At 41.2% G+C, this 72,089-nt stretch overlaps 2 protein-coding genes and 1 pseudogene across 2 annotated transcripts; 2 read left to right on the forward strand and 1 right to left on the reverse strand.

Annotated features, from left to right (window-relative positions):
- Nucleotides 1-2,771: 2,771 nt before the first annotated feature.
- On the forward strand, nucleotides 2,772-8,879 carry RPTN (repetin). Its single transcript, XM_055132892.1, has 3 exons — nucleotides 2,772-2,793; nucleotides 3,911-4,068; nucleotides 4,895-8,879. The coding sequence occupies exons 2-3, from the start codon at nucleotides 3,931-3,933 to the stop codon at nucleotides 8,174-8,176; spliced, it is 3,420 nt and encodes a 1,139-aa protein (XP_054988867.1). The 5' UTR covers nucleotides 2,772-2,793; nucleotides 3,911-3,930; the 3' UTR covers nucleotides 8,177-8,879.
- On the reverse strand, nucleotides 8,667-32,637 carry LOC101549929 (protein YIPF4-like; annotated as a pseudogene).
- Nucleotides 32,638-52,142: 19,505 nt separating this feature from the next.
- Nucleotides 52,143-59,664, forward strand: TCHH (trichohyalin). The gene is made up of 3 exons (XM_055132383.1): nucleotides 52,143-52,178; nucleotides 54,221-54,388; nucleotides 55,122-59,664. Exons 2-3 carry the CDS (start codon nucleotides 54,251-54,253, stop codon nucleotides 59,424-59,426), a joined length of 4,443 nt encoding a protein of 1,480 aa, XP_054988358.1. The 5' UTR covers nucleotides 52,143-52,178; nucleotides 54,221-54,250; the 3' UTR covers nucleotides 59,427-59,664.
- Nucleotides 59,665-72,089: the final 12,425 nt, after the last annotated feature.

Consider the following 72,089-nt stretch of genomic DNA (forward strand, 5'->3'; position numbering starts at 1 on the left):
CCCATTGTTCATTGATTTGCTCGAGCGGGCACCAGTAACCAAGTCTCCACTGTGAGACTTGTTGTTATTGTTTTTGGCATATCCAATACGCCACGGGGAGCTTGCCAGGCCCTGCCCTGCTGGCGGGATACTGTTGGTAGCTTGCCGGGCTCTCCGAGAGTGTCAAAGGAATTGAACCCGGGTTGGCCACATGCAAAGCAAATGCCCTACCCACTGTGCTATCGCTCCAGTCTGTCTTAAAAAATATCAACAGAAAAAAGGTCAAAGTATGGCTGTTTTCCATGGCAATGGTTGCTATCTTTATTCCCGTATGCATCCACTTGCCTCTGGGGTCAGCACACTTTCTTTTGGTTCTTGGTCCTAAAATGTAAGAGGAGATGTAACTGAATAGCACTCATGAGTCAAGACACAAAAATACAAAGATAATTTTGAGCTTGATCCAATTCTAAGGATTTATAAAGAGACTAAAGTCCTGGTAAGCATTGAAGAGCAGCACAAGGAACAAGCTGGAAGGAGGACAAGATTTCAAAAGGTGGAAACTCAGCATTGTCAGTAAAAGTGCTGAGTCTTCACCCCCTCAGCAGCCACTCAGAAACCTCATTTCTTTAGCCACCATGTTATCTAGATATAAATACTTGGAATCTCCCTCTCTTCCCTCCCTCCATTACCCCTCCCCCGGGGCACACTCATCAATCACTCCTGACAGGAGGTACATGGGGTTCCAGGGATCCAGCCTGGTTCTGGTGCATGCAAGACAAGCACCTTACCCATTGTACTCTGGCTCCAACTTGGTGCCTCTCTTAAGTACCGTACTTTCCTTGCCCTTTGTGTAATTTATCCTCAAAGCTCATCATTTCTTTTCTCTGCTATCCAGATACCATCTTGTGGTTTTGAACAGCTACACGCAAGTCAAAGCCCTTTCTACTCCTCAGGCAGGACTTATTATGGATTCTCAAGTGGTTTCCCTGCTCATACTCCTTTTCACTTCATGCATACCACAGCCTAGGGTCCTAGGTTACACCAAAACTGTCCCAGTTTGAGCACTGAGTCTTATGCCCTGGGAAAATCCTTGCTCCCAGACTACTGGGGAAATTGTTACCTTACCATGGTCAGATTAAAATTTTCCCCAAAACAATATTTTGGTCATGTCATTTTCCTGACCAAAATGTTTCCTGATTCCCATTTCTCACTAAGAGAAACCCTCAAGAAGACCTCAAAACTGCCTTTAAGAATGTAAAAGAAAGTATCACAGGCAGGGATAAAATGAAAATGGTTCTAGGACTGGCTTTAGTCATAGTCTTAAGAATCTTTGGCAAATCAATCTAGTTTATCCCAAGTTTCCTTATTTGTAAATATGAAAAAACAACTCTTGAGGATGTCACAAACATCCTCTAATTCCATTCTTCTACTAAACTCTACGCTGTATCCACATTTGCCAACTCACTCAAACAAATTTACCAGCTCAACTCACTCAAATCCTATAAATTCTCTATACCTTTAGTCTTTCCTTTCTCCCTGCCAGAATCCCTCTGCTTTTTTTCATCCCACCTGAATCCTTGAAGGAACAACACTTCCTAAGAAAGCCTGAATTCTATCCTTAAAGACTGCATGTGCACCCAGGATCATAATACTCCTACTTCTCATGAACATCGCACCTGGATTTCAAAAACTTGTTTTATGTAATGCTTTATTTAAACTGAACTAAAAAGTTCTCTGTACTTTGGTGACACCCTTTAAGAATACTGAATATGGTCAATAACAGCAAATGTTTTTACTAATAACTAATGTATGGATACATAGGGGGAAATACAACAGAGGATTTTATCTTTCAATGTAAGACAAAAAGAAATATATATATAAATCTAGAGATATTTTGCTCCTCAAATAAGAATCTCAATGACTTCATAACTTAATTCACTTACTACAAATATTTACATAGAATTTTCTATACTTAAAATACTTCTGGCATAGCAAGGGTACAATGACAGGGAACAAATGGAGGCCCAGGTCTGACAGCATCTCTATTACAGATGTGAGAATACCTATTGTCCCTCAACTCCAACTTGTTTTGTTTCATTTTAGGGTATCCCAGCAGTAGCAGGAATGTAGGTCACTACAGCTACACATACTCAGGAAACCACCATCAACTTTCAGTAAGACTTTACTAAATGATAAAATGGCAGCATCACATGATCAAAATTGGGCAGTAATTGACTTCTACAACAGCCTGCAGAGTTAATTGAGAAAAAATCAAAATAGGTCAATAGATTGAAATACACATATCTATCTATATAAGCAGAACACAAGACTGAAACAAATACTTTCTGGGAATTTTATCTAGTCATATACCTAGAATTGTTGCTAGCTCCTACTTTGACAAATTTTTTAAGTGACTATATTGGTAATCATCTTAAGTATAATTCAACTTTTGTCTTCCATTAGTCTTGGTATGTGACATATTAAGGATGAATTCAGTTTCTATTTCATGGGACCCCTAAGCATGCTTACACTCCCCTAATTAAATGGGGCTGGGACACGAACAGTGTCACCTACCCCAAACAGGTTTGTGAGCAAGTGGGAGAAGTAACTAAACCAAACGGTTTGCAGAAGAAGAGAGGTCAAGCTGGGATGAGTTGGGCTGGGCTCTAAGTGATTCAGGCTCTGCCACAGAATGGGTGTGTCCTGGGATGGCCAAGTAGGACAATTAAAATCCCTATAAATAGGATGCATTTTCAGGTGTCCAGTATCCTCTCTGGCTTCTGAATCTTCTGCACATCATTCCTCCTTCAGCAGGTAAGACAGGCATGGGGGTAATGGCAGTATCTACAAGGTTCTTAAAGGCACCTGTGATGGAATGGGCTCCGGAAGTCTGAGACTATTCCCAGTGGGTGAGAGTTCTGGGAATCTTACTGATTCTTTTTTGCTCTAAGATTACTATGTACAGAGCAGTCTACTTGTAGTCTGTAAAATCTACATGTTTTGTTCAGTATTCTAGGTACTACAAAACTAAGAACTAGAACTATTGGTGGAAAGTTTCATCGCTTATAGAACATTTAACTTTCATGCAAATTAAGTAAGACCCAAAATATTTAATTCATCAGAGCCAAGGTTCTGGACCATGGGGCCACAGAAACATTCAAGTCTTGCTATTAGGAATTGACATATGCATCTCATCTTGCCTCGTGTAATTCATTAGTTACAACTTACTCTTGTAGACATCACTGTATACTTTGGGAAGTCCAGTGAATTTTGCAGTTAGGGATTTAGTTGTGGGGGCCTATAAACTCAGTAACTGTAATTGTCACAGTATAAGAAGAAAAGATGCTATTGAGATACAAATCCCCAAAGACCCAAGCCTCCCATACGCCAATGTGAACCTAGGCTATAGTATATGTCCCCAGTCATCTGTGTAGCTTATTGGCTTATTTTTGTTTGTAAATAGTTTTCTAGTCACTGATTCTACTTTATAATATTTCAAAATAACCATTCTGGTTTGAAACACCTGTTGAAATTTAGTATCACATATAGTTTTCTTGGCCCATATAATAGAATTCTAACCTCCGGCACTGTTTTTATGAATTTTCTGATCATTTTTCATTTTTTTCCTAATAATGAGTTTTTTAATCAAGCAAGTTCTCTCTAAAGTAGAAGATAGAGCATGAAAAATGTCTGCCACATTTGGATTTTAGGAAATTTCTCTTTTTTTCTAACAGGAGACTCCAAGTTCTCACCTATCTCTTACCACTGCACATTACATTCAGAGCCCCTGATATGGACCAAAGGGAGAATGGAGTATGGCTAAAAGGAGGCCCTGTTATTTGAATTTCTTCCCAAATAGAGCCGTTTTCCCTCTGAAAATGCTTCTTGATCTTCATCCTAAATGCAGACAAAATTTTGTTTCTTCTTTTAGGGTCACCAGTCTTTGTCAAAATGGCTCAACTCCTGAACAGCATCATCAATGTGATCAAAGTGTTCCAGCAACATGCTGAAGAAGATGGAGATTGTACCTCACTCTGCAAAAAGGAGTTGAAGCAGTTGCTTTTGACTGAGTTTGGAGACATCCTCCGGGTAAGCTACATAGACTCCAAGTCCCATGGAGTCAAGCATGAGTGACTCTGACAGCTGCATATAGGACTTGATGATTTGGTTTGGTGTGGTTTATAAGGAGAAGATTGATTATGTACCAAGCTGTAATTAAATGAATGTCAGGTATCTCTTTAGAAGTTTTATTTTACTAAACATATATGTGTGCATATAAACATATATGCACAGACATGTACTTTCTCATGCTCTCTCACACACACACTCACACACACACACACACACACACATTCCTCCTTGTATCTGTGCTTAAACAGGTCAGAATAGAACTTCAAACTGAAAACTATTTGTAGGAAAGAAAGTCTAAGAGCAATTATATCTTGATTTCTATAGTTTACTGTCATCTATATATCTCACTCACTCATTCATTCAATATAGAGTAATCGATCACTTGCTTCATCACTATCCAACACTATCCTAAGCACTGGAAATTCAAATAGGAATAAAACCAGTTTCCTGACATCTGGTGGGAAAGTAGTAGTAAACAAACAATTACAATACAATATGTGATGAAATATGATGGCTTCCTCAAATTACTAAAATAAATTATTAGTAAATTTATTTTAAATAAGTCTATATACTCCATATGCTGTTGTTCAGCATATCTATTCCCAAGCAAAGGATGAGGTTCTGGGGACCCATTTTTCAAAGATTAGAATCAAGCCTAATCCACTTCAGATTAATGGTTTCTGAAAATCTATAGGACTGAAAAAAATGGGGAATTTACATTGGCAAACATCTTACTAGTCATAAAAGAGAAATTTATTTTATTCCTTATTTTATCCTCTCTTAGAGGCCAAATGACCCAGAGACTGTGGAAACCATCCTGACCCTCTTGGATAAAGACAGAAACGATCGTGTTGATTTTCATGAATATCTCCTGTTGGTATTCCAGTTGGCCAAAGCCTGCTTTCATAAATTGGATGATAGTTCATATAGAAATAGAACCTCTCAGCAAGAAAGGGAACAGGAGGAAACACAACACCATAAGTTTCCAGGAAGTACAAGTAGACCACACACACAGAGGCATGAAGAAGGAAGTCAGGACTGTCGCCATGGTGAGTCTGGGAGGCAAGGTAGGGATTCTCACCATGGTCAGTCTGAGCGACAAGGCAGGGATTCTCACCACAGTCACTCTGAGAGACAAGGTAGGGATTCTCATCATGGTCAGTCTGAGAGACACGATAGGGACTCTCAATATGGTCAGTCTGAGAGACAAGGTAGGGATTCTCACCATGGTCAATCTGAGAGACAAGGTAGGGACTCCCACTGTGGTGAGTCTGAGAGACACGACAGGGATTCTCACCATGGTCAGTCTGAGAGACAAGGCAGAGACTCCCATTGTGGTGAGTCTGAGAGACATGGCAGGGATTCTCACCATGGTCAGTCTGAGAGACAAGGCAGAGACTCCCATTGTGGTGAGTCTGAGAGATATGGCAGAAATTCTCACCATGGTCAGTCTGAGAGACAAGACAGAGACTCCCACTGTGGTGAGTCTGAAAGAGAAGATAGTGACTCCAGTTCTGGTCAAAGGTTGAATCAGAACTCTAGCAGTGGCCAGCCTAAAAGACATGGATATATCCTTGCTTTGGATCAGTATGAAAGTCAAGTTCAGGGTCAATATGGGCAGTCTGAAAGACTCAGACAACAATCAAGCTGTGGTCAGTATGGAAAATTTGGAGAGCACTCTTGCTCTAGTCATATAAACCAACAGGAAACCAGCTCTTATTCTGGACAGACTGGGAGACTGGGTCAGGAATCAAGATATCATAGACAAGGTCAGAGTTCCCTCTGTGGTCAAACAGACAGACAAGGCTTAGGATCTCAGTGTAGTCAGTCAGGCAGACAAGAACAGAGTTACCACCATGGTCATACAGAAAGACAAGGCCTGGGATCTCAGTGCAGTCAAACAGACAAGCAAGGCCAGAATTTCCACTGTGGCCAGACAGACAGACAAAGCCTAGGATATCGATATGGACAGAGAGACAGTCAAGGTCAGAATTTTCACTATGGTCAGACAGACAGACAAGATCAGAGTTATTACTATGGTCAAACAGACAGACAAGGCATTAGTTCTCCATATGACCAGACAGATAGACAAGGCCAGAGCTCTCGTTATGGTCAGACAGATAGGCAAGGACTGACCTCTCCATATAATCGGACCAACAGACAGGCACAGAGTTATCGTTATGATCAGACTGACAAACAAGACCAAAGTTATTATGATCAAGCAGACAGGCAAGGTCAAAGTTATAATGGTCAGACAAATAGACAAGACCAGAATTATCACCAGGGTCAAACTGACAGACAAGGCCTGAGCTCTCAATATGGTCAATCAGTTACTGGAGGAACTGGACAAAATAGGTACTTCCAAGGGAATGAGGGAACAAGCAGATACTCGTATTTTGAGGAATCGGGAAGATCAAGGAGACCAAGTGGACAGACTCAAGGACAGAGATTCCAGTCTAGGGAAGGTCGGCAGAATAGTCAGCAGACTTGGGAGCTTGAGGAGCCTAGCCAACACAAATTCATGGCTGAAATTCTACAAGAAAGACCACTCTATCATAGTACAGAGCAGGGACAAAGACAGGCGCAGACCAGGCAGAACTATGGTGAAAGGCAAAATCACCAGGTAGAACAGCACAGCCATCAAAGGAGGGATAGACATAGTCATGAGAGACAAGGAAGTCCATGTGAGGTGCAGGACAGGCAAACCCATGGACAGAGACAGAGCTGCCAGACAAGGGGCAGGCAAACCCATGAGGAGGGACAGAGCTGCCAGACAAGGGGCAGACAAACCCATGAGGAGGGACAGAGCTGTCAGACAAGGGGCAGGCAAACCCATGAAGAAGGGCAGAGCTGCCAGACAAGGAGCAGGCAAACCCATGAGGAGGGACAGAGCTGCCAGACAAGGGGCAGGCAAACCCATGAGGAGGGACAGAGCTGCCAGACAAGGGGCAGGCAAACCCATGAGGAGGGACAGAGCTGCCAGACAAGGGGCAGGCAAACCCATGAGGAGGGACAGAGCTGCCAGACCAGGGGCAGGCAAACCCATGAGGAGGGACAGAGCTGCCAGACCAGGGGCAGGCAAACCCATGAGGAGGGACAGAGCTGTCAGACCAGGGGCAGGCAAACCCATGAGGAGGGACAGAGCTGTCAGACCAGGGGCAGGCAAACCCTTGAGGAGGGACAGAGCTGCCAGACAAGGGGCAGGCAAACCCATGAAGAGGGACAGATCTGTCAGATAAGGGGCAGGCAAACCCATGAAGAGGGACAGAGCTGTCAGACAAGGGGCAGGCAAACTCATGAAGAGGGACAGAGCTGCCAGACAAGGGGCAGGCAAACCCATGAGGAGGGACAGAGCTGCCAGACCAGGGGCAGACAAACCCATGAAGAAGGGCAGAGCTGTCAGACCAGGGGCAGGCAAACCCATGAAGAAGGACAGAGCTGTCAGACCAGGGGCAGGCAAACCCATGAAGAAGGGCAGAGCTGTCAGACCAGGGGCAGACAAACCCATGAAGAGGGACAGAGCTGCCAGACAAGAGGCAGACAAATCCATGAGGAGGGACAGAGCTGCCAGACAAGGGGCAGGCAAGCCCATGAAGAGGGACAGAGCTGTCAGACAAGAGGCAGACAAACCCATGAAGAGGGACAGAGCTGCCAGACAAGGGGCAGGCAAACCCATGAAGAGGGACAGAGCTGTCAGACAAGGGGCAGGCAAACTCATGAAGAGGAACAGAATCATCAGAGATGTGGCAGGCAAACCCATGAGATACATCAAAATTGTCAGCAACAACGGGGCAGGCAAAGCCAGGAGGAGAAAAACAGATATCAAAGAACCCAGCACCAACAATCCCATGGAACCCAGGGCAGCTGTTCTAACAGAGACAAATTCCACATGGATGAGGATGTCCATAGCCACGTTTCACAGGGAAGACACAGTGACATGACCTCCCATTCACGCCAGAGTGGTGGGAAGCCCCGAGGAAGAGAACAGGGTGGGAGCCACCTTGGTATTGGCCCCTGTCCACTCTATGACTACGTGCAAGAGCAAAAAGCACACGGATACTACTAGGCTGTGCACCAGAGCTGAAGCGGCACAATGTCATGGAAGAAATTTACAAGTCAAGTTATCCTTATTTCTGTTTAAGAAGCTAAAACGTGTCTTCCTCTTCTCTATTCTCTCTACCTACAAAGACGCTTTTAAGGATTAGTATTCACTCTTAGAGCATTTAGTAGAAATGGTTTGGTTTCTAGGATGATTTTCTTTGGTTTCTAGACTGGTTTCTAGGGTAAATTGGGTGAGTAATCAGATCCCAATTTTGATTAATTTGGGGATTTTATCATTTCCTGGCTTTCCCACCATTAGGTGGGATATGGTTAGATCATTGAAGGGTAGAAACTTCTCCAAAAAATTTAGGAACAGAAAAGTTACTCTGAAGATAAACACTGCAGACCGAAGTCAAGACACCGGGACTTTTGTGAACTTTGGCTTCTGTGGGAAAAAAAAATCAAGAAATACAAATCTCATGTTCTACACTAAAACAAATGACAGAAAGAAATTTTTAGAAGAAGCAGAGACTGCAGATGACTCTGACGTTCACAACAGTTCTGTGTTTAGTCTCCTCCTCGTCTTCAAAGAAACAGTATTCTGAGTTCCTATTACTAAACTGAGCAGCAAATTCAAGATCAATAACTTTAATAGTTTCTGACCATAAAATAACAGGAAAAAGAAAACTATCATCTATTTTGCATATTTTAAGAAACAAAATGCATTAATTTATAGCTCTTGATATCTGAACCCTTCACAAGATAATCCATGGAACTGTATTAAAATACCTAATAAATGATTGGTGAGCAATTTATCCATGACTTTTTTCCTTCTTTACTGTGGAGTCATGAACTCTTCACTTGTACCCAATTTCCCAAGAAGAAAACATCACTTCTTGACTTCTACCTCTTTGTTCTTTGATTTCCTGCCCCCCTCCTCAAAATAAGAATCAGTAAGAAATAGGAAAGTTCAAAAGAAGCTTGCCTAAATATTTTTAATTCCTGCTCTCATAGAATTACATTTGACCCCTGCTCCACATCCACCTCTATATTCAAATGGTCATTAGGTCTTGCCAAATCAATGGCACCATTTTCTCCTTAATCTCTTTTCATTTTTCCATTTCTATAGTTATAACCTTCCTTCTCCAGTAGTATTGAAGATATTTTAGAACAAAGTTCACATTCTTTAGCATGGCATATAGGCCCTTTGCCATCTGACCCATAAGACGTATCCATTTAGTTCTCATTAAAAGACCTTCCTAAGACCATCCAGTGCTTCAAATATACTGAGAACTTTGTCTTTCCTAAGTATATCATGATCTTTTGTATCTTTGAACATACCATTCATACACTGAAAAGCCTCCTCTCTATTTTATGTTGGACAAAAAAAGCATCTTACGTGTTCCAACTAAAATACTAACATTTTAGTATTAGTATGCCTGAGAAGTCTTCCTGAATACAGTTCTTCGCTAATTTCTCATTCTCATTATATTATACCATTTGTCACAAACCCTGTTGCAATTCCACCTAGAAGGACAGAAAAGACTTTCATAGAGGAAAGCATATAAGTTAGTGTCATGATCCTAGGGAAGATGATGAGGAGTTTCAGGGCCTGTTCTGGATCTTAAACACAATGAGAATGCCCATAAGTTGTCTGCTGTTAAAACAGAATAACTGCTTATGTGTAAGATAAATCTTCTTCACAAATGTTCTCTATAACTTAGACCTTCCTCAGAAAGCAAAATCAGAGAATATATAATATATAATAAATTCAACATCTGGGGAGATAATATGAAGGTTATGACAGTTGACCTGGATTCAATCCCTGGCACGACAGAGCCTCTCAAGCATCTCTAGGTGTTCCCTGGAACCACAAGGCCCAAGCAGCATCACATCCTCAGGTTCTAGCACTGAATCACTGCCCCAGTTGTGAAAGCATTGCCATGAGTGAACCCTGGATCCCCTGAAAACCCTTCAGAAGCCCCCCCAAAAAAATAAAATAAGTATCACTGTATCACTGTCATCCCATTGTTCATCAATTTACTCGAGCGGGCACCAGTAATGTCTCTTTTACACTCAGCCATGAGATTTTAGCAACCTCTCCTTACTCAAAGAAGGAGTAAGGAATACTTACTCCTTACTCAAAATAAGTAAAATATTTTGAGTGGTCTAGATATCTGGAAACTGTTCAGAATTTATGAACAGTCCCAGTTGGTCAGTAGGAAAAGACTTAGACATTTTAGGCAGAAAGAGTATCATAAGTAAAACATGGGGAAAAAAACTGAGACACGTTAAATAAAGCAAAAAATACATACATATATAAAGAGCAGATATAGAGAATTTCTTTTTTTTCTTTTTTTAATTCTTAAAATTTTATTGAATCACCATGAGATAGTTACAAGCTTTCATGTTTGGGTTACAATCTCACAATGATCAAACACCCATCCCTCCATCAGTGCACATTCCCCACCACCAATATCCCGGGTATACCCCCCCTTTCCCACTCTCCCCCTGCCTCTAAGACAGACAATATTCCCCATGCTCTCTCTCTACTTTGGGCATTATAGCTTGCAACACAGACACTGAGAGGTCATCATATTTGGTCCATTATCTACTTTTGGCATGCATCTCCCATCCCAACTGGTTCCTCTAGCCATCATTTTCTTAGTAATCCCTTCTCTATTCCATCTGCCTTCTCCCCTCCACTCATGAAGCAGTCTTCCAGCTATGGGGCAATCCCCCTGGCCCTTGTATCTACTGTCCTTGGGTGTCAGCCTCATGTGATGCTACCCTACACTCCACAAATGTGTGTAGTCCCTCTATGTCTGTCCCTCTCTTTCTGACTCATTTCATTTAGCATGATGCTCTCCATATTTATCCATTTGAGCAGACATAGAGAATTTAAGATGAAAAGAGAAACAGCCATAACAAGGGGGACCTCAAAATCTACCATAAAATCTGAAATATTTAATTTTGTTTGTTTTGTTTTGAGGCCACACCCAATGCTGCTTGGGGCTTACTCCTGGCTCTGCACTCAGGAATCATTCCCAGCAGTGCTCAGGGGACTATATGGAGTGTCAGGGATGGAACCTGGATTGGCTATATGCAAGCCAAGTGTCCTACCTGCTTTACTATCACACTGGCTCCAGTATTGTACATTTTTCACTACAAATAGGATCCACAAAAGTTTTCTGAGAATAAAATAAGAGAAAATATTGGCAAAAGTTGCTTAAGATAGAGAGGAAAAGCTAATATACGGATAGAGAGAAATACATATAAGATAGAAATATGTAAGAAAGAGAAAAAACTAATGTAAGGAACGAGTTAGGGAATCTGAGAGATACCACAGAGGTAAGGCCTTGCATATATATGGTCAGGTCTGGTTTGATCATTACACTGCATATGATTTCCTGAGCACCACTAGGACTGACACTTGAGCACAGAACCAGGACTAGTCCCTGAGCACTACTGCATGTGGCCACAAGACAAACAAACGAACAAAAAAGCCTGAGCTACATGAATTTGATTGCTGTTAAGTTTCTAATCATAGTTGCAACGTAAGTCACACATTTTTTTCAGGCATTGCAGATGGGAGGACTATTAAATTCTGACTATGAAGGCCAGTAAGACAAATACAGGGGTCTATCCTGAAGAGGGTAGAAAGTAGGTAAGAGGGGAAACACAACAAACATGCTAAAGGATCCCTAGAAGTGGGCTCTGCAACTTTAAAAAAAAAACTCTTTGGGTCTAAGCCATGAAGCAGTAATTTGAATTTTCTCAAGTGAAATGTTCAAACTGAAGTTTTACTGTTCCCTCTTTATCAAATGAAGCTTATAGTATGCACCCAAGTGTTAACTGAATGCTCGCAGAACACCTACACACACACACACATCATTATCTTGCTTCTTGCCTCATTCTACATTTTCAAATCTGTTCCCCACAATGCTCCAATCAGTATGACACTTACTTTTCATTTTAAGTATATAACCTCCCCAGTACCCATATCTGCTTATACAATTTCCTCCATCTGAATTCTCTTCTAACTTTTACCTGTAAAAATTGTATTCATTCTAATTACATATGAAGGACTACCACAAATACAGAACTAATCACATTACAATGAAGTCAGTTAAACCCATATGCTTCCAGTACCAACCTGTGAGCTCCTAAAAGACAGCATTAAGCATGGTGATTGGTTAATTATATGGAGGAACCTGGAATTTATAATTTCAAAGGTATATATTTTAAGACCTAGTTCCACCACCTTCTAATTTTTGTTTGTTTGTTTTGGTTCGGCTTTTGGGATACACCCAGCAATGCTCAGGGATTACTCCTGTCTCTACACTCAGGAATTACTCCTAGCATTGTTTGGGGGACCATACTGGATGCCAGGGATTGAATCCGGATTGGCCACATGCAAGGCAATTCTGTTACCCGCTGTATTATCTCTCCAGCCTAATTATCTTAGAAAAGCATCTTTTTAACTCTTAGCTTTCTCATCTGGAAAGTGGGCCTTAAAACTTTAGTAATTTGTTGAAAATAAATTGAGGTAACATATGCAAAGCAATTAATAATATTGCAACTTCTTGTTTATTTCATTGATATTTTATATCATTTTTGCATTATTTTAATATAAACTTAATAACTGATTATTTTATTATTGAAAAGTTTAGCTTAAGTGTCAGATCCTCCAAGAAAATTTATTGGACTCCCTTTTCTTTCCGAACAACATTAATAATCAATCTGCCCTCAAGGAATGTCTTTAGAAACCTTCCACAATCATTTTAGTCTACGTAATTATAGGTATCACTGAGTAGTTTTTGTTCCATGACTATCCTATAAATTCACTTAGAAGTTTCAGAGAATTGTCCCTACATTATTCTAAACATTTGACTGCATGTTGTGTAGTCAAAAGCCCAAACAGGGTCGCACCAAGCTAAAGCTAAGGTGTTATGTGGCATTTAGGTATTTGGGGTCAACACAAATGCTCAGGGATGATCACTCCTGGCAAGGAACCAGGAATATGTGGGGTCCCAGGATCCAGCCCATCTGCATGCAGGTCAGCAGCAGCCTGCCAGCCAGTGCCTGCCTACTGTACTGTCTGGCCCCTGGGGCTACTCTTGCTTTTGTTGCAGTGCTCAGTGGTCACTCCTGGCATCACTTCCTGGAGGGCTTTGGGGAGCCGACCTGATGCCACATGAGAGGCAAACATGCTGCCTTCCAGGTGTACTATTCTGCGTGCCCATAGGGGCTACTTTCTAAAGGCTGGGGGCTTTCTTCCACCTTGTTAGCCAAATTCAGTTCTTCTCAGTTGTAGAACTTAGGTCCCCTTTTCCTTGCTGGTGGTTCACCTAGAGGAAACTTAGTTTTCTTTGATTAGAGCCCTCTGCCCTGATCTTCAAACCCAGGAGCTGGTTGGCCAAGGCCCAGTGCTTGAAATCTCTCCCATTTCTCTTCCATATCTGCTTTTGGAGCGGGGGGGAGACACTCTCAGTCAGGCGCCCAGGAGTTGTGTTGGGGAATGCACTCAAAGCCTGCTTGCTCTCAGCCCTTTGAGCCCTCCGCTTTGAAGGGTCTTTGGGGTTCTATCTAGCCTACCAGGTAACTTGGAAGATCTGTCGATTTTCTTACCAGTTGGTTAGCGTTTTGCCTTTTGCAGCCTTCATTTCTTTGCGTTCTGTAGAGTTATGGTACTTGGAGTTGTGTCACCAGGAATTAGGGTGTAGGCCTCTTTGGCAGGATCACTGCATCCTTGTGGAACATCATCTGGAACTGTGTTCCCCAAAGGGGCAGTGCCTGCTCTGGTGGGAGCTGGGATAAGCCAAGGCTGTTGTTGTAGCCTGGGATGCTAGTGGGGTTTGAGCCATATTTTTTTTTCCAAAAAGGGGCTGTCTCCCTTTTTGGAGAACCCAGCCAGCTACCGAGAGTATCTGGCCCGCACGGCAGAACCTGGCAAGCTTCCCGGGGTGTATTCGATATGCCAAAAACAGTAACAACAAATCCCACAGTGGAAATGTTACTGGTGCCCACTTGAGCAAATTGATGAACAATGGGATTACAGTGACAGTAATACAGTGATATTCTAAACATCACAGTTATCACCTAGAATTCTTCAGAGTTGGAGAATGCTTGTGGAATTAATGCAGTCTAAGGAACTCTCCCTGTTATATCAAGACTCCCTTCATGTCTGGCACTACCACCATGGTTCTGTCATCCTATTCTGCCATTAGTACTGTTTTCATCCACCCACCTTCTCCCCACACTCAAAACCCAATCTTCCTCTCCTATATTTCCTGTGCCCTTCCACCCACCTCTAAGTCCCATTTAAATAGAAGTTCTCCAGTGCATGAAGTAGCAGCCTCAGCACTTTCAAAAATAAAAGCAAAAATGGTGGCCTTAAACCTAAGCAGGCTGAGAATGTAGAGCAAGCTGTTTATCACTACACCAAGTGCTCTTACCAAAATCCTCTTCATGAAATAGTTAAGAAGCACATTTACAGGGAAGATTTTCAGCATGTGACAGTACCTTACATAGCAACAGCAGGTGAAAAGTCACTCAAAGGTGCAGTTCCAGGAAGAGTGCCTGGGAAGAGGGTAGTATTCACTACAAGCAATGCCTTTTCATGCCAAAGTCGTATGAAACTGGTTCAACATGCCATTGAAGCCAAAAACAAATAGGCTATCAGGTCACTGCCATGATCACTGTATCACTATAATCCCATTGATCATCGATTTGTTCGAGCAGGCTCAGTAACATCTCCATTCATCCTAGCCCTAAGACTTTAGCAGCCTCTCTTTACTCATCCTTCCCAATGGTGTCACATTAGAGGCTCTTCAGGGTCAAGGGAATGAGACCCATCATTATTACTGTATTTGACATATGAATATGTCACGGGGAGCTTGCCAGGCTCTCCTCCATGCGAGCAGTAAACTCTCGGTAACTTGCCAGGTTCTCCAAGAGGGAGAATTAGGCTATCAGATGTCACACAGCCACTTCCAGGAGCTTAGTTTTAGTCTCTGGATGTTGGCTGTTGATGGGATTACAGTTTGTGCATGTAACTGCCTAGCTATTGGAAAATGGGGAATCTGGGTGGAAGAGGCCCAGTTTTGATCTGAGCAGCCTTGGAGATCTCGGCCCCGGGTCCTGCACACCTGGGTTTCTCTGCTGGTTCCTTCATGTGTGAGGCTCATCCGAACATGTGGAGAGTGGCTTTGAGCATGGCTATGGTCGGGTTCTGGAGGTCTTCAATTGCCAGTGCTCTGCTCGGGTGGGGAGGGAAACTCAACCCACCCCCTCCGAGGGACCCCGGTCAAAACAGCCAGGGGCGGAGGCAAGAGACTCTGTCACTCTCTTCCGGGAACTTGATTTTATAGTCTCTAGATGTAAACTGGAAGCCACTAAGAAGCCCTTCAGCAGGTGATGAGATAAACTGTGGTATGTCCACTCGGTGCATTAATGTTCCTAGATCAAAATCCTTTATAAGGGTAGATAGCACTTCAAAAGATCCAACCACCAGAAGTTTCGGGGCTATTACAATGAGAGGAAGTAATGAATATCCTGTAACTCCAAGAACCTGGCCGTGTGCAGCTTCTCCACCAATAACTCTGGCAACTAAGAAAATTGTTAGTGAATCAAATATCCAAATGGTTATAATCCATGAGACCACCCTAAACTGATATCATGGAAAAGGAAAGAATAACAGCCAGAGGACCCCAAAAGCCAGGGTTGTCTCTAACCACTTCTCTATTAAAACCAAGTGATAGCATTGGCATCAAAACACATCGAATTTTGTAGTAAATATCCTTTAGATCGATATCCAAAGAGTGGCTTGTTATCTTCAGGATCATCATCTTCAACTTCCAAAAGCCAGCCATATCCAGCCATATCCTCTTTGTCTTAGAAATGTACTGCTGTAGATTCTTTGATAAAATCTCCACCAAGGTTTAATTTGACATCTGGGGTGCTGTTGAACCACTGAGATCGTCCGCATCGGCCGACAAGACGAACGTGAAGTCCCAGTCGGGCAGCGAGTAGGCCAGAAGCGGCCCAGCGGCTGCATGGCGCGGCAGAGGCGGTGGCCAGGGCGCCTAGCCCGCTCCATCACCCTCCGCCCAGGTTTGGCTCGGCTCGCGGGATGTGGCGGGCCAGAGGAGGCGACGGCAGGAGGGAGAAGCGCCCCTGCCAATGGCGACTCCCGTGGCGTCAGGCCTGCCATGATGGAGTACACAAATGTGTACTCCCTGAGTCAAAAATCTGATGCTCACTGCTCCCAAACTTCAAAAGAAGAAGGGCATGGAACTCCAGGCAAAAACTGGTTCCCTTGGGGGTATGGTGCTGCCATACCCATACCTGCATGTCAATCTGTACCTGCAGGGTGAGTGCACCAGCAGCCTGATGGTGCCTTCAGGTTTCCTGATGTCCCAAAATTTCTGCTGTTAATCTTGGACCTGTGCAAGGCTGAACAAACCAGGGTAAATCGAAGAAGGGTGGGTTAGCCTGGTGCCTGCTCAGGCAGAGCCCCCAGCAGCCCCTTGTGTCCATAATCCAAAATCACTGCTATACTCCCACCCTGACTCCACTGCCTCAGGATGAACTTCACCGAGACATAATCTGCTGAAAATTCAGGTATGTAATATGATATCCAATGTTCAACTACAGCAGAATAACTATGGTGTCAAATCTGTAAGTCAGAACTGGCATTGGTCAGTCTATGAGATCAGGTCAGGGTGACAATACCCTGTTTCCATTCGTCAACAATCTCAGTCTGTGAAACATTTACTTTCAAGTGGAAATGAAAGGTCTTATGGGCTTGAGACAAAATGGGTTCCAGGCTGTACCAGATACTCCCTGCAGTTGGCTAATGCCTTTTGGCTCCTGTCAGGCCCATTAAAACCTTTTTTCGTCTTCCAGTCATGGGCCTCCAGAGTGTTAAGTCAGTCCAGTTCTAAATCAACTGTTGTTGCCATGGATACTCCTCCAGGCAATACTTCCTCAACTTAAAAGTGGGAAATATGTGCAATTTGTAAGAGCTTTTTCCTGAAAATGTCTATTGCATGCACTTCGAAAAACTAAATAAGGCTGAGAAGGTCCCAGCAGTAGCAAACTACATTGTGAAAATACACAATTTTACTAGCTAAATAAATAAATAAATAGGTAATTTCCTTTCAGCATCATCAATAATTGCCATACTTCTATTTTCTTACTTCCTTCCCCATTGCCCTCTTATTCTCATTTGCACTTCAAACTCAACAATTAATATCCCTCACCTCATTAAAAGGCCAGTTCCAACTTTACCTGCTCTAATCTTCCCTCTGTGCTCTGTTACTTCCATATACTCTGTTTGTTTATTTGTTTGTTTTTCTTTTTGGGTCACACCCGGCGATGCACAGGGGTTACTCCTGGCTCTGCACTCAGGAATCACCCCTCGCAGTGCTCAGGGGAACATAACTTCCATATACTCTGAAAGTATACTAATACATGTATAAGATTGCCCTTGTGCATTTCTCTTTCTGATAGTGATACATATACATAAATTATTTTTGTTGCTTCAAAAGTGTGATTTATCTTTCCCACTCTAACGACAATGTCATTAAGAAGCTGAATTCCTTTTTTTTTTCTTTTTGGTCACACCCAGCGATGCACAGTGGTTATTCCTGACTCTGAACTCAGGAATTACCCCTGGCAGTGCTCAGGGGACCAGATGGGATGCTGGGAATCGAACCCGGTTCAGTTGCATGCAAGGCAAACGCCCTACCTGCTGTGCTATCACTCCAGCCTCAGAAGTTGAATTCTTAATTATTCCTTTGAGCCCTTGCACAAAACAGATTTTTCAGCTAAATGTTGTTGGGTTTAAGCAGTTGGAGCCTAATTTAAACATTAACTGAGTATTCATGTTCAAAATGCAATCTCTGAGGGAACTCATTTTTAAGAGACAAAGATGCTAAGAATGCCTCAAAAACAGCAATAGCCTAAGAGAGCATTAAACGGAAAGTCAGGAAATTTGAGTTGGAATACCGCTACTAATGCATCCATGATTTTGTGTAATCTAGCCAAAGGAGAAAGAGGAATGGGGGAGAAGATCAATGATATTTGGGAAGAGCAAATTTTGTTTTCATTTCCTTGTCTGTGACTGGAGCGATAGCACAGCGGGTAGGGCATTTGCTTTGCTAACCCAGCTAACCCAGGTTCGATTCCTCTGTCCCTCTCGGAGAGCCTGGCAAGCTACCAGAATATCCCGCCCGCACAGCAGAGCCTGGCAAGCTACCCATGGCGTATTCGATATGCCTAAAACAGTAACAACAAGTCTCACAATGGAGACATTACTGGTTCCCGCTCGAGCAAAACGATGAACAACGGAACGACCGTGCTACAGTGCAGAACTACATTCTGTTCCAAATTCTGTAATAATATGGTTCTTTAACTGTCTAGATTAATCAGTCAGTGATTAAAGGGCAGTAAATATTTCAAAGGCTGAAAAAACAACTCGGGAGCCAATGGAAGAGAACTATTACATAGGACTCTAGTGCCACCTGCTGACCAGTGTATCCTTAACTGTAAAGACAAAAACCTTTTTAAAGATGGGAACATTACAGTAAGGCATTCTGCCTCCCTGCCCTACCCCCCGCCCCCAAAATAAAAACAACTGAGTTTCTATTATAGCAGCTATTATAGTGAAAAGGGACAGATTTTCCTTGCTACCTGACAGATGTCCCTTGAAACTCTGTGTGTGTGTGTGTGTGTGTGTGTGTGTGTGTGTGTGTGTGTGTGTGTGTGTGTGTATCCTAAACCCTATATCATAGGTCTGTGCTAGCCTTGCTTGCCACAGAATAAGACATATATATCCAGGTCATAAAAAATAAATTCAACCCAAGTTAATAGTTATTGATTGAGTATTCTTCTAGATTCCCTAACTATGCAGTGTATACTGTGGAGTTAAGTGAAGCAGTTTGAGACTTCAATAGAAGAGTTCAAATCTTAGCTCAACTATCTAACTTTGTGAATGACTTGAGCTTGGATTCCACATTTTAAAATTCTGATAATCAAATCTTCTTTATATGGTATCTATAAGGGTCATGGGGTTACCCTGACATGGGACTTTGGCACAAGTCCATGAAAATATGCTCAACATTAAGAAAATTCAAATCAAATCACTGTATCACTGTATCATTGTCATCCCATTGTTCGTCGATTTACTCAAGCAGGCACCAGTAATGTTTCTATTACACTCAACCCTGAGATTTTAGCAGCCTCTCCTTATTCATCTTTCCCAATGATTGGAGGCTCTTCCAGGGTCAGAGGAATGAGACCTATTGTTACTGTTTTTGGCATATCAAATATGCCATGGGTAGCTTGCCAGGCTCTGCCGTGCAGATGGGATACTCTCAGTAGCTTGCCAGGCTCTCCGAGAGGTTTGTATATATCTGTTACTGTATTTTGGATATGAATACGCCACGGGGAGCTTGCCAGGCTCTCCCAAATGGGCAATAGACTTTCAGTAGCTTGTCAGATTCTCTAGGCTGTTAGATGTCGAGTGGTCACATTGTGCAATCTGGGTCCCGATCCGAGCAGCTTTGGAGATCTTGGCCCCAGGTCCTGCACACCTGGGTTCCTCCACCGGCTCCCCCATGAGTAAACATAAACATAAAAATATACTTCAGAAAAACCTACCACTTCTGTGCAAAGATAACAAAGACACCTCAAGTATATAATCACAGTTTGATGCCTCTCTGGGTACATCCTGGGACAGCATGTGCAGTTTAATATAATACAGTCAATAAAATTTAAATATGGGAAACTGGTGGAAAGTGATTTACTTTAAAAATAGTTTATGCTGGGGTAGAGTGATAATGTAGCAGATAGAGTTATTGCCTTGCACGCAGCCAACCAGGGTTCATTCCCAAGGACCCCATATGATCCAGAGGTGATCCCTGAGCATGGGGAGATGTGGCCCCAAAACAAAACAAAAAATTTTATGCTGTAGGGTTTCAAGAGATAGTACAGCAGCTAAGGTCACAAGTAGCCCACCAGATTTCAATTCCCAGCACCCCTTGTGGTCCCTGGAGGCCTGCCAGGAGTGATTCCAAGAGCACAGCTAGGAGTAAGCCCTAAGCAATGATGGGTATGGCACCAAAACAAACAAAAGAAGTTGTTTGAGAGGGGGGAACCTGGAACACACATTTTGCATGAAAAAGACCTGGTTTTGATCCCTGGCCTTATAAGCAGTGGCCAGGATGGACCACTATCACCTCAATCTTATTAAGATATAAAGATATAAGAACCCTTATATTAGAGATATTAGAACTCTTACATACTATTCTTGGATATATAAAATACTGACCTCCTTATAGACAACATCATGGCAGTTCCTCAAAACCTTTTCCAAATAAAATTACAATATGAATCAAGAATTGACCTTCTGGGCTTATAACTCAAAGAAAAACAGAGCATTGAAGTATAACAATATTATTCATGTACAATAGTCAAACTATGAAAATAACCCAAGTGTGTACACTGGTCAAATAAATGGCTAGAAAAAAGTGTCATATAATCTTACCATGAAATATTATTCAGCCTTAGGAAAAAATGAAATTCTTCCTTTCCCCTTCTCTTCTCTATGCTGTTATTGTTTCTGTGATAACCGCTCTCACACATACTTGGTTACTTGGTTACAGTTCTCACAAACATAGTTTGTGATGCTTTTGCACCCCTTGATTGTAGTGCTAACACACTTAGTTGTTGTGGTTCTTGCTGGAGTCAACACTTCAGTCGTATTGCTCACACAAACTTGTCTGTTGTAGTCCAGAGATCACACACTTCATTGTAGTTCAGGGATCTCAAACAGCAGTGGAGATGGGATGGCATTCAAGCATAAGAGACAGTGCCAGGGATTGAAGTAAGGGACTGCAAGGCAGGTACCAGACTACTGAGATGTCCCTGAGCATCAGAAAGGAAATGCTGATACATGCTACAATGGAGAAGAACTGAGACAACATTAGAAAATGTTAGACAACATTAAAATCCAGTTACTGAAAGACAAATACTGTATGACTGCACTTACATGAGGTACCTAGAGAAGCCAAATTCACAGATACAGAAAGCAGAAGAGTGATTGTCAGGAGACATGGGAAGCGGAGAAAGTGAGAATAATGTTTAATAGGCACAGTTTCAGATTTTCAGTACAGGTTGATCACAATGTGAATGTACTTACCACTACTTAACTGTATTGTTTTTTTTTCTTTTTGGGTCACACCCGGCGATGCACAGAGGTCACTCCTGGCTCTGCAATCAGGAACCACCCCTGGCGGTGCTCAGGGGACCATATGGGATGCTGGGAATCGAACCCGGGTCAGCCGCGTGCAAGGCAAAAGCCCTACCCGATGTGCTATCACTCCAGCCCCATTTAACTGTATTCTTAACAAAGGATAAGAAAGAGGCCGTGGAGATAGTCACAGGGGTAAAATCTAAGATACACAAGGCCCCAAATTTAATCCCTAGTACTGCATGAATCCTAAGGCACTGCCAATTGTAACCCTGCTGCCTCCTGAGCACTGCTGGGAAGTGCTGAGGAGGTAAATTGGCTGAAATGGTAAATTGTATGCTATCTGCATTTTATAATTAATTTTTTTAATTTGGGGGAAGCTTAGTATAGAGGACATGATTTGCACGAATGAAGTACTAGTTCAATCCCTAGCAAAACACACACACACACACACACACACACACACACACAAAGAACTAATTCTCTGTTTCTCTCCCCCCACCCCCCAGCCCTTGATAACCAAAAAAAAGATTTGGGAGCCACACCCAGCAGGTGTTCAGAATCACTCCTGACAGGGCAAGGGGACCATATTAGGTTCCTGGGTGTGATATGTGCCCTATCCACTGTATTATTGTTCTGGCTCCGCAGGGGGGTGGGGGGAAAGGTGTTTTCATTCAAACTTTAATTAGCAAATAAAACTTCTCTTTTTCTTTCTTTCTTTTATTTATTTATTTTGGTTCTTGGGCCAACCCAGTGATGCTCAGAACTTACTCTTGGCCCCATGCTCAGGGATCACTCCTGGCAGTGCTCAGGAGACAATTTGTAATGTCAGGAATTGATACCCTGGTGGGCCACATGCAAGGCAAATGCCTTAACCTCTGTACTATTTCTTCAATGCCAACTTCTCTCTGAGAAGATTTAAAGTTAGAGGCATTTGCAGGTAAAGAAACTCTATGCCATATAAGGAGATTCTACATTGCTTGAAAAAAATAGGACTTGACCCAATAGGTACAAATTTAAAGGAAGGTGATTTCACCTGCTCCAAAGCAATTTTCCTTCTATTCATAACAGCCCCAAAGCAGAGTTCACTATTTTAAAAAGCAAGAGTCTTTTTATCATAAGCATATCTAAAATGAGTTTGCATGACCATCAGCCTAAATCACCAGAGAGAAACTTTAAAAAAATTGATACATGAATTACATGATTTTTTTGCACTATTAATGTGTTATTTGTCTTACCTCTGTCAAACCCTGAATCAATTATTTTTCTCAGAATACCTGGGGAACTTCAGGCAAAAATATATACTAGGAAGACTAGACATAGGCGGGGACTGGGACATTAATACAGTGGGTAGTATGGGAGAACTGGGTTTGATCTACACATCCCATATAGTCTTTGGAGCACTGCCAGGAGCAATTCCTGAGTGCAGATCCAGGAGTAAGCTCTGAGCATTGCCAGGTGTGACCCAAAACAAACAAACAAACAAACAAAGACACTGGAGAAATAACTACAGAAGGTGGAAGCTGGTCTTTCATATACTGAAGAGAATGAGAAAGGCCACCATCAGGCAAAATAGTCACATGGTCTCCAAGAAGGCAAAGCCCAGAATGGTACAGAAGAGACAAAGCTTCAGAGGAAGGTTCCTAGAATAACCAATGATGAGATTTCCCAGCACAGCCCCTATTCTCACGTCAAGAAGCTGGGGAGATAGCTCAAAGGCAGAAGCACATGCTCTGGATACAGGAGGTCCAGCACCATAAATTCTCCCACACGCCAGCAGGGGCAACCCCCAGGCCCTAAATCAGAAATAGTCCTTGAGCACTACAGGGCGTGGCCCCCAAAACTAAATAAGTAAAATAACAAAAGAAAAAATCATAAAAAATATAGAACAACCAGTCTCATCCCCAGAGCCAGCCACCCTACTATGGCATCCCCAGTCCCACGGAAATTAACTGCTATGTCAGTGTTCCTTGAAATGAACTGGTTTGGAACCTGTGGCTAGGAACAAGTGAGATTAGGGAACATGGAACTGCTAAAGTGCTGAGTCTCTCATCTGTTCATGTCTCTGGTAGGTTCCACATCGACACAGGCAGTGATCTGCTCAGAAGCTCACAGGTGCTTCTGACCAAGGCAGAGTTGGATTTGAACTTGGCCCAGGCATACATTTTGGGAGATGAGGGAGCCATGACCAGGGTAGAAAAGAGAAAGAGGGGAGTTGGGTGATTTCTAAGTATGACTGCATGATCCAATTCCATGATTTTATTATATAAGGGGTTATATGAGGAAACCTCTCCCATAATCTGAAAATTTTCATCTTGGCCAACATCCTTGTCAAATGCTTTCCCAGTCTCTGTCAGAACCTGATTTTTAACACAATAAAGTTTTAGGATATTTTCACTCCTGTGTAATTCTCCCATCTATAGTATAGTCAAATGAGTTTGTAATGAGTCATATGAGAAGTAAAAGAAGCTATACTTCACACTTAATCCTTCCGTGTGTGTAAGCAGAGAATTGAGGAGCTTGTGAATCACACCATGATTGTCCTTCTAAGCAGAACCAGTGGTCCATGCAGCCACTGCTTGCATTCTCACACTGACAAATGCAAAGGTAGAGAATGGTAACCACACACTAATGTACAGCCTGCACCTGCACGGGAGCTCATTGCTTTTTAGCTGAAAATTCAACCAACTTCTCTGAATTATATCTGTTCTTCCAGCCCTATTAACCTCATCAGAGTTAATCCCACATATTTACAAATCAAAATGTCTAATTCTCTACTTATACTTGATTCTTTGAACTTTTGGAGAAAATTCCCTCGAAAGAAAGATAAAAAGTTCCAGAATTCAGAAATTGAAAGAGGAATATGCTTGAAGCAAGACTCAGTGAATTACCACAGCCCCAGACCCTTTAAGATTTATTTCCTTTGCAATGTCATCTGGTTAAACTGCTATGGAAAAAAGTGTGAAGATTTTCAGAAAAGAGTTGCCATGTGACTTGACTTCTTGGAATTGCCTTCTTGGAATCTATTCCTAAGACATAAAAACATTAATTTATAACAACATATACACACAATTGTTCATTGCAGCATTTAATACAATAGCTAGGATATGGAATCAATCCTGGTGTCCAATGACAAATGAGTATAATACAAAAATGTGGTTTGCAAACACAACAGAGTACAATGCAGGAGAAACTGGTGGATATCATGTTAAGTGAAGTAAGTCAGAAGAAGGAAAATACCAGATGATCTCACTTATCTGCAGAATATGGAATAGCAGAACAAGGAATCAAAGGAAGGATACCTATATTATCCTTGATTATATTCTAGATTACAGAAATGAGGACAGGGAAGGAAAGAAATCGAGTGGGTAAGAAGAGGCAGATGAGAGGTAACGGGGTAAGGGGCATGAGCCTCAGGCATGTCAGTGATGTAGAGGTGTGATATATATATATATATATATATATATGTATGTATTTAAATCACAGAGCCAACAACACTATGAGAACCAAACTATAATCACCAAACTTTAAAATGTGCCTGAAAAGGAGACAAAAGGGGTGGGGGTGGAGAGGTGGTTGGAGGTTAAGAAACTGGAGGCATTGGTGGAGGAAAGTTGACACTGATGGCAAGATTGGTGCTGAAATATTCTATGCCTGAAATTCTACTACAAACAACTTTGTAAATTACAGTACCATATTTTTAAAGGTTGTAAATAAAATTTTTAATGTTTTGTTGAAAATTTATTCCCTCTGATAGTAAAAACAAAAATTCCAGGTAACTAGAGAGCCATCTCCCCTCTGGAATTAAACAGGATTTTTACCATAATTCAATAATATAGAACCCTATAAACAAAAGGAAACTAGAGTAAGGAAAAGTGCAGATTCCTCTCTTTTTAGAAAAATATGTTTGAGAGAAACAATTCAGAGAGGAAATCTGGAGGAGAGTCGACCTATTACAAGCAACCATGGAACAGACATCCAATAAGTTACGTGAGGAGATGAATGAAACACTGCAACGGTCTACAAAAAAATGCAGGAAGAAATGAAAGCAGAAATTTCAAACCTACGAATGGAAGTCACACAAATAAAAGAATCGGTAGATGAACTAAAAATCTCATTAGATGGCCTCAACAGTAGAATGACTACAGCCGAAGACAGAATCAGCGACCTAGAAGATGAGTTACAGAAAGCTTATAGACAACAACAAATCATGGCCAAAGACCTCAAAATGGCTATAGAACGAATCAGAGCCCTGGGGGATGACTTCAAGAGGAACAACATTAGAATCACTGGAGTACCAGAACCACAGGGAAGTAACCCCAATGAAAAAAAACACAGTCAAAGACATCATTGCTAAGAAATTCCCAGAGCTGGAGAAGGCAGGCATCCAGATACAAGGAGTCCGAAGAGTACCAGCAAAAAGAGACCCAAATAAAAAGACTCCAAGGCATATCATAGTCAGAATGATGGATGCTATGGATAGAGACACAATTCTGCAAGCAGCAAGGTCAAAGAAGGAAATCACATACAAAGGAGCACCCCTCAGATTTACAGCAGACCTGTCAGAGGAAACCCTCCCAGCCCAAAGACAATGGTGGGACATAGTGAAAAAAACTCAATGAAATGAATGCCTCACCTAGAATACTTTATCCGGCTAAACTCTCACTCAAACTTGAAGGAAATATACACTACTTCTCGGACAAACAACAGCTCAGGAACTTCATAGACCCAAAACGAAACGTGAAAGAAGGTCTAAAGGGGCTACTCTGAGACAAGTAGGAGCCCCATAAGAACAACAAATCCCACAGAAAGATGACACAAAACCCCATCACAATAATCTCTCTCAATGTCAACGGCCTAAATGCACCTATCAAGAGACACAGAGTGGCAAAATGGATCCGGAAATTAAACCCAACATTCTGTTGCCTGCAAGAAACTCACTTGAACAAACAGAGTAAACATAGACTCAAAGTCAAAGGATGGAAAACAATCCTGCAAGCAAACAACCCCCTTTAAAAAGCTGGAGTGGCCATCCTAATATCCGAAAACATAGATTTCAGGTTGAAAAAGATTAAAAGGGATAGCGAAGGTCATTATCTGTTTATCAAGGGATATGTACAACAGGAAGAAATCACACTCTTAACATATATGCACCTAATGAGCGACCAGCTAAATATTTAAAACAACTCCTAACAGACTTCAAAGAGGACATCACTAACAGCACAATAGTAGTCGGAGACTTCAATACGGCCTTATCGCCTCTAGATAGATCGACAAGAACAAAACTCAACAAGGAAACACTGACTCTGAAAGAAGAAATTGAAGAGAGAGGCCTAATAGACCTATACAGGGCCTTACACCCCAAAAAGAAAGAATACACATTCTTTTCCAGTGCACACGGAACATTTTCTAAAATAGACCATGTACTGGGCCCCAGAACATACCTCAATAGAATCGGAAAAATAGAAATTGTATCAACCATCTTCTCAGACCACAATGCGCTGAAGATAGAAGCTAACCACTCACCAACACGGAGAATCAAATCAAACACTTGGAAATTAAACAATTCAATGTTGAACAATGAGTGGGTCAGGAAGGAAATCAAAGAAGAAATCAAAAAATACTTAGAAACAAATGAGAATGAAGACACGAGCTGCCAAAACCTATGGGATGCAGCTAAAGCCGTGATAAGGGGAAAATTTATAGCTCTACAAGCATTCCTCAGGAAGGAAGAAAGGGCCCACATAGACAGCTTGACTTCACGACTCAAGACCTTAGAAAACGACCAGAAATAGAAAAATATGTTTGGTCACCATGGATTACAAAATTACTCATGGTCGGGCTTTAGGCATGCAATTTCCCAACACCAATTCCTTCACCAGGGTTGAGGGCAGAGGTTAGGGGACAAATTTCTTTTTTTTTTTAATAAGAATTTTATTTCATTGAATCACCATGTGGAAAATTACAATGCTTTCAGGCTTAAGTCTTAGTCATACAATGCTGAAACAACCATCCCTTCACCAGTGCCCATATCCCACCACCAAAAAGAAAACCACAGTACACCTCCCATCCCACCCACCCCCACACACCCCCACCCCGCCTTGTAACTGATAAATTTCACTTAACTTTCTGTTTACTTTGGTTACATTCAATATTTCAACACAAACCTCACCATTATTGTTAGGAGCACCCCACTAGAGTCAGACCTGTTGTGAAGAGAAATGAGGTTTTGGATTTCTGTACTTTAACAACTGAGTCCAGGGAGATTTCTTCCAGATATTGGATCATTGCAAGCTTGTAAACCCCATCTGTGGTCATCATAATATGGCAGTCCCCACACCCTTCATCCCCGGAAAGGGACAGGTGAGAGAGAGAAATACCTTTCCCCTCCTGGGCGGGCATGGGGTCGCGGCTTAGTTCTCAGGCTGGAGACATTCTGCAAGTAGCTGCCCATGCCAAAAGTGGTTTAGCTGGGTCTGGATTCACGCTCGTAAGGCTGCAGAGGGGCCGCACATGCGTGCGGCCCCCGGGATCACATCTCGGCAGCGGCCTGGGGGACAAATTTCTTAATCTACCAATCCACTATAATTCAAAACATCTTGAACTAAATTATCCATTTCTCATGTATTGGTGCATAACAAATATTGGATATCTACTATATTCCAAGAACCATTGAGGTATTAAAGATGTAGAAATTTTAAAAAGGTAAAAAATCAAAATATTCATTGAGTTTACCTAATGGACAGGTAGTAAGAAGTAAATAAGTAAAATACATAATATGCCAGATAAATATAAATGCTACAGAAAAACAGAAAACAATAAAGAAAGGTAATTAATGATGAATGTTACAATTTTATTTAGATAAAGTTTTGCTGGGCTGAGGATCAAATCCAGGACCTCACACATGCAAGTCAAATGCTCTACCACTGAGCTTACTACTACAGAGGAGTGTCAAAAAAAATTTTTTTTAATTTTTTTAATTGAGTTTAGGTGATAGGGTTACAATAGTGATCAAGTTTCTGGTATTGATATACAAAGATACAGCCACCCACCCTCCACCCACCCACCACAGAGATGTCCATAACCTTCTCCACCCCCCATCCCTATGTCCACTCTATCCCTCTCATCCCTTCCCCCATTATTTAACTGACAATTATAATTTTGGTGCATACTGTTACTTCCCTCAGCACCTCCCACACCACCTTTCACTTATGTTCCTGTGTACAGGCAGCCTATTTGTTCTTCTCCTACCTCCAGTCTTGCACTCTCAAGTCTGCATTTCTAGTATTGGAAGTTTACATCAATTGACATTTTTCCATACTCTTGACTTGTTTCTCTGTATATCACAGATAAATGAGATCATCCTTTATTTGGCCTTCTGCCTCTGGCTTTCTCCACTAAACATTATACCCTCCAATCCCATCCAAGCTGCTTCAAACTAAATAACTTTTGCTTTTTTCTTGTCACTCCACAGTATCTCATTGTGTAGACACACTACCACAACTTCTTCATCCATCCATCTGTTGTTGAACATTTGGGTTTCTTTCATATCCTGGCTATTGTACTAAAAGTAGCAATGAGTAGAGGTGTGCATATCTCTTCAGATTACTGTTTTTCTGTTTGGAGGTAGATACCTAGAAGTGATACAGGTAGATCAAAAGGGAACTCCATACCTACTTTTTTGAGGAGTTTCCATACCGTTTGCCATAGCAACTGGACCAGGTAACATTCTAACAGTGAATGAGGGTTCCTTTTTTACCGTATCCCTGACTGTCGGATACATTTTTTTTAATTTTTATTTTTATAAAGTTCACAATAGTTCATTACATTTAATATTCAAACACCAATCCCACTACCATTGCACCTTCCCACCACCATATCTCAATATTTCCATCCCAAGTCCCAAACCGTGCCCCCCAAATCAGAACCGAAACAATTAATTTTGTATTGCTTGTAACAAGTAATCCACTGAAAATGGTCCAATAAAGTTTTCTTAGAGGAAAGTGTGTGAAGATTGCTGTATTTCATTCTAGAGACATTAAGTCCTTATATAAGAGATTAGTAACATGTTTGTTAAACCCCATCAAATGTTGTGTGCTACTCTTGGTACATCTATGGTATAGAGTATGAGAGGTCACGTGCTCAAGAAATTCTGAAATTTAGAATATGATTATACAGCAAATTCACTTATGTTTGAGGCCTATGTTGCTCTCTTCTGGGAACTTTATTCTGAGTCTCTAAATCATGGCTGTTGATAAGATTATATGGGCAGTTTTTGGGTGTGACTGTCAAGCTACTGGTAAACTTGGGAGGTGGGAGAGGGAGGCCCATTCCTGCTCCAAGTGAGCTTGGAGATTTCAGTCATGAGTCCTGCATACCTGGGTTTTTCTGCAGATTCACTCATGGATGAGGCTCATCTGAGCCTGTGGAGAACGGCCATGAGCATGGAAGCAAATGAGTTCTGGAGGTTTTCGGTTGTTGTGGCTCTGTTGGGTCAGGGAGGGAAACTCGCCAGTCCCCCTCCAAGTTGCCCCAGTGAAGACAGCCTGGAAGGTGTCTGGAGGCATCTCTGCCTGTTGGATATTAACCATAAGTGTTTTGGGGTTCACCAGTGAATTGCCCCTTTCCCTCCCCCCAGAGAAGCTCACAGTGCTCTTACGAGCACCCCTAAATCCCCTAATCCCCTGAGTTTATCTTTAACTTTTGGCTTTGTGCTTTACCTCTCATTATTACATTCCCCAAGTCAATCTTGGTTACTTATAAGTCAAAACTTCTGGTGATTCTGGACTTTGTAGTGAATTACTTGCTTTTCTATTTCCCCTAAAACTTTTTATATTTTACTATAGAGCAATGTTCTTTGCTTAAACACAGAAAGACCATTAATGCTATGCTCCTAATATTTGGAATTTGATTGACTCTGAAATATATGTACTCTTGGGTATCTTCATACCCAGGAGTAGATATATTATATACTTACTTGACTCAGGCTTTGGTTGCCATAGTTCCTAATACCTCACAAACAGGAGGTCCTGCTGTGGGACTGGGATTAATCTGGGGCGAGCGCCAAAGCTACCCTGGCATCAAAATTGTACAGTCTAGAAAGCATAAAGTATGGTCTTATACAAGCTATTATGACTTAAGAGACAGGACCCCATAGGGAAGGACAAACTGAACCTGCCTAGGGACTTAATCTGGGATTTATGGTAAAAGCTTTGCTTGCTCTTGGAGCCCAGAGAACTAAGTTTTGGAATCTATACCTCTCACTGTGTTTATCCAAATAACTGCAAGTACTAATAAGAAGTAAATTTAATTATTTAATATTTGCTAATAGCTAGGGAAAGAGAAAAGCAATATAGTTGTCCCTGGGAGACACAGTGTCTCCTTGAGTTAATTTCCCCAAGAGAATTGCCTCCACTGAAACACCTTACCTCTGTAAATAATCAATCACACCACCAACATGTAGTCAGTCCTATACCTCAAACCCACTCAGATGTTCTATAAGTATAACAGCCCTGTATTAAACAGGCCAGTTTGACCATCAATCTGTGGTCCCCCATCTCTTGGTTCCTCTGCTGGGGAGGCCAGGATGGTGGTTCTCAGCCACTAAAGGTATGCATCGCATATCCCCACACTCTAAACTCACACCTGTTAACATTTCTTGTTTTCAGTTTTTTTGTTTTTTATATATATGCAGATGTGAGGTAATGCCTTCCGGTCATTTTGATTTGTGCCTCCCTGGTACGAAAGTGATATTTAGCATCTTTTCACATAATTATTGATTATATGTATATACATCTTCTCTGTGGAAGTATCCACTCATCTCTTCTCCCCATTTTTGATGGGTTATTTCTCCTTAGTTGTTATTGCTGAGCTTCATAAGGGTTTTACAGATTCGGAACGTTAGTCTTTTATAGTCTTACTATGTACAAATATCTTCTCCCAGTTAGTTGGGTTTCTTTTTACTATAGCCCATGTTTATTTTACCACACAGAAAATTAAATTTCATATAGTTTCAATTGTTTGTTATTTTCTTCATTGCCTTTACCAGTGGAGTCAGTTCTCTGAAGAACCATTTGATGTCCAGATCCTGAAGAGTTCTTTTTATATTTTCCTCAATGTATTTTATGGTTTCTAAACAAATTTCTAAGTCTTCAACTCACTTTTCATTAATTGTTATGTAGGACATGAGCTATAGATCCAGTTTTGTTCTTTTTATAAGCAGTTAACTATTTTTCCCAGCACCATTTGTTTAAGAGGCTTTCTTTGTTCCATTTTATTCACCTGACTCCTTTGTTATAGATTAACTGTACAAAATTTGAGGATTTATCACTGGGGTCTCAATGGTTTCATGTCCCTTGCCTTGTAAAGAGTTTCCACTACTTACACAGCAGCACAAGTCAAAACAAAAATTTAAAAAAAGACCTTCTCCTAATTTATTCCTCTTCTCATTTTTTATTTACAATGTCAATACGCTTCAAAGATTTCTAAAATCTTTACAGTCAAATTATTTTCTCCATCCTGATTGTCAATACCTTACTGTAGACTATATTTCTCATCTAATTTACTACAATGGATAAATATCTTAGTAACTGCTTTCCCCTACCCAATACTCCTCCAAACCATTATTAATGGTTCTACTATAATGATCTCCCTAAAATGCATATATGATTATGTTATCATGCCTTCTCCTTTCTAAAATCCTTTAATGTCTCTAGGTAGAGGGACAAACATGATAACATCTCAGCATCTGTATTGCAAACCACAGTCCCCAAAAGGAGAGAGGGGGAAACGGGGAGAGAAAGAGAGAGAGAGAGAGAGAGAGAGAGAGAGAGAGAGAGAGAGAGAGAGAGAGAGAAAGCCTGTCATATGTGATAGAGCTAGCTGGGGAAACTGGGGTCATTGGTGGTGGGAAATGTACACTGGTTGAGGGATGGGTGTTGGATCATTGTATGACTGAAACCCAAATATGAACAGCTTTGTAATTGTGTATCTCACAGTGACTCAATTTTTTAAAAATCCTTTAATGTCTCTTCTTAGACTAAGGGATAAAGTCTACATTCCTTAACTTTGCCCACAAAATCCTTCATGATCTCCCATGCTTAGGTTTCCTAATCTAACTTCTTATCCATACCTTCAATATATCCTACATCCAACTTGTCCCACAGGATTGGGCACCTTCCCTCAGTTACCTTCCTTAAACCTGTCCAGGTGAGGTGTCCCTTCACCATGTCCCATGACACCCGCTATCACAGCCTTTATTATCCTTGATTAAAGTAATGGGGTGACCTGCATGACTTCTTGACCACACTATAATCTCCTCAAGGACAGGGACAATGCGTCATGCGTCATTCTTCTTTGTATTTCTGGTAGTTCATGCATCACAAGTGCTTAACTAAGGTTTTTTAAATAAGTGAATAAATAAAATAGTAAATTGATAAATAAGTAAATAAATGGGAATATATATGCTGGAAAAGAGAGTTGAACAATGTATCAACAACTGCATATTTTGCAATAGGTAGTAACTATAAAATTAATCAGAAAAGTGACAAAAGGAAAATAATATTAGAGAAATAATATCCTCATAATAGATTACAGGCTCTAAGATTGATCACCAGATAGTGGGATTTTGGGAAAATTCAAAGATTTGAACCTGATGTCAACTTCATTTGAAATAAATTGGAATGCTATCACATAGAAAGCCTACACTAAAGCAAATTTGTGAAAATTTTCTGAAGCCATAAATCACAATACTAGTGTATTAAGCTATAATTATATGAATTAGAAGAAATATGAACATCATAGAGTCCTCAGTGCAACTTAAAGCAGAAGAACATAGAGGGAAAGATGGGCTGAATGTCAGCTCTGCCCTTTCACTGTCGTGTGACCTTGGACAGGCTCCTTGACCACCTCTGTCTCATCCTCATCTGAAAAACAGGAATAATATACTCATATTAATTTTGTATCAAGTATGGAGCATGACAAATAGGAGGGATTCAGTAAATTATAGTTCCCTTTTGAGAAATCACTGCACTTATCCTTATGAGATATTATCACAAGCTCTGACAAAGGCACTAGAGCACAGAAAAATGAGGAGTGAAAACAGAGAACTGCACAAACTAGGACTTATGCTAATGTTTACGTAAAAAGAGATTGGAAATTCTGAAACCAAGTGCGAAACACAGCGAAACAGGAGGACATAATGAGCTAAATGATGTCTTAGGTAAATAAATTGCATCAAAGATTAACAATGATGAGAAGAGGCAACAAAATAGCTTTGGTGCTCAATTTCCAAGCAAACAAGTGGATGGGAAGGAATGGGCTAGATGGCTTGGGGTCTGGATGAGGTCAGAGATAAAGAATTCCTCACTCATATCCCTCTTCTCCATTGTGCTTGTGAGTCACCCTGTAGCCTCCGGCAAGTCGTTCCAACTTCTGCCTCGTCTCATCTTCAGGAAAATAGCCATCTTGCTAATATAAACACAGCATAAAATTGGAATGTTTGGGCTTCTGACATAAAAAAAGAAGAAAAGCTGCTTAGATGTTTGATCCTGATGATAAAAGATAATCAAAGGCAACAGATCTGGATTTCCTGGACACATGATAAGAAGGATAAACATCCAGCATGTCTCTGAACTTCAGCAAGCAGGAACATCATAAAGTTTACTGAGGAGATTCTGCCCTAAATCCTCAACTACAACAAGAAAAATATTTACTATAAAAATAGTCAGATGGGGACACTGATGCTGGGAAATGTACACTGGTGGAGGGATGAGTGTTGGAACACTGTATGACTGAAATCCAATTATGAACAGCTTTGTAGGGGTCTATCTCACAGTGATTCAATTAAAAAAGTTTTAAAAATAGTCAGATGGGACCCTCACGATAACAGAAAAGTACAAATCTCATAATATTCATGTCGCTCTAAAATAGTATAGTTCCCTGACACATTTTATGAAAGTAGGAGTCTTAGGAAAACCCCTAGCCAATTCCACATAAAGGAATCTCTTTGTGGCTTTACTTATCTTTTCATGTTTCCATTCTAATTATATATGTAGATGATAAGAGAAGGGAAAAAACTGACAACTCTGAAAATTCTCTTCTTGCTTTTTTTCTGTAAGCTCAATACGCTTCACAGTTTATGATCTCACTTCTCCCAGAACCCTCACCCCCAAGAGGGAGGGAGGAAACAGGAGTCATTATAGTAATTTCATATATACTGGGGCCCATAGAGTTTAAGTGACTCATCTAAGTTCATAGAGAGTACTAATGTCTGAGATGGTCCATAGGAGACACCCCCTTCCACTCGTCAGCTACCAATTTACCATATGACCAGCCAGAATCTATTCAAATAAATTAACAGTTCCTAAAGAAGACATATTGTTACCCTGACACTAATATGTACAAAGAAGATCCAAGTATATGGTTCTAGAAGGAAATTTTGTGGGCATGGCATAAGGTCATTACTGCATTGAAAAACTAGTACAAATTATTTCAAGATGTTGCATGCGAGATAGTACAAACTATCTAATCTGCACTATGAAGACCACTACAGTAATATATCTTTCAACATATACCCTATAATGAAAATTCACTTACTACATTAAAGTTGACATAATAAGACAGGACAAAACATGAAAGTTCAGCTCAGAAAATATTTGGTTCATTTTCTGGCTTTGGGTATAATCTCATGTCTAAAATTTAATTCAGTAAAGAAGATACTTTTCCTATGCTTCCCATGAGAATTTGACATGATCATTTCCTCCCCTCCAGGGGGATAAATGAAGCCCTAAGGAGGAGTCACAGAAAGAAGGAAGTGTGCTCTGTGCTACCAATCCAAATAGTATGTATTATCAGAACAAATTACCTCAGAGCATATGCCTCCCTTCACAGGGCCTATGAAAAAGTTCCTTCTATTTATTATTGAGAAAATTCCCCAACTAGTGTACTCTCGTCCATCTACATGAGAAGAATCATGCAACAGATTTGGTGCACACAAGTGCACTTTTATATTTCCAAATCAAGAGATATATTTGAACAGGGAACCCAAACTGAAAGTGCAGCTGCCCTGGATTCTGAGTGATGGCCCAGCCATGTTTCTGTGTCTGGGTTCCAGCTGTCATGAAGGTTCAGGTTTTAGTGTTTTCTTTAAAAGTGAAGCTAGGGTTTGAGTGAGGGCCAGCAAAGGAAGAAACTGGAAAGAGGGAGACAGAGTTTTAAGATCTTCATTAGCTTCTTGTAGGTATCAGGAAACTACAGTTGCAATAAAATTGCCATCCCATACAGAAAGGGAAAGGGATATAAGTATTCCTATATAATACAGTTCGGGGATAAAACAAAAGATGGCTACGTGAGAAAAAAAACAGAAAAGATAAACATACTGCCTTGTGCACAATTCATACTGTCTTGTGAAAATATCTCCAGTTATCTCTCTGTTCGCATCCTAGGGATATCTTGCTATAGTCCCAGAGCGGGCCTTATTTTTCATCCCAAGAGGCTTCAGACAAGAGAGGGATCAGGGTACTGCACTTCAGTTTCCTTACAGCATTAACAGAAGGCCACTGCAGGGGGTGGGTGATCATTAATTCTCAAGAAATGACAAAGGATATTATAAATTGTAAGGTACTGGTGGGGTTTGTTTTGTTTTGTTTTGTTTTGTGGTCTGGGGATTACCTTTTGTATAATACTAACATCAGAAGACAGCCCAAGAAAGGAAAAAGATTTGGTATCCACAAATTTCAGGAATGGTGGACCCAGAGTCCTTTTGGGAACTCACAACATACATGGACTTTGAAAAGTCCAACTATATAAGAGTAATAAATAGTTTCAACTCTATTTATTCTGATTTTCCTAATTCAGTTAATGATAGGGCCTAAAATACCCGAATAGTTAGGAAGAGCCTATGAAACTAGTGTTTCCATTACAAATCCTATATGGAGAATGAGAGGACATCATTGTGCCATCTCCAAGCAATAAAGAACTAGGGAGAGCTTCTCATCATCAGATCACCTTGCACATTGGCCCTTCTCTAAGTGCTTGAACTTGGAACACTCATCCAAGGTGGCAGTCAAGCAAGAGGGTGTTTCAATGTAAATTTCTGAGAGTCATAACACCAAGAAATATCTGGAGAGAAAAGATGTATTATGAAAAGAAATAATCCTGCTGCCCTCACAGGATGAAGACCAGACCCTGCTTGGAGTCCATTCATAGGCAGGAGTGATGCTCTGATTAGACTAAGATAATGGGAGCCACAGCAATAGTCCAGCGGGTAGGGTATTTGCCTTGTACATGGCCAACCCAAGTTCAACCCTCAGTATCCAATTTGGTCACTGAGTATTGCCGGGTGTGCCCCAACACGAACAAAATCACATATATAAAAAAAGCCAACCAAAAGGACTAAGATAGTGAAGAGACCACCTGCTGAAGGTCCTTCTTTGGCAACTTCCTAGAAACATTTTTTAAAAATTTTTATTACTTTTAATTGAATCAATTAAAAAGTTATAATGTTCTAAGTTATAATTCATTATTGTAATTCATTATTAAGTTTCAGGAATACAATGCTCCAAACCAATTCCTTCACCAGTGTCCACTTCCTTCCACCAATGTGGAAGTTTTCCTCCAGTCCTCAGGCCTGCCTCTAGTACCGGTACTTTTTCATACTATTCCCTTCGCTAACTTATCCTCCAAACCCACCCCAGTGGTTCCATTTCTCCTGCTTTTTATAGAAACAATTCTTACCCAAACCAAGGCAGTTTAGAAAAGACCCTATATAAAGACTCTACACAAAGAAATTCCAGGCACTCCCTTCTGGAGTAGCCTATACCTTTCTACCTCTCTATTTTTTTTCTTTTTTCTTTTTGGGTCACACCCAGTGATGCTCAGGGGTTTCTCTTGGCTCTGCACTCAGGAATTACTCCTAGTGGTGCTTGAGGGACCATATGGGATGCTGAGAATTGAACCTAGGTTGGCCATATGCAAGGCAAATGCCCTACCTGCTGTACTATCACTCTGGCCCTTTACCTTTTTTGGATGTATAAGCCCTTTTACTTTAAAGCTCTCTCTCTCTCTCTCTCTCTCTCTCTCTCTCTCTCTCTCTCACTCTGTGTGTGTGTGTGTCTTACTACCACCTATCCCTCTTTCAAGTTCCAAGCTCCCAAACTGGATGAATAATACCACCTCACAAAGAGCACCAGAAAGATCCAGGAGGCAGTAGTAAGTAATAGACTTCTGTGCAATGGGAGAAATGGACACTTTCTGTGTATTTGGTGAAAAAGATGGATTTCCAGGGTAAGGAAATTTCTTTTATGAAACAGGGCAGCAGGCCAAAGAAGCTTGGGAAACTTTGCCCTTGAACCCTCCCTTAATTAAAAAAAAAATGGCCTACTATATCTTCTCCTGAAATTCTTTTCCGCAATGAGAAACAAGAGCCTGAATCACAAGTAGAGATTGGGACTACCTAATCCTTTTCCTGAAAAAAAAAATTGCCCCAAACTTAGATTCATGGTTCTCCCAAATATTGGACAGTGTGTTTTGAGTCCCAAGTCATGCAGATCAAGTGTGTCGCAGGTTAAGCTTAGCAGCTGCATGAGTAAGACTGACAAGCTCTTAATGCACATACTGTGCAGGAATTTGTACAGACCTCACCAGTCCTGACATCTAGTACATTCAAGACCAACCTCTTCTTTGGGGAAGTAGAAAAACAGACACAACATAAGAAAGAAAAGAGGGAGTCAGGGGGCTGCAGCAATATCACAGCGGGTAAGGCGTTTGCCTTGCACACGGCTGACCCGGGTTCGATTCCCAGCATCCCATATGGTCCTCGGACCACTGCCGGGGTAATTTCTGAGTGCAGAGCCAGAAGTGACCCCTGTACATCACCAGGTGTGACCAAAAAGAAAAAAAAAGGAGTGAGAGAGAAGTAGAAGTAGATAGGAAGCAATTTTACTTTGATTTATCAAATTCAGAACATTAAAAAAATTAGAGTAGAAGAGAAGACACATATTTCAAACAAAGTATACTACTACTTTTCTAGCCCCTATGGCATTATATTATCAACTCTGAATTCCCAATTAGAATATTGGCCCAAAGGAACAAACCACATCTGGTCCAATATAACAAGTCCAAATCTTAACTCAATTGTTGGGTGACCTCTGGCAGAGAATTTAACCTGGCAATGGCCCTGATTTCCACATATGGAAAGTGGAGGCGGCAATCATTCCTTCTGGCTGGGTTGGATGGAGAACAAGTAATAAAAAGAGAATCATAAAACCCTTTGCAATGCATTTGGTATCCTTTAAAAGCTTAATGATTATAATCAAGCTGTGCTAGAAGTCTGCAAGCTCCACACATGACATTCAGCAAATCACGGTGCTGGTATCTGATAACAGGACAGTCTTTGCCCTGGTGCCGGCATCAGCTGCACAAACTGGTCTTGGCCAAGTCTGGTTTCTTCATATCAACTTATCAAGGGAAAAACATTGCTGAAGTCAAGTCATCTTTGTCTAATCATCACTGTGCCTCATCATAGACAAGATCCTTCCAGGCTAACAAAGATTCTACTCCATGTATATGTGGCTAAGGGGACCACCTTCTTAAATTGAGACCTTATAGAAAGCATGTGTTCCTTCTAACCACACAAGAGCGAACAAAGCATGAGCTGACTATGATGAATAATAAAGGGTAGTTCTTTTCATTGACTCTTTGATATGAAAGTGTCATCATTTCTATAAGGGCAGCAAAGAATTGAAAAAGTAGTAAAAGAGTATGGATTTTAGAGTAAGATATGGATTTCAATTCCAGATCTGCTAATTGAATAAATCACTATACATCTCAAAGTTTCAGTTAAAAAAATAAGATTAATCATGCTTGCTACACAGGAATTGTTAGAATTAAATAAGAGGGTTGGGAAGATTACCAAATGGCTGGAACACATGCTTTGTGTACAGGAAGCCTGGATTTGTTCACTGGCACTGCCTGATGCCTGGAAAACTGCCAAGACTAAAGTAGACTTGAGCACCACCAGGCATGGCCCAAACAGCACACCCGCCCCGTACACACACACACACACACACACAAACACACAAACACATACACAGACACACAATGAATTAAATATGAGAGACGATTGCAATTGCGTCTGATTTAGAGGGATAATGATGATGATGACAAAAACAAAAATACTACCCATCACTGTGTTATTTGGCCAAAACCCTGTGTACTAAACACTAAACTGGAGATACAAGACAGAGTTACTCTGGTTAATCTTTGTATTCTCAGTACCTAGACCAGTACTCACTCAGAATTATAGACAAAATTGATTATGTGGGGCTGATTGCAAAGAATTAGGCACTAATATGGCAGAAGGCAAGAATACACAGCAGGTAAGGTGCTTGCCTTGCACAAAGACAACATGGGTCCCATCCTTAACACCCCATATGGTTCCCTGAGCACCTTCAGGGGTGATCCCTGAGTGCAGAGCCAGGAGTAAGCACTTAGTAACAACAGGTATAGACCCAAAACAAATGGGGGAAAAAAGTTCACTTTCGGGGTACAGAGAGATAGTACATAGGATAGGACACACAGCCAACCTGGTTACAGTCCCAAGCACCACATATGGTTCCATGAGCCTGCTAGAGTGATGCCTGAATACAGAGCCAGGAGTAAGATCTAAGTAGCACCCAAAAACAACAATGGCAGATGCTGGATTAGAAAGATGAGACCTCCTTTAGGAGAGATCATTCTAAGTAATGGCAAAACTAGTCCTCTTAGCCTCACCTTGACTAGGGCCCCAGGCAGTTTTCCTGCAAATTCTACTTTTTGAAGTCCTCTTTTGAATAATAGCAATGGAAGCCCAAGCTGGCTCAGATGACAGTCTTAGAATTGCTTTGAAAGACAGAGATAAGAAACCCGCCCTTTGGCAAAAATGTTTTTTTTCTCCAAACTTTGTTTTTAATCTCCAAAAGAAAGCACTGGCCAGCCAGTAGTATGAACTAAGTTATTAATTCTAATGTCCCAACTCTTGCCCTCCTACCATCACTCCCACTCCTTGTGTCCTAATAACCCAGTCATCTACTCCACATTCCCCACTCATCCTTCTATCCCTATGGTTCATTATGACTTCTCATACCTGTTCATTTTTTGTCTCTCCTCTTCACCTTACTCTCCCCATCAAAAAGTGACTTCTGAATTCTTACTTGGCAAATTTCTGGTCATGACACTTATAAATGGTCTTATTTATGATCAAATTGAATTTATTCATTCTCTCAATCCATATTTCCTGGATGCTTTCACTATGCTAGGCACTGCATAAAAACAAAGAAACAGAAAATAATTTGCTTTCATGAAGTCTACATCTTATTATATTCAATTCCTTCACAAACAAACTAATGGGTGGCTGAAATTACTTTTTTTTAAAGGTCAACCATGAAAGGAAAAAGGCACCAGACACTTTACCAAAAAACAGTAAACTCATCACTATCATCAGATTGGTAAACAGCCTTTCCCAAAATATTCTTTAACCACTCCTACTCCCCAGTTTTTCTGATATTACCTTCAATGCCTGCCTGTTGCACTTGGCCTGCCTGGATCAACTCATTCAATCCCCAGCAAGCACCATCTCCTCCATAAAACCCTCCCAAACTACTTCATAGCCAGTATTTCCTTCCTTCTTTAATCTATAAAGTGCTTGTAGATTGTAATAGTAATTATATTACTATTTTTACTAAAATAGATTACTATTATTATTTAGATTACTCTCAGAATGTCTGGGATGATGTCTCTTCCAGTGCTCTGCTCCTGGTGGCACTCAGCCTATTCGTGCAGACCAGACAATTCAATGTTTGGGTTTGTCAATTTGGACACAGTGGTTCTTGGTGCCAGCAGGGACATGCCCCAGTTGCTCTTAGAAGGCCATGCTGTGCCAGGATTCAAACCCTGGGTCTCTCACATGTTGAGTAGGTGTCCAAGCTCTGTGAACTTCCCCCAGCCCCAAATAGCTTTGGGGGACGCGTTACACTGGCTGTGCTCAGGAACTACTCCTGGCTCTGTGCTCAGGGTTTACTTCTGGTAGGGCTTAAGGGGTCTTATGTAGTGATAGGGATCAAACCTGAGTCGCTGGTGCAAGGCAAGCACCCTATCCATTGTACTATTGCTTGTGCCCCTTCACAAGTTCTTAAATTTTTTTCTAAACTGCAGAATCCCAATAAATAAAAATAATTTTTAGAGAAATTTTTCACTAGTTGTGAGTATGAACATCCATGGAACAAATAGGTGAGTTAAAAATTACTTTTTTAATTTTTAAATTAAAAGTGTTTTAATTTAAAAGTCTTTACACCATGAAAAGCATAACAAAAGAGACCCAAAAAATTAATTTTGAAATATACTGACACTGAAATAAGGAATTACATTAATGTTTAAAACCAGCTTTTTGAAAAAAAAAAAGAAAAGAAAAGCATGATCCCCAGCTGTGAGGATAGAGAAAAGGTGAAGATTAAAAATCTGAGCAAGTTTGCAGAAAAGGAAGTGAGTATAAAAGCTTAGATATAGGAAAATGTATGAATCCCACCTTCATACAATCAAATAGCTGCTAGGTCAAGGAAAAATAGGTCAAGTTGAATGAGATATTATCTATTTTTGTTGAAAATTAAAGTCACTTTAGCTGCTTTTTGTCTCATCAATAGACATTACCTTTAAATAATGTATGACTGTAAATATGCATGGCCATTAAACATATACTTTAATTTAAAAAAAAACAGCTTTTTGCTCTATGAGAAGTTGTAATCATTCCTCATTTGTAACATCTACTGAGGATGTGGTTCACTTCAAAGATCCAATTTATGCTGTTGAAAGCACTTATTCTTGTAATTTGGGAAATCCTTTCAAACAATGTGGCTATGAATGAGCCTTTAACGGCACACCCTCTGCCCAGGGCTGACAGCAAACCCTAGAGCACGCAGAGCTTGATCAAACACCCACAGAAGCAGCTTTCACAGCACTCTGCATCTGAAGATAAGGAAAAGCCTCAAAGTAAAAGATCTGAAAAGTTTAAATTACACATCTGACAGAGTTGCTAAAAGGCTAAAATGAATACTTATTGTACAACCACTTCAGTGAATTTTAAGGTTTAGATGTTTCAAGGATGGTTTAGTTTGAAACGTTTAATTTCTTTATTTTGGTTTTAGGGCCACACCTGGCAGTACTAAGAGTGTACTTGGCTCTGTGCTCAAGGATCAATGCTGGCAGGACTTGAGGGACCCTATGTGGTGTCAAAATAAATCCAGATCAGCCACGTGCAAGGCAAGGGCTATATTGCTGTATTATTTCCCTGGGCCTTGATCATGACATTTTTAAACATGTTTTAGTTACAAAGTACCCAGCCAGGTTCAATATAACGTGAGTTAAAAAAATATATTCTTTTATTCCAAAAGTTTGATTCCTAGAAAAACTCTATTTCTAATTTCATATCTTACAATAAAACTTCAATTTCTGATGATATTCTGACATATCTTTGCTTTTCAGTTCTTTTCTCTAAGAACTAATTTTTTAAATTTTTAAACACTGTCATCCCATTGTTCATCAATTTGCTCAAGCGGGCATCAGTAACATTTCCATTGTTAGACTTGTTGTTACTGTTTTTGGCATATCGAATATGCCATGGATAGCTTGCCAGGCTCTGCCGTGCGGGCGAGATACTCTTGTAGCTTGCCGCTGGGCTCTCCAAGAGGGTGGAGGAATCAAACCCAGGTTGGTCACGTGCAAGGCAAATGCCCTACTCGATGTGTTATCGCTCCACCCCCCAACATAAATAAATAAAACATAAATAAATAAAAATACAATGGGGTGAGGTGCTTGGCTTACATATGGCTGATCTGGATTCGATTCCCAGCACCCTCTATGGTCCCTGGAGCCCACCAGGGGTAATTCCTTAGTGCAGATCCAGGGATAAGCCCTGAGCACTTAACAAAAACAGAAAAAGAACCTGGGCCCACCTCATGCAAGGCAAGTGTCCTACCTCTCCAGCTCTAAACTCAGATTTCTTCCACCTCCACAGGTGCTGGTTCACAGCACACTATTTTGATTGTGGACCACAGTAAAAATAAATAAATAAACAATTTTCTTCCAGGAAGCCCATTTACAGAAACTCCTCTCAGATTCATCTCCACCCTTCCCTGCAGGGTCCAAGGAGCTTTAACTCCAGGGGCTATGCTTGGAATATCACATTTCACTCAAGTGAGAGAAAGAATCTGGAGTCCTGACTTCCCTTGACGATCAAGAATCAGGGACGCTGTCTTGTTTGCCAAGATGTTGAAAATCAGATGGGCCATAATGCGATTTAGAGACAACTGCTGAACTAGAGCTGTTACCAACAGGATTCCGCGGGACGTCAAAAGACCGGGTGGCTGCCCACCTATGAGATGGTCAGACTTCTTTGTCAAAACCCTGAACAGTTTGAGGCTCTTCGTGTTCCTGGAGCGAGCAGATGCCATTGGGCTACACTAGCATGCGACAGGGACGAATGGAGACATTACTGGCGCCCACTCGAGCAAATCGAAGATCAACAGGATGACAAGAGACAAGTGACAATCAATGGCTGAACAAATTCATTATTTTAGAATTTAATTAATACATTAAAGGGCTAGAGAGATCACCCAATATTCTGGAATGCATGTATTGCATGCAAGAGACCAGGATTCAATCCTCAGCATTGCATAGTCTCCCAAGCACCAAAAAGAGTGACCCCTGAACACAGAGCCAGGAAAAGTTCCTGAGCTCCATTGGTTGTGCCCCATTTCCAAAAATAAACTATCATTTAAGTTTAGAGTATTTAATTTTTTAATATACTTAAATATACTTAAAAACCATATATTCATGTGGTTCAAATACCAAAATTTTTTAAAGTATATATTAAAATATAGAAATGCTCAGATTCAACTGCTCAGGTCAGCAAACAGTCCTCTCCATTCCTCTTCTTGGGCCTTCCCCATAGGTACCTATTCCTCCCTCTATGGGTAACTACTGTTACTATTTTCTTCCTCAGATTAAAAAGTTAAAGCATAGAGTCTGGAAGATAGTACAGCGACTAGGGGACATGTCCAGCATGTGTCCAATCCTGATTCAATTCCTGTCACCTCATGGTTTGTGGAGCATAAAGAGATACAGACCTGGAGGTCTCCCAAGCACCACTGGGATAGCCCAGGAATTGTCAGCACTGAAGGGCCTGAATAGTATCACATCCTCAGTCCCTTGCACTGAGCTGACAACCTGGTTGACCAAGAATAGCCAGTGGGGCCCCTAAACCTCATAATCACCATTTGAAAGGCATAGAAGAAAAATAAATATTAAATTTAAGTTTTAAAAATACAGGGCACATACAAGCAAGTATTGTAGCATTAATTATTTGGGGATTAGGCCTTTCTTATCACAGCTTCTCTCACTCAGAAATCATTGGGAGCACAGCTAGAATATCTTTAGGTTAGGCTAGTGTCTTGTACTATGTCTGATAAAGAGGATACTTAACAAATGCTGGTGGGACAAGATGCTACTCTGAAGAATGGAGAAAATCAAACTTGTCTCCTACTTTTACTGCTAGAGACTCAAGCAGGTGCTCAGGTGAGGCAAAAGAACAAGGTCCTTAACTATTCCCCACAAATTTCCTTCAGCCTTTCCCATTTCTCTGCCTGAATTTCAAGTGTTTTCAAGGATAGGATGGAGAATAGAAACTTTTTAAGAAAAAGATAAAAGAAAAGGATGAAGTGAAGGAAACAAAGAAGAATGCTGGGAATAGGGAGCAACAAGCAGAGTCCTGAGAAGAATATATTCCTCTGAAGGAGAAGAGCCAGGAAGAAGGGCAACGAAATTGAAATCCTCTTCCCCCCTGCCTCTTCCCTCCACTACCCTCACTTCAGGGCACATGGTGGGAGACAGGGTGCTAAAATACCTAAGAGTAGGCTCAACAAATGTATCTTGACATGAGGTGACTCCGCCTGGACCTGGAGAAGCCATTCCCAGTCTCTCTGGCATGTGTTTTCCTGAGCCAGCAGTGCTTTCCTCAGAGGTGAAGGGCCCTGACCTCTTCTCCAACAATCCGAAGCACAGACAGCAAATCCTCCTGGAAGGTATGACTTACTATCAGAAATAAAATCGCTATTTAAAAAAGCAGAAATTGATTATTTACCTACAAAATCTATATTTCACCCTAATGAGTGATCTACCTTCTACTAAAAACACATGTAAGCCCAAGAACACTAGAGATCATCTCCTGAACCTCTAGCCTTGAGGAACTTTATCTATTTTAAAAATATAAAAGCTTTTTTGGGGTTGTGGTGGGGACAGCAGCATCTGCTGTTCTCGAGATTTACTCCTGGCTCTGCACTCAGGGATTACTTCTGCAGACTCAGGGTGCTGGAGATCAAACCCAGGTCAGCCACATGAAAGGCAAGTGCCTTATCTGCTATAATATATACATTAATTCATAGTATTCTTTAAATTATAAAAATTAAATACATTTTCCAGCTGCCCTCTGCCCAGATGTGATCTGAGCAGCTGCACATGTGCAGCCCCTCCGTTGCTGAACGCCCATCATCCCAGAGGCCATCTAACTACCTTCGGCACCAGCAGCTTCTTGCAGAAATGCCTCTAGACTGTGAACTAAGCCACGGCCCCATGCCGCCCCAGGAGGGGAAAGGTTTTTCTCTCTCAGTTTTTTCTTTCCAGGGGCGCGGCATGGCGACCACCATCTTATAAGACCCATCAAACAGAGGTATGAGCTTGCAATGATACAATTTTTGACAGAAATTTCCCTGGACTTAGTTACTAAAATACAAAAATCCAACACCACGCAGCTGCAATAGCAGCCGTGTGACCTTATACCTCTTCATTCTCAGCAAGGGAAAACAAATTATCAAATGCTGCCTTTTCAGTAGGTTCGATTTTGGGGGGGGGAATTCCAAACAATAATAGTGAGTTTTATGTGGAGATATTGAATGTAATCAAAGTAAAGAGAAAGTAAAGTGAAAATTATCACAGGGGAGTGGAGGTGGGGTGGGGGGTATACTGGGGTTCTTGGTGGTGGAACATGGGCACTGGTGAAGGGGTGGGTGTTTGAGCATTGTATGACTGAGACTTAAGCCTGAAATCTTTGTAACTTTTCACATGGTGATTCAATAAAAAAAAATTAAAAATTAAATACATTTTCCTCATTAGTGTGACTTTGGTTTTTGTTCATTTAGTTGGTTGTTTGGTTTTGGGGCCTCACCCAATGGTGGTCAGGGACTACTTCTTGCCCTTTGCTTAGAGGTTGCTTCCAGCAGTGCAAGGAATTGAAGCTAGGTCTATTTCTTGTAAAGCATTTGCTCAGTTCTCTACATAATTCTGGCCTCTCTAGGGTGACTTTTCACAAATCCCAAAGCCCTGTGAAATTTTGGAGCTGGGGATGAAAATAAAACATAGTTACAGGAGCCAGGGAGATCCTTCAGAAGTCAGATGTCAAGGCCTTGCATGTGAAAGGCCCCAAGTTTAATCCCTAATATCACATGGCCCCATGAACACTACCTAGATTAGCCTGGTGGCACCCAAGCACGGCTGAATCATAGCACTGAACCATCTGATCCAGTTGGAGGGGTATCACTGGGACAGGTGCCCAGATCTGCTGAGCAGTGTTTGGGAGGTACCCCCCTACTGCCCCCCCCAAAAAAAAGTTACAGACACAGAAACAAATTACTTGAAATTTATGACCAATTTAATGACAAAGAAAGCCAGGGTGACAGGGGGAGTGGGCAGAGGCAGAAGCGCTCTCTCCCTGGGCACCCATACCAGTCACCCTGCATGGCATGATGTAAGATGAAAGCATCTGCTGACTCTCAGAGGTATAATTAACACCAGGGTGGGGGTATAATTAAAATAAGAATAATTTACCTGAAAGAAGATAAAAAATTAAGAATTATTAATGATCACAATAATTAGCCCTTTTATATCACAAGAATCACAAAATACTTTACAAGGTGTAATTATCACAGCTCCCCTCTCAGGAAAGGATTCATATCTTATATTCCTCACTTAACAGAAGGGTGAAGTGATGGACATAGGGGAAGGCAGAGGGGGTGGAGTAATGCCTCCTCTTAAGCTGTAAAACTAGAAACAGGCCCCAGAAGGGCTGACTCCCATTGTGGTGTATGCCCTCATCTGCAAGTCATCACCCAAACCCACAGAACTCCATCCCAGATCAAGTAACTCATCTCATTCTGACCTACTGGCCTTTTAAACTGCCATAGTGCAATAAAATTATATCATATCAGCAAGGATTTTACTAAGCACCTAGTAGAAATAAAAGATACAGGACTACCTTCAAGGAATTTAAAACCTAATCAAGAAGACAAAACAAGTACCCATTAAATTAAAGAATACAGAAATGACACATTAGTGCTATAGCATTATAGGAAGTCAACTGTCTATGCTGTGCAATTTCTTTCCAAAAACTAGAAAATCATTATATATAAAGGTCAAGAAATATTTGGGAAATGAGATGAAACTTGAATGAGGTCTTAAAGGTTTTGAACCAGCAGAAACACATCCCACTGAATAGGTCAGTAAAGAAACAAAAGGAAAACTCTAAAGGCCTATTTTAAATATTATAAAATTTTATACAAAATAAATAAATAAATGCCTCTTCATTGGAGATGTGTTAGAGGCTAACTGCCACCCACACCCCCCCAAAAAATAAATAAAAACCTTGATTTTTTAAAGTCATCTTAAATCATTCTACCTAGACATTTTAGCTGATAACCAAGTTTGAGAAAAGTTCATTAGGTTAAAATTAGTACTGGTGCCTTTTCTGCTTTATCTAAGATTTCACTGTCAATTTTCTAATAAGGCCACAATAGGACCATTCCTTGTAGAATGTCAAATGTATCATTTTCATTTTGGTTTCCAAAAAAGGAGAAAATGGAAATTGCACCTTTCAATGAGATATGGTCCAGAAAAATATATTCCTTCCTTAGTTCTCTGTAAATCCAGCAGAGTATCCCCAGTCAAAGATTTTGGCCTGAATAAGGCTTCATGATTAACAATTAGTATATTAAAGCATATGAATAATATAAATGTTTCATATATATGTATATAGACACTTTACTTCCTATACTATCTCCCCGGTCCTACAAATTATTTCACCTTTTCACTTCCTTCTTATTGAAGAGTTAAAGTCTCAAAGCCAAGAAATTGTAATAACCCTTGATTTAAAAAAAAAAAATCATGTCAATTGGAACAGGGGAACTTGAGTCATTCCTGAACCAGTAAATAATGCTATCTGACCTTTCAGTGCCTCAGTATCCAGTTTTATAAAAGAAAGATAATGAGAATTTTGCCTATAAAAATATGGAGATCTTCAGATTATAAAAACACCATTCTTTTTGGATGAACCACAGTAAGAATAAATGGGCACTGCCATAATAAGTCTTTAAAAAGACTTAACGAGTATGTTAGGACTTGATAGTTCCCCACATTCTTTGGCATTTGCCAATATTTTAGAGATTTCAAAAGCAAGAAATTTCTTTCTTTCCAAGTTTTAAGTCCTTCTGAAATGATATTTTAAAATAATGACCCTATGGTAAATAAATGAATATTATATAACAACGATGGTCATTACATTAAGAAAATATTAAGCCTGGCACATATGCTGCTTGAGCCCATGTGCTGCTTGTGCCCACGTGGCCAAGCACATGTGTCGCCCGCATCTCCCCTCTTGAGATGTGTACTTTCATGCTTTCGTACTTTTATGTCTAAAGCTCAGTTATGTGTAGGGGCTTCCTCCACCCTTGGAGAAGCCTGAGTTCTCTCATGAGCATGTTATTTTCACTATTCTCTCTCCCACTTATTCCTTCCCCCTTCCCTCAGAAACCTCTAAATAAAATCTATTTACTTCAAAAAAAAAAAGAAAATATTAAGCCTGATTTTAGCACTTCGCTTTTAAATCAAATCTAATTTAAATATTTCTTCTGAAGACCCAAGAATAGAAACAAAGAAAGGCTAATTCACTTACATTTTTAATTAAAAATTTAAATTTTTTTTATATTTTTCCTTGTGTAACACTGACTTTAAATAAAAGTAGGTAGTAAGTCATCACTGAATTTAAGGCATAGCTTTATTCCAAATAGAAAAGAAGTTCTTAATGCAATTTCAGCCTTTTCTCTCAAAACTACTCATAAATATATTCCTTTTGGGTTTTCTTCTGTATTTACTTTGCTTGCTCAACCATGATTTAAAATGATTGCTTTTTTCTTTTTATTTTCATAGAACATAGTATGTGTCCAGTCCCCTTTGAACTGCAAAAATGTAATGGAAACATAGAAATGCACCCAGAACCTGAGTTGAAGTTCCCCAACAGATCACACACAATTGGGTCTTGGGGTGTGGGACACACAGCATCATAAGGTGGCTTTGTCTAGGGCCTTTCTTGAAGAATTCTTAAGTGTGAGAAAGAGGTTCCATGATGGTTTGTGGTTACTGGGTATACAGTGCTCATGATGGTCCTATTCTACAATTTAAAGAATAAAAGAACTGTATAAAATACTAAATAGAAGATAATAAAGAGAAATCTCTACCCTTTACTTTAAAAACTACTATATCAAGCTTGGGCTGGAGTGATAGCACAGCGGATAGGGCATCTGCCTTGCATGCAGCCGACCCGGGTTCGATTCCTTCTCCCCTCTCGGAGAGCCTGGCAAGCTACTGAGAATATCTCGACAGCACAGCAGAGCCTGGCAAGCTACCATGGCATATTTGATATGCCAAAAAAACAGTAACAACAAGTCTTACAATGGAGATGTTACTGGTGCCCACTCAAGCAAATCGATGAGCAACGAGATGATGCAGTGATACAGGGATATCAAACTTATTAACATTCCAAGAATAAGTTGATAGTCTTAGGAAAACCCCTAACTCTCTAATTTCAATGCTGAAATCCTTTGTGAGGCAGGTCTGACCCAGACTTTCAAAGGCCAACTGCCTATCACTTCCACTGTTTTCTTTATTCCACATTTTGGATGGCTACAAGTCAGGAGAAAAATAGAATTCAACTCTACTAGTATTTGGACCAGTAAGATACATTTTTTAAAAACAAACAACAACAAAAGACCCAGCTTTTCTGCCAGGGATGTAGCTCAGCAGTAGAGCATATACATTGTGCTCTGAGGCGTAGGATTAATCCTTGGTATTAAAAAATAAATTAAAAATAAGACTAGCCACCAAGATTTAAATTCCTCAAAATTTTCCTTTTCAATTAAACCCATTGAATCACCTCAAAATTCAGAAAACCAGTACTTTCCTCTGATGCACAGAGGAGAAAACAAATTCTGAAAGCCACTGAATCATCTACTAGCCTTCATAAGCCTATTGTGAACAGAAGTTTCATATAGTATAAAATGGTAAGGGTGGGAGTCACTGACAACCAGGAATAAAATGGAGTTCCTTACAATAAAACAGCAATGAGATTTGTAAATGACCTACTGAGCTGAGAAAGCCCTGACAGATATAATGGGCTAGAATGACGGATTACGTTAATGTGCTTCCAGGAGAAGCAGAGTCAAGTGTTTAGGTGTCATAGTCATTAGTAACTTGGGCTGAGAAGGATGATTGTATCTACAATAATGCATTACACCAGCTCTTTTTCTCCAGGAGCATCAATATGCAAATGATAAAAAGAAAAGAGAAAACTTCATTTAGATGTAATGTCCGCAAAATTAATTTTCAAAATTCATATTTTCTTATGAGCAATTAAATAGAGCGCATTTAAAAAGTATCCTTCAGAGAGAGAGAGAGAGAGAGAGAGAGAAGAAAAGTGCCTGTCATAGTGGCAGGTGGGGGTGGAGGGGGAAGGGAAATGGGGACCACTGCTTGTGGGAAAAGTACACTGGTGAAAGGATGGGTGTTAGATATGACTAAAATCCAATCATGAATAACTTTGTAAATGTGTTTATCACTGTGATTCAATTAAAAAAATTAAGTAAAAAATAAATAAATATATCCTCCAAAATTGTTTACTTAGGAAGCAGTCTTCCTGTGCATAAAAATCACTTCCTCCAGACCCAAAAATACAAATGCAAAATTTTCCCATGCACAATTTAAGAGAAGAAACTAAAACCAATTTCTCACAGTCTCTCAGTATCCTAGAATTGGATCAGGTAGGTCTATAAGAAGTTCTTCGTTGACTGTCTGTCTCAGGGGAGAATAAATTGGTTCTCATCACTTTTGTCAAAATTTCTGTTTGGCTCCAACCTAAAATTTTACTTCTTTATAAAGTGAATAGCTCAGAGGTTACTACTTTTTAATGAAGTAAAATTTAAAGTTCTGGAATTAGTCAATGTTTTAGTAACTAAGTATTATTTAAATTTAGTAAATAAGTTATTTAATAATAACTTTTAGTTATTTTATATCCTCTTTAACACTTAAACAATTTCAAGAACTAAAATAATGAAAACTTCTGCCAAATATCCTACCTTTTCCTATTAGGTGGGGTCACCACCCCTGTCAGGAGGCAAGATCTGTGAACCGCGTGCCAAATAGCTACGTGAGCAAATAGTGAGATAAACAAGCCATTCCTTGAGACAGAGGTGGAGCTGGGCTTGGTTAAAATGAATCAGGGCATCCCACAGAGTGGGTGTCTCCTCCCCAAGTTGCTCTCCAGGGCACAATTAAACCCCCTATAAAAGGCCCAGCTCCCAGTTGCCCAGAACACTTGCCTGCAGTGTCAGAGAGCACTCAACTTCTTCCTCTGGTGAAGTGGGTAAGTCTATTCAATAGGCTGATGTACTTCTGTACAACTATTCATTGTCTAGCTGTTTTAGATGTTAGGGGAGGGTGAGGATATTCTATGTACCAGAAGGTATCAGTGTCTTTTTTTTTTCTTTTTGGGTCACACCCAGCGATGTTCAGGAGTTACTCCTGACTCTGCACTCAGAAATTACTCTTGGCAGTGCTTGGGGGACTATATGGGCTGACAGGGATTGAACCTGGATCGGTCGCATGCAAGGCAAACACCCTATACCACTGTACTATTGCTCCGGCCCAGGTATCAGTGTCTTAAAGAATGTCTAAGTTCCACAAACTTCATGCCATCTTCTATGGTTGGAATTATCATTCAAATGGAAAATGCACAGTTCTTTTCCCAAAATTCTGAACTCTTCAAGTTTATTTGCATGTCAGAGAAGGTCATATGTAATTCTAATGGGTCGTCTTGCTAAAAATCTGCCATCTCAAAAGTTTGTCCTCAGTTCTTGTTTTGCCTTTGTTCTACTTAACATGAACTATTTTCATATAGTTATGACATCTGAGGTATTGGAGTTGGTGAGTACAGAAGCCAGATAAAGTTTGGGGATGTGGCTGAGTGGCAAAGCACATGCTTGCATGTGTGAAACCCTGAGTTCCATCCCCAGAACTGCAAAATTTTTTAATTAATAAGTAATAAAAATAAAAAAGAGTTCAATGAAATGAGTTACTATACTCTAACAACCAGTTAAACTCTCCAAGTATTCTCTTAACATTGATCTGTGGCATGCTAGATCCTGTTTTGCTTTTCAGGGTCTAGGGAGTGTTTATTTTTGTATTTTTTAAACAATGCCAAGATTCAAATAGTTTATATGGGTTTAGCAAAAAGCTATCCAAAAGGTCAATATTATTCAAAGTTCTCTAGGTCAGTTTGACACATTAACTCTGATAGCCAAAAACTTCTCAGGGCTTTTAATGATCGATAAGAGAGCTGAATTAAACTAGGGAATATGCACTTTTCTTTCTGTATTAGTATATATAAATATTATAATGCCCTTTTAAACTATGAAGTAAGTGTAATTTCAGAAATGCAATTAAATTCCTCATGTACTAAAATTTGAATTAAATATAAATTTATTTTTTCAAATATGAGCTAAAAAAATTTTTTTTGGTCTTTGGGCCACACCAGGCAATGCTCAGGGCTTATTCCTGGGTCTGTGCTCAGGGATCATTTTAGGCAGGCTCAAAAAATCATACAGGGTGCCAAAGATCGAATCCAGGTCAGCCACATACAAGGCAAGCACCCTACCAGCTGTACTACTGCCTGGCTCCTGATTTAAATTTATTATGTACAATAATGTTGGGAAATAATCCCTATTCTTTTTTTCATTGGTTTAGTTATTATAAAATCTGTTGATACCATAAGTAGGAGTACATACCTTCTGTCCACTTTAAGATACTCTTACACCTTCCATCACTTTTTGGCTTTCACTTCTCTTCTTTGTTCAATGTTAGAGGGAGATGTTTATGAGTAGAAACATATCAAATCTAAATTTCTCCATCCCTCCTTACTGTGATCTTAAATATGCTAAGGGAATGGAACAGAGTAAAGGAAAATGGATGGATAATTCAGATTAGACAATAAATTTGGGACATTCAAAATCTGAATATGATTTCCTGCTTTGAGATGTCTTCCTCTTTCTAAGTATATTCAAAGATATACTGCCCTAAAAACCTAGATTAGAACTACTTACTGTTTTAAAATCAAATTACTTTGGAATCTGCTGAATCAGAGGCGATGAAGATCCCCCAACACCAGAAACAGTTTTTTTGTTTGTTTTTGCTTTTTGGGTTACACCCAGCAATGCACAGTGGTTACTCCTGGCTCTGCACTCAGGAATTACTCCTGGCAGTGCTCAGGGGACCATATGGGATGCTGGGAATCGAACCTGTGTCAGCCGTGAACCTAGTCAGCCGCATGCAAGGCAAACACCCTACCCGCTGTGCTACCGCTCCAGCCCCCAGAAACACAGTTTTGATTCTAGCTTTTATTTGTTCTAGGTTTACTTAAACTTAAAGAAAAAGAAAAAAATGTCTCCACTTCTGAAATGCATCTTTGATATCACTGAAACTTTCAATCAATATGCCTCACATGACTGTGATGGAGCAGCATTAAGCAAGAAAGACCTGAAGAATCTCCTTGAAAGGGAATTTGGAGATGTCCTTCGGGTAAGAATTACCAAAAAAAGGAAATTTCTATTAATTTAGGATTATATAATTTATTCTCTGAAGAGAGCAAAGAACAATGACTTTATATTCATTTTACATAAAACAGTTCTACACTACATTCCCCACTCATTTCTGAGTTTAACATAATTACTTAATTGGCATAGTAGCTCATACTGGAAAATTGCTGACAAACATTTCGTGTGATTGATGTCACTGTCGATGAGGATAATCCGTTAGTGGGAAGTTCTTAACAAAGATGTGAGATCAAATGAGATTCGAAACAAACTTAAATTTATTTCTACATTTCAGTCCTTAAAATCAGTCTGTGCTCTCTTTAAAATGGCGTCAACATAAATGATTTGCTCTGATTTCAAACAACAGATAAAAATCAAACCAAGGGCACAAGCTGTTTCAGACAGAAATGGTGGATGTACGTTTTCACAAATGTCCATGTTTTTTCTCCTTTGAGCATGTGTTCATTCTTACCCAGCTAAAGAGAAAGCATGCTCTTTGGGTCAACCTTAAATTACAAGATTCAAAAATTTCCAACAAAAGAATGCTTTAAAATGGGCGGTTCACATTTTACCGACGAACAAGAACGCTACACACTGAACATTTCTCTTGCTGCTTCTAATGTCTCTTGGGTGACAGTATTCACAAAGTATGTGTGAATGAAAGTTTATTACCTGTAAAGAGTTGGTCTAAAATTCGTTTTGTGTATCTCTTTCCACAGAGACCTCACGACCCTGAGACGGTAGACCTGACCCTGCAACTTCTGGATCGGGACTGTAACGGGCTAGTCGATTTCAATGAGTTCCTCCTGTTCATTTTCAAGGTAGCTCAAGCTTGTTACTACGCTCTCGGCCAGGCTTCTGGGCTGGAGGAGCCGGGAGCCAAGGGTGAGGGAAAGGGGAACCCGTCACAAAACTGCAGGCGAGAAGACCAAAGGCGAGTCGAGGCTCGGGACAGACAATTGGAAGAACGCAGGCAGGCGAGGCGTGAAGCGGAGTTCGCAGAGGAAGAGGAACAGAGGGAGAAGCTAGAGAGGCGCGAGCAGTTTGAGCAGCAACGCGGCGAGGTGGAGCCGCGGTGGCAAAGGCGCGAACGCGAAGGGCGCCCTGAGGAGGAGGAACAGCAGCAGAGGCGCAAAGGCTGGGAGCCCGCGTTTCCAGACCGCGAAGAGCAAAGGAGAGAGACGCTGGCGCAGCGCGAGCGGCGCGAACGCCTGGAAGAAGAGCAGCTCGAGCGCCGCGAAGAGCAGCAGCAGAGTCGTGAGCTGCGCGAGCCGCGCCTGAGCGAAGTCCGGGAGGAGGAGGAGCGGCGGCTACGACGCGAGAGACGCGAGCAGGCCGAGCGCGTGGCGAGCAAGGGAGGTCGCCTGGAGGAAGAGCGGCGGCAGCAGGAGCGCGAGCTCGAAGAGCCGCGCTTGGGGCAGGAACTCCGGCGCGCGCAGGAGACGCGCGAGCAGCAGCTGAGGCGCCGGGAAGAGGAAAGGCGTGAACCGGAGCAGAGGCGCGAGCGGCAGCTGAGGCGCGAACTCGAGGAGGAGAGGCGCGAGCAGGAGCTGAGACGCGAGCAGGAGCCAAGGCGCAAGGGAGAAAGGCGCGCCGAGCAGGAGCTGAGGCGCCAGGAAGAGAGACGCGAGCTGGAGCTGAGGCGCGAACAAGAACTGAGACGCGAACTAGAGGAGGAGACACGTGGACAAGAGCTGAGGCGCCAAGAAGAGCGACGCGAACAGGAGCTGAGGCGCGAGCGGGAGCCCAGGCGCCAGGAGCAAAGGCGCGAACAAGAACTGAGGCGCGAACTGGAAGAAGAGAGACGCGAACAGGAGCCCAGACGCCAAGAAGAAAGGCGGGAGCAGGAGCTAAGGCGCCAATTGGAGGAAGGGAGACGCGAACAGGAGCTGAGGCGTGAGGAAGTGCAGAGGCGCCAGGAGCAGGGAAGCGAGCAAGAACTGAGGCGCCAGGAGGAAGAAAGACGGGAACTGGAGTTAAGGCGCGAGCAAGAGCTAAGGCGCCAAGAGGAGGAAAGACGCGCAGAGGAGCCAGGGCTCCAGGAGCTGAGGGGCGAACAAGAACTGAGGCGCGACCTGGCCGCGGAGAGACGCGAACAGGCGCGAAGGGGCGAACGCGGGCAAAGGCGCGAGCTCCCAGAGGAGGAGGTGGAGCAGGAAAGGGCCCGCGAGCTTGGCGAGAGAAGTGCCCCGAGGTGGCAGTGGCAGCTCGAGAGCGAAGTCGAGGCGCGGCAGAGCAAAGTCTACTCCCGGCCCCGCCGGCAGGAGGAGCAGAGGCTTCGCGAGCAGCTAGAGGAGCAGAGGCGGCGCCAGGAGCGCGAGCAGCGGCTGCGAGAGCGGGAGGAGCAGGCGCGCCAGCAGGACGCAGAAGAGCCGCGCCGCGCCTTCAAATGGCAGCGGGAGGCCGAGGAAGAGAGCCAGCGCCACCGCCAGAGGCTGTCTGCCCGGCCGCTGTCGCAGCGGCAGCTGAGGGCCGAGGAACGCCTGGAGCGGGAACTGCTCCTGGAGGAAGAAGAACAGCGCCGGCAGCGCCTAGAGAGGGAGCGGGAGCGGCAGTTCCTTGAGGAGGAAGAGCAGCAGCTCCAGCGTTTGGAGCGCGCCCGACAGCTCCAGGAGGAGGAGGAGCGGCTCCAGCGTTTGGAGCGCACCCGACAGCTCCAGGAGGAGGAGGAGCGACTCCAAGAGGAAAGGGAGAGAAGGCGACGTCAGGAGGAGCAGCGGGGCGACCAGAAATTGAGGTGGCAGCTGGAGGAGGAAAGCCAGAGACGACGCCAAGCGCTGTACGCCAAGCCGGCGCGACGGGAGCTGCTGAGGGAGGAGGAGCTGCTGCAGCGCGAGGAGGAGCTGCTGCAGCGCGAGGGAGAGCTGCTGCAGCGCGAGAGGAGGCGCCTGGAGCGCGAGAGGCAATATCGGGAAGAGGAGCTACAGCAAGAGGAAGAAGTGCAGAGAGAGGAACTTGAGAGAAGGCGTCAGGCGAGGGAGAGACAACTAGAGGAGGAGCTGCAGCGTCGGGACAGACAGCGACTGTTCGGGGAGGAAGACCGGAGTGATCTGAAATGGCAGTGGCAGCCTGAAAAAGAAAAAGAAGCTCGTGACAACAGGCTGTACTCCAAACGAAAAGAGAATGAAGAAACTATTCGGCAGTTGGAGGATTTGCAGGCGCGGGAAAGACAGTTCCTGCAGGATGAACAGGAATATGAGAGAGAGCGAGGGGAGCAACGGAGAGACAGGAAGTTCCAAGAGGAACAACTGCTGAGAGAGGAACGAGAAGAGAGAAGACGTCGCCAGGAAGACAGACAGTTCCTCGAGGAAGAACAGGAACTGCGACAGGAAAGAGAACAGCAGCTACGCAGCCAGGAGCGCGACAGGCGGTTCTTCAGGGAAGAGCAACAGATGAGAGAGGAACAGGAAGAGCAGCAGCAGCTACGCCGCCAAGAGCGCGAGCAACAGTTTCGCCAAGAGCACGACAGAAAGCTCGGTCAAGAGGCACAAATTCAGGAGCGGGAGGAACAGCAGCTGCGCCGGCGGGAGCGTGAGCAAGAGCTTCGCCAGGAGCGCGACAGGAAGTTTCGTGAGGAGGAGCGGGAACTGCAACGGGAAAGGGAGCAGCAGCTGCGCCGCCAGGAGCGCGACAGACAATTCCTCCAGGAGGAACAACTTCAGGAACGGGAGGAACAGCAGCTGCAACAGGAACGGGAAGAGCAGCTTCTTCGCCAGGAGCGCGACAGGAAGTTTCGTGAGGAGGAGCAGGAGCTGCGACGGGAAAGGGAACAGCAGCTGCGCCGCCAGGAGCGCGACAGACAATTCCTCCAGGAGGAACAACTTCAGGAACAGGAGGAACAGCAGCTGCGACAGGAACGGGAAGAGCAGCTTCTTCGCCAGGAGCGCGACAGGAAGTTTCGTGAGGAGGAGCAGGAGCTGCGACGGGAAAGGGAACAGCAGCTGCGCCGCCAAGAGCGCGATCAACAGCTTCGCCAGGAGCGCGACAGAAAGTTTCGTGAAGCGGAACAAATTCAGCAGCGGGAAGAACAGCAGCTGCGCCGCCAGGAGCGCGACAGAAGGTACAGAGAAGAGGAGCAGCAGCTGCGCCGCCAGGAGCGCGAGCAACAGCTTCGCCAGGAGCGCGACAGAAGGTACAGAGAAGAGGAGCAGCAGCTGCGCCGCCAGGAGCGCGAGCAACAGCTTCGCCAGGAGCGCGACAGAAGGTACAGAGAAGAGGAGCAGCAGCTGCGCCGCCAGGAGCGCGAGCAACAGCTTCGCCAGGAGCGCGACAGAAGGTACAGAGAAGAGGAGCAGCAGCTGCGCCGCCAGGAGCGCGAGCAACAGCTTCGCCAGGAGCGCGACAGAGAGTTTCGTAGAGAGGAACAAATTCAAGAGCGGGAAGAACAACAGCTGCGCCGCCAGGAGCGCGAGGAACAGCTTCGCCAGGAGCGCGACAGAAGGTTTAGAGAGGAACAGCAACTGCGACGGGAACGGGAAGAGCAGCAGCTGCGCCGCCAAGAGCGAGAGCAGCAGCTTCGTGGAGGTCGCGACAGGACCCGCAGGGAGGAGCAACTTCTGCAGGAACTCGAAGAACAGCAGGCGCGCCGCGAGGAGCGTGACAGGAGATTCCGCGAAGAGAAACAGCAACTGCGAGAACAGCAGCTGAGCCGCCAAGAGATGCAGAGAGAAGAGCAGGGCCTGAGGCGCAGGCAGGAACAAGAGCAGCAATACGAGGCAGACACACAGTTTGGCAGGGAAAGACGGCGCCGACAGGAACAGGAACTGCTGCAAGAGCAGAGAGGCCGCCTGGAACGCGAGAGGAAATTCAGGGAAGAACAACTTCACCAGGAGCAGGAGGAGGAGCAGAGGCGCCGCCAAGAGCGAGAGCAAAGCCGTGGCCAAGTCCAGGATAGAAGGGCGCTGGAAGACAAGAGCTGCAGGCAGGATCTGGAACCCGGCAAGCGTCAGTTAGTCGGTGTTCCTGTGCGTTCCAGCCCTCTCTATGAGTACATCCAAGAGCAAAGATCTCAGTACCGCCCCTAAGAAATGTTGTCAATTATCCTGACACCTGCCAAAGCTTCAAGGGAAGGAAAATGGGAAACACTGAGTACCAAATGACTCATGTTACTGGTTGTGGGAAAATTCTCTGATCTTTCAGAGATCAGAGAATGTCTTTAGAATGTCTTTTTTCCAGTTCTTAAAGTACATTCATTTTATGTTCTTTGTACTACTCCCTTTTATTCTTTGTCAAGCAGTTTGTTACTGCTGAATAACTTTGCTCTCTGGTGCAGATGTGGTGTGCAATAAAAAAACATAAATAATAACATCTGTTTAAGGCGTTTTGTTTGGGAACATGTTGGTTATTAATTTCAAAAATAACATCAGTAATATTGAATTTAAAGGGTCCATCTTGTATTTAGATACTTAAAAATGTTCAAGTTGGTATTTTTTCCTTAGAATGAAATTGCATATTTTTAATAGTGAATCACTGTGAGGTTTAGTTATATACTTACATACTTTCGTGTTTGCATTTCAGTCATACAATGATCTAGTACCTATCCCTCCACCAGTGCCCATTCTCCACCACCAATGATCTCAGTATCCCTCCTACCACCACCACCCCATTCCCTGACCCCATTCTTTCTCTATGGCAGGGCATTCCCTTTTGTTCTCTCCTTTTGAGTGTTGTGGTTTTAAATTGCATTAATGTTTATCTCCAAATGATCTCTCATCATTTCTGGAATAATTGGTCAGGTGACAATTTTTACAACCACCCTTGAATAGTAATAGAGAGGTAAGTTTCTCCAGAAATCCTCGTCTCCTGAAATCAGCCCATTAATGAAAAAAAAATTTATGAGGAATAAGGTGGGTATCTTGAAGATAGAATTTAAATTCAATTTTTTGTACTTAACTTCATAAGTACTTAAAATATTCAAAAGCAAAATCAAGGTGTTTCTCAAAGAACTCTTGAGTTCAAAATTTTTAAACTACAAAAACGTCTGCTATAGTACATTGTGCCTGACCTACACTACAACCCCCATCACCCAGTTTTTGATGAGTTTGAGAATATTACAAACTTTGTTCATTTTAACTGAGAGTGAATCTATCACTTTCATCAATCTCCTATAAACATCTATCTTGCCCTGATAATGGTTGCCATTAAGTGATCACAGAGAGCATGGGTGAGGGAGGAGGGTGAAGAAGGATAAATTTGTGACCAGAAGAGCAAATTTCTAGAGAACCTTAGACAAGACCAAGCAGCCCATTCTGGCCTATTACCACCTTGGAGACATTCTTGTTGAAACCTCTGGACTGTGTAAAGTTAATGATAAATATTATGCAAACAATTATTTTTATCTCTCTTAACCATGTTTCAAATCAAAACTCAATGAACTTATAAAAATTTCAATCATGAACCATATATAGCCATACTTATCTATGCCTAAGTATGAAAAAGTTAAAAATTTCACTTACCCCAACCATTTTTTCTGTTATGGTAAACTGTCCCCAAACTTTGATTCTCTTTTCAAGGGCTTTTATTCTTCATATTTAGTTGTCATGACTAAATAGGCATGATACTCCTGGTGTTTTATAATATTTCCTTCTGAAAATGCAGCAGCTTCTTGGTTTGTGAGTCTGGTAAGTCAAAAGTAGAAAATTACCTGAGAGTTCAGCTCAGCATTACAGAAATTATAGAAGAGCTATTGGTTTAAATAGCACAGTTTTTGAGGTGACATAGTAACTAGGTCCAAAGTACCAAATTTAACATTCCTGATCTATATTCCCCTTTGCCAATGGCTAGTCTATATTTAATGTTCACACCTTAGGGAAAACATCAAAGAAAATCCTAATCAAACATTATTTCTAATTATACAGCAGGTAGGGCATTTGTCTTGGGTTCAATCTGGCACTCCATCTAGTACCCTGAGCTCCTCAATCAGTGATCCCTGAGCGCAGAGCCAGGAGTAAGCCCTGAGCACAACTGGTTGTGGACCAAAAACAAAAACAAAAGAAAAAAAATAGAGTAGAAATGAGCCTATTGGTGCTGGAGCAATAGTGCAGCAGGTAGGGCATTTGCCTTGCACGGATTTGATCCCCGACACCCCATATGGTCGCCCTTGCACCACTCGGAGTAATTCCTGAGTGCAGAGCCAGGAGTAATCCCTGAGCATCGCTGTGTGTGACCCAAAAAGCAAAAAAAAAAAATCTTATCAAACTGGAAAAATACTTGTATGGACTTGAGCACATGCTTTGCATGAAGGAAAACCAGGTTCAATCTCTTGCATTGTTTTTTTCCCAGAGCACTACTAGATCTCCCAACCACTGAGCCAGAAGTAGCCCAGTAGCACTGAGACTTCTGAATATCATTCCAACAGAATGATATTTTAAGAAGACATTTTCATCAGGGAATAAACACAAATAGCCATACTTGTCCAAGACAAAAACAAGGAATCCCTTGATACTACCAGTGCAAAAACACAAAAAAGAAAAGGGAGAGGGGACACCGCACCAGGGAGGTTGATGGCGATGATGAGGCAGGCGAAGGAATGGAGCCAGGCTGGTTGGTCTCAGTTGCAGTTTATTCCATTCCCATCTCCATTCTCCTCTGATTCTCCTCCTGCTTCTTCCTCCCCCTCCCCCATCCTACTTCATTCTCCTTCTCCTCTGGATCTGGATCTTGGTCTAGCTTCTCCAGATCTCGCTCTGGGACTTGCACTGGGACTGGCCCCCCAGCCCACTCTTTCAACCTAGTTAAATCAGCATGAGGGGTTGGGGCTTACACATAGGTGTGGTCACAATTAATAGGGGTAAAGTTCTTTCCCTCAGGGGATGCTGCTTCTAGGACAGATTCTCTTTCAGCAGGATACGCACCCAAGAGCAGAATCCCATGGGTGTGTTTCTCCTCTCCTTGTCCAACTAACATATAAGTATTCATAATATTAATAATTTTGTATGGACATAGCAAGAGATGTATTAAGCTTATAGAATTGCTCTCCTGGGGTCATCTTGATCTCAGACTACAGTGCTCAGGCCAGATTAGTCTTTCCTATCCCTAGCAGGGTCCTAGTCTCATCGTTGCTTTTGGATCATGACATGACATGTCCATGACCAAGCTCTTAACATATAGTTAAGCATTAGGCACTCTGGCCAGGCCCATCTCGATGCCGGGGTAGCACATAACTCACCGCTTGCCCTGGGTCTGTCCCGTTCCTCGTCGGGACCCTGCTTTTGGGGGTGCTAGGAAGTAAGGGCAGCTGAGGCTTAAGTCCAGAAAGCAGATGTCCGGGAGTGAATAATATTGGAAGCCAATTAAATCCCATGTTACCAAAGCATATTAACAACTGTCTTTCTTTGTCCATACAAAAAGGACATTGTTTTAAAGTAAACTATTCAAAAGACACGAGGAGAGGAGAAAGGCAATATTAACTTACAATACGAGCTCACTGTCCTAGCAAGGTCTGGCCTTACAAACTAACAGAGTCTGATTAGGGGAAGAGCCGATAAACTGGTAGAAGTGGTTACAGATAAACAAAGGAATGGAAGTGACTCCAGAGCACTTTGGTGGGTGTGACTGATATACCTAAGCTCCTAGTGGCAAAGGAAGCAGGACATACCAATATAGTCTAGAATTGTTTAGAGATTATTACCAGATAAGCCCAAACTCTGTGGCAAGGGAGAAAAAACAAACCAATGATATCCTACACTACCTAAGAACTTAATACCTTTCAATGAATTCTAACTGCAAAAACAGTATTTATCCTTTAAAATAGAAATAATGCTTTCTCTCGCTTAAGGATCTTTGAAAAATACTGGAAACTTTCATTTGTTTTCCCCATGATGCTCTCAGTGAGCACTCATTTCAGAGTCTCTTTATAAATGGTAGCTCCTGAAATATACATTCAAGGTACAGTTCCAATAGAAAAATTATAATAAAAGCAAAGTCCTTCAAAAACTTCTTGCAGTACTTTATAGATGAGGAAAGAGCCCATTTCAAAAAATAAGTATGCTTCATCACAGTTAAAATAATATGTAATTAAAATTTGTATGTCTGCCAACCTATGCACTATGGTTGTTCTTTTATCTCTCTTTTTGTTGAGAGGAGGTGGGGTAGTGGTTATACCCAGTTGTTCTCAGGGCTTACTCCAGGCTCTGCTCAGGTATCACTCCTGACAGGTTTGAGGACCATATGGGGTGCCAGAGATCAAACCCAGGTTGTCTGCATGCAAGGAAAGTGGTCTACCTGCTGTTCTACCTTACTGGCCCCCACTATGGCTGTTATTTTAACATTCTGGTGGAAGAATATCCTGGCCTATGGTGATAGGCCAATTCCCTTGCTCCATTGGGATAATATACATGCATGGGAAAAAACCTTGAAGTTATTAGTATATTCACTACTAAAATCTAAATTAGGAACTGTATTTAACATCATCTTGGTTGCTGCTTGAACATAAAGTTGAGGATACAATGTGGTCTGTGATGAAAAAGCTTTTGTTCATGTGCTCAGCCGAAAGGTTCATATGTCAAAGTCATAACCCTCAGTTTACAGAAATATCCATATTTTGAATGATTCAATTTAAATATGTTATTACATAAAATGAATTCATTGGGTGGATTCTAATCCAATACGAATGGTTTCCTTATAAGAAGAGAAAATTTTGACACATACATACAGAAAACAGGAAGATGATGTAGAGACACAGAAAGAAGTTGGCCAACTATAAGTCAAGGATGAAGGCCTGAAATGAATTATTCTTCAAGATCCTCAGAAGTAATGGAATAATATAATGTTATATGCCTACTATATGTCAATTTAAAAAAGAAAAGAAGCGAACTGTTGGCTGGAGTACAGCAAATAGGGCATTTGTCTTGTATGAGGATGACCAGGTTTCAATCCCGGGCACCAATATGATCCCCAAGCCTGGCCGGGAGTTATCTCTGAGTGCAGAGCCAGGAGTAACCTTTGAGCACCAACACATGTGTCCCCCTCAAAAGAAAATAAAATTACCCTATCAGTGACTTAATATGTAACCTCCATAACTATGTATTCACTTGTGTTGATAAAGCCACACACCTATGGGACATGCAAACTAATGTACCATGTAAGGTGAGGTTACATTATTAGGGAGGCCTATATTTATTGTGATTATCTTTACTTTTTTATACTGTATAAGTGGGTTCTGGTTGCTGAAAGATACTCCTTTTCATTGTATCTTCCATAGTCTCCACTATAAAGTGATATAAATGAAATCAGACATATAAAAAATCAAACAGCTAGAATTCATATATTCATTGACATTTTTTTTTACTTCCTACTATGTGTAAGTACCCTAGGTAATGTATTTTTCACCACTTACCCTGGCAAAGAAGTTATTCTGGCTTATACCTACTTTTTACTATCTGCAGGTCCTCATGAAAGTCATTTAAAGTTTCTGACCCTCCATCCTTGCATATTTGAAATGTGAGACTAGAATAGTTAGCACCAAAGTTCTTCTCAATGATGAAAAAAAAGACATTTTAACTCTAACATTCACTGGTTCAACTGAATCCCTTAAAGCATCTCAAATAATCTTTTGCTCTAATTTCTACCTTTATCAAAGGGAAAACAAGTAAAAGAACTAGCTATTGAAGATAACCTTCAGAGCCTGGTTCAATCTTCAGAAAGATTTCCTTGCTAGGGCCTAGAAAGATAATTCAAAGGACTAGTACACGGGACTCCAGATTCTGTGTCTTGCACTGCATGGCCTTCAGAGCACCCAGCGCTATTGGGGAAGCCCCAGTAAAAGTCTTTCGTTTCTAGCCAATTATATCTAAACTGTACCTTGTCTCCTAAATTCTTGTTGAGAACTCCTTTCTATAATCCTAGGTTTATATATTGATATAGAAGACCCTAACTTTATCCCATTTCTTATGACCTAATACTACCAAAACGATATGGCTTTTAACTTAAATACATTTAATTATACCCATTTTTTCCCTGGGAAGAAAATGAAAATCCTGCAATTTGGTTTTGTTTAATAGCCATTAGTTCAATATAATGAGCCCATCTCTGTTTCATCTTCAACAACTAGTTACAAAGTGTTAATATTTGCATTCAAGCATAATCATATGCATAACTGCAAGTTTGTTCAGTAAGTGTACTGGGACTGAACTCTGCTAAAGATTGTAATCTATGTAATATGTAATAATTACATGTTTCCCTTGTTAAGAGCCAACAGTCACATGCAATCATCTGAAACTAACTCAAAATGTAGATTTCTGGCAGGGTTCAGGGAACCATATGGGGTACTAGGGATTGAACCCAGGTTAGTTGCTATGAAAAGGAAGTCAGGTACCCTACCTGTTGTATTACCTATCACTCAGACCCCAGTTTTCACATTTTAAAATAGAGATATAATCTCTACTTTTCAGGTTTTCTAGAAAGAGTAGGAAAATGTATGCAAAATATAATCAAGAACTCAAAAAATGAGATTGGTATTCTGTCTTTCATTTTCATAAGAATATTAAATATATACAAACAAAATCTATGGAAATCAAATATTATCCTTATCGAGGTAGATATAAGGCTAGAATCAGTATAGTTCTTTTCATTCTAGTCTTGACTCATTTTATTTTATGTCTTTCTAATATTTCACTAAATAAACATTTATTGAGTACTTACATTGTTCCAAACACTGTACTGAACTGGTGAAATAAGCAATAAGATAGACAAAGTCCCAGTCTTTTCAGCATTATTAATTCATCAGAATGTAGAATAAACCACACATTTTACTAAGTGTTTTACCTAGTTTAATTTCATTTAATCGGCATCATAATTCTAAGTTCTAGCGGTAATCTCGCACTTCTTTCCATTTACAAATAAGGAAATCAAACTCAGAACAATTTCAAAACTTATCTGAAATATTAAAGTTGAGAGTTAGATCCATGTGACCTTCATCATTCATTTATTAAACTTATTTATGACCATATAATTGCACTAAAATAAAATTCTCTGTGTTGGTGTAAGCACACTGCACATGCTGACTATGTGAGTTTCTCAATTGACTATTATTCTCTTATACAACACAAGAACATTTTTCTATTTAAACATAAAAGCATGTGGTATTTAAAACAAACATGCATTTCATTTACAAAATTGGGCTTGTGAAGAACTCTGAGAGAACATCTTGAGGAGCCTATAACTCTTTAAAGATAGACCATGAAGCACGCAAAGATTTAACTACAAGGCATTCATTATATGATGAAGTGTAAGAATTTTTTAAAATGGAAGCAATTAAAACACTCCAAAATAAAATTATCAAAAACACTATATATATATACATATATATATCAAAGCAGGTTAAAGAAAAATGTTTACTGAACTAGAAAGCTATTTAAACATATGAAACAAAGCAAATTTAAAATGTTTATGTACTAAATTATTTAGTTTTAGAGTCAATATATATCAAAATGCAAGCACTGATGACATGTTGATATGATGGTAGAGAATGGCTTTGACCTATGTTATTCAATTGAAATTAAAAACCAAGTTATAATTATAATTTGTATTCTCTGTTGGATAACATTGGGTTGTCCTTGCTCCCCCCACAGGGAGCTTAGTGTTTTTAATTAATTATTTATTTATTTATTTATTTATTTTGCTTTTTGGGTCGCACCCAGCGATGCACAGGGGTTACTCCTGGCTCTTCACTCAGGAATTACTACTGGCGGTGCTCAGGGGACCATATGGGATGCTGGGATTCGAACCTGGGTTGGCCTCGTACAAGGCAAATGCCCTACCTGCTGTGCTATTGCTCCAGCCCCGAGGGAGCTTAGTTTATTGAGTTACTCCCACAACAGTGCCCCTGAGGCACACCCAATTCCATGAAGCACTAATAATCCTATATTGCTTTTCTTTTTCCTTTATGTCACTTGCACGGTTTAGCAATATTCTTTTTGTATACAGGAATACGGTTCATGCTATGCTTTGTAATATGGGAGTTAATTGACTCCAAAATAATATTTACTCCTGGGTGTTTGTGCTAAGCCAGGACATTAGGACGAGTCTCTGGATGCTGCCCTGCAAGCAGGAAACAGAACAGAGTCTCCACTTTTACATTAAGTGGGCAAGCTAAAACTTGTGAGTTCGATGATCTGGAGAAGTACAGCATGCTCTCATACACCTGCCTCGTCATACTTTATCTTGGAAGTATAAAGCAGCAGTTCCCCCTCTCTTACACATCCTTAATCTGGTTTGACCTTCAAATATCAGTATGAGTCTTCTCTTTGCCCTATGTGTAACTGACCACAAGAATGTGGGGGACGTAATCTGTAGAGCCTACATGTGCAGCTTCATATCTTCCTTTGACATTTTAATCATGACAACATAGCTTTGACAAGACAATGTATACCCTGATGTTCTTTTGATGAATGCTTATCCTTTAACTGTTTGTACTCTTGTTAGTGATTCTTTCTCTATAATGAAGTCATTAGGATGTAACTGATAAAAAATAGAATAAAAAGTGGTCTCTGGCAGTCACTCTTTGCCTCAAGCCAGATCGATGCTTTGGCCCTTTGTGCTCTCTACATTCTTCTCACGTGTCTTGTCTCTGCACCTCCTACTGAAAGAATGTTCACGCAACACCCAGGCATCCATTATATTTACTTGACTTAAACCTCAGTTTCCCTTACCTCCAAACACCCCCCCAAAAGAAGGGTCCTTATGAAGGAACTTCATGGACCCAGGACAAGCTGTAAGCTACCCTGGAATCGAAAGGGGACAAGCTAAACATCATAAGTCTAAGTTAAGAGCATGGTCATGGAACAAACTCTGTCATGACCCAAAAAGAAGTAACTGAATAAGGACCCTGCTGGGGTTAGGAAAGACCAACCTGGCCTGAGGACTATGGTCTGGAATACATAGCGAGATATCCCCAGGAAGAACCAACTTTTAAGCTTAATATATCTTTTACTGTGTTCAGACAAAACGACTAGAAGTATTATAAGGAGTAAATTTACTATGATTGTTTAAATGGATTACTAGCTGAGGAAAGGAGAAAGCAATACACCCTGGATGGAATCCTGCTCTTCAGCAGATCTCCTAGTAATCTGGAGTACTGAACCCTCAGAGAGATTTTGTCCTTGAGTTAATCTCCTGAAAAGAGCTTTACCTCTGTTTGTTGTTATGACAATGTTCAACCCCAACTATGTGTATCCCGACCCTTCACAATTTCTATATAATTATGCTGTAAGGGGGCTGGAGCGATAGCACAGCAGGTAGGGCATTTGCCTTGCATGTGGCTGACCTGGGTTTGATTCGTCCATCCCTCTCAGAGAGCCCAGCAAGCTACCGAAAGTATCCATCCGCATGGCAGGGCCTGGCAAGCTACCCATGGTGTATTCGATAAGCCAAAAACAGTAACAACAAGTCTCACAATGAAGATGTTACTGGTGCCCACTCAAGCAAATTCATGAGCAATGGGCTGACAGTGATACAGTGATATGCTGAAAGGGATGATGAAAGAGAGGACTTTGAGGTCTATGAGGAGACTACGATGATGGAATTGTGATGACTGGGACTAAGACCAAAACTACAACTATGACTGTGCTGTGAAGGAGAGATTGGACTACACTGGGGATGAGAGAGAAGTAAACCATATACCAACCAGGCTGGGATTTTGTTTCTACATTCCTCCAGTGCTTTATCCATCTGTCACCATGGGCCGGCTGGGGAATAATTCTCAGTCATCAAACGCCTGTGTCCTGCGTGTGCCCATGCTTTTTCTTTGTAACTCACACTTTTCCATAATATTTCTTTAGAAAAGCTAGTCATCATGAAATATGTGTATATTATAAATATTTATAGTCTATCCTTTTAATTAAAATGTGTTGAAAAGATAAGATTCATACATACAAAAGCTTACTAAAAACACTTAACAAATATTAATTTCTCCTCTGTATATTATATACCTTAAAGTGAATTAATAAATCAGAGGAGAAGCAGTCAAAGAGTCTCTCCCACTGAAAATAATGTTCCAAAACAAATATCTAGGAATCAACCAAACAAAAGACATGGAAGATCTACACCATGAAAACTTCAAATCACTTAAGAAAGAGATAGAAGACCTTAAGAAATGAAGAAGTATTTTATGTTCATAAATTGACAAAATCAATATTGTCAAAATGACTATCCTACCTAAATTATTATATAGATTCAATGCAATTCCCATCAATCCAGATGACATTCTTCAAGGACTTAGAATAGTCAATAATAAAGTTTGTATAGAATCATAAGAGACACCCAAATAGAAAGGGCATACTGAAAAATAAGAAACTGGAAATTATCTCCTAACTTGAAACTATACTGTAAAGCTGCAGTGATCAAAACAGCATGGTACTAGAATAAAGACAGGCTTGGTCAGAATCAAATAACCAGAGACAATTCCCATATCTATGGTCAGCTAATTTTGATAAAGGAACTGAGAACATGAAATGACAACAAACAGTCCTGGAAAAATTGGATACTACGTGTGAAAAATTTATGCAAGATCAATATTTCACATCTTACACAAAAGTCAATTCAAATGGATCAAAGATGTTGAGATCAGACTGAAAGCTATAAAGTACATTGGTGAAAATATAGGCAAAACAATCCAGTAATTGGACCCAAAAATGATATGCTGCTATTAGCAAAAGCAACAAAATAAAAAATAAACAACATCACCACATAAAATTAAAGAGTTTTCGCATGTCAAAAGAAACATTGGCTAAAACTAAAAGATACCTAACTGAAGGGGAGTGAATGTTTGCCCTCAACAAATCAGATAAAGGGTTGATATTAAGGATAAAGTACTCACTGAGTTCAACAACAAAAAATAAAACCTAAAAACCCTATCAAAAACTGGAGAAAAAAGAAATGAAAAGGCACTTCTCTGAAAGAGTAATAGCCAGTAGGCACATAAAAAGTTCTCAACATCACTTAATCTTTTTATTTTGGGGTGGGCGGTGGTGTGCACACCCAGAAATGGTCAGGGGTTACTCCTGGATCCACACTGAAGGATCACTCTTGGCAGTGCTCAGGAAAACATATAGGACGCTGGGGATTGAACCCAAGTCGGTTACATGCCAGTCAAGTGTCCTACCCATGTACTATCTCTTAAGCACCAACATCACTTAGTCTTAAGGAAATTCAAGTCAAGTCAACAATGAGACATCATCTCACATCAGTGAATATGGCACAAATCAAAAATACTAGGAGCAATTGATGTTGGCGGTGATGTTATGAAAAGTAACTCTCATCCACAGCTGGTGAGAATGTTGTCTTGTTCAACCACAGTGAAAAACAGCATGGAAAATTTTAAGAAAAGTAAGAATTGAGCTGCCATACAACCCAGCAATTCCACCTGTGAGTATCTACCCCCAAAACAAAAACATTCCTTCCAAAGCACACCATTACTCATGGCAGCACTTAGTACAAATGGAATCAGTTTAGGTGCCCAACCTATATAGATAAGTGGATTTTGAAAATGTGGTGTATGTGTGTGTGTGTTTCTGTATACACATAATCAATACTGTGCAGCTGCAAGTAATGACAAAATCATACAAATTGCTGCACTTGGATGAAACTAGAGGATATTATGTTAAGAGAAGTAAGCCAGAAGCAGAAGGACAAACATGGAATGATCTCACTTATCTGTGGTATGTAGAATAACTGGACTAAAAAAGTGCAAAGTATTTAAGTTGGTAACTTGGAGCTGAAATGATAATATAGCAGGTAAAGAGCTTGCCTTGCATGCAGCTAACCCAGGTTCGAACCCTCGTGCTCCATATTGTCCCCTGAGTCCACCAAGTGATTCCTGAGTGCAGACCTAGGAATAACCCCTGAGCAACACCAGGTGTGTCCCAAAACCAAAAATATTTTTAAAAAATAATTAAGTGTGGGTAATTTGATTATGCATGACCCCAGAATATAGGAAGGAAAAAGAGGGGGGGAAATCAATAGGGGCAGCAAGAAAAAGTGGGTAGAAATAAATAGAGTGCAGGGGTTAAGGGCCATGGATACACTGGTGGTGTATAAAACTCAACTATAAAGAACTTTGTAAATCTCAGTGTACTAAAAAAAATAATTAATAAATAACCTTTTTAAAAGCACATGGCTAAAGAAGCTTTACCACTTATTAGGTTTCCATTGAGAAAAATACTTTACTTTCTCTCATCCTTGGTGTTCTAAGATTTTCAAAGTTCAACATTTTGTAGACTTTTTTAAAAAGCTGAAATCTCTAAGAAGTTTTTTTATTAGTTATTTGATAAATTAATTTTTTGCCCTGTTTTATTTTGGGGGACCTGTAAGTTGGAAATGAAATCTCCTCAGTTGATTATATGTGTTTCTCATTCTTCCCCTACCCCTTCATCTTTGATTTTGTTATTTATAAATAAAAAATTAGACTTAGTTTCTCAATCAAATTAGTCACATTTTGAACCACATGTTAGTGATTATCAGATTATCACATAGTACAATGCAAAATCTATTCTATTGGGTTATGTCCTTCTAGAATACTGTCAATTTTGCTTCTTTTAAATTTTCTTGTATTTTTAATTTCAGGAGTTATTTCTAATTTAGAAGCATTTTTTGATTTTCTTATTTTTGTTCTCTAATGCTTTGTTAGAATATCCTTTCTGGGCTGCTTTGCAAGATCGGGTCTTATCTGCTCCAGTTCCTGTAGTCATGCT

Source organism: Sorex araneus, chromosome 3 (assembly GCF_027595985.1).
Source record: "Sorex araneus isolate mSorAra2 chromosome 3, mSorAra2.pri, whole genome shotgun sequence".
In the NCBI taxonomy this organism is placed as follows: Eukaryota; Metazoa; Chordata; class Mammalia; order Eulipotyphla; family Soricidae; genus Sorex; species Sorex araneus.

Bases quoted from the DNA above. Each gene is read 5' to 3' on its own strand.
- RPTN (XM_055132892.1), top strand. From the start codon at position 3,931: ATGGCTCAACTCCTGAACAGCATCATCAATGTGATCAAAGTGTTCCAG. The intron at 4,069-4,894 runs GTAAGCTACATA...ATCCTCTCTTAG, and splicing joins AGTTTGGAGACATCCTCCGG to AGGCCAAATGACCCAGAGAC.
- TCHH (XM_055132383.1), top strand. From the start codon at position 54,251: ATGTCTCCACTTCTGAAATGCATCTTTGATATCACTGAAACTTTCAAT. The intron at 54,389-55,121 runs GTAAGAATTACC...CTCTTTCCACAG, and splicing joins AATTTGGAGATGTCCTTCGG to AGACCTCACGACCCTGAGAC.